The 69,669-nt window shown below is 50.3% G+C and overlaps 1 protein-coding gene and 1 pseudogene across 4 annotated transcripts; both read right to left on the bottom strand.

Moving 5' to 3' along the window:
* Positions 1-11,853: 11,853 nt before the first annotated feature.
* On the bottom strand, positions 11,854-15,081 carry LOC136466046 (uncharacterized; annotated as a pseudogene).
* Positions 15,082-34,815: 19,734 nt separating this feature from the next.
* LOC136467538 (DNA polymerase alpha-associated DNA helicase A-like) lies at positions 34,816-40,537 on the bottom strand. Of its 4 annotated transcripts, XM_066466285.1 has the most exons (6): positions 39,186-40,532; positions 38,782-39,065; positions 37,318-38,355; positions 35,824-35,992; positions 35,444-35,601; positions 34,816-35,315 (listed from the first exon to the last, which is right to left on the bottom strand). In XM_066466285.1, exons 1-6 carry the CDS (start codon positions 40,228-40,230, stop codon positions 35,067-35,069), a joined length of 2,943 nt encoding a protein of 980 aa, XP_066322382.1. In that variant the 5' UTR covers positions 40,231-40,532; the 3' UTR covers positions 34,816-35,066. The 4 variants fall into 4 exon arrangements, 3 of the variants coding, with proteins under 3 accessions (XP_066322382.1, XP_066322383.1, XP_066322384.1); XM_066466286.1 differs by lacking the exon at positions 35,824-35,992 and having other exon boundaries at positions 37,290-38,355; positions 39,186-40,534; XR_010761603.1 differs by lacking the exon at positions 35,824-35,992 and having other exon boundaries at positions 35,177-35,315; positions 39,186-40,537.
* Positions 40,538-69,669: the final 29,132 nt, after the last annotated feature.

The raw sequence follows: 69,669 nt of genomic DNA on the forward strand, positions 1-69,669 counted from the left end.
GTTTCCAGTAAGGTACCGACCTCGACCAGACATGTCCGGTCACACTTGATTGGACGCAGCCAGCGTCTGGTCACACTCTAGCTTCTGCGTCATCGTACGTCAGCCTGACCGGACGCAGCCTGCCAGCGTCCGGTGCTTTCAGACCCAGCATCCGGTCAGTTGACCGATGCCAGTGTCTTCACGATCAACTCGTTTTCACTTCTAACTTCTTCACCCTTGCTCCAATGTGCTAACCACAAGAATTTGCATCCGGCGCAATAGAAAATAGGCATTCCATTTTCCCGAAAGCGCCGAATCCCATCTCAACCCTGCAAACACCACCTCCTTTGTAAATGTGCCAACACCACCAAGTGTACACCACCATGTGTATGTGTGTTAGCTTTTCACAATCATTTCCCAAAGGATGTTAGCCACTCAACTTGACACGCCACTCGATTCTAGCGACGATGCAAAATTAGATCACTCGAGTGGCACTAGATGACCGATATGTAAACAAGTTTGCCCCTCTTGATAGTCTAGCCATCTATCCTAAACCCAGTCATAAACTTCTCTACACACCTATGACCGGTGAAATAAAATGCCCTAGGTTATACCTTCGCCTTGCGCATTCTATTCCATCTCCTCCAATGTTGATGCAACATATGCACCAACATGATCAACAATGATATAATCCACTTCATATCATCACGTGATCATATTGGTTCATCGATCTTGACTTTACTTGCTCTTCACTGTTGCCATCGTCCATCGGCGCCAAGTCTTGCTCAAGCTTTACCGCCACGCGGTCCATCACTCCAAAGCCTTTGACTTGCCCTTCACGCTTGCAACCGGTCCATCAAGCCAAGTCTTGTCTTGATCTTCTCCACCTTGATCACATGACTCAATGTCATGTCTCATGTGCATTTAAGCTCCTTCATCATCACATGTGTGAGCTTTGCAACATCTCCAAGCCATTTTTACCTTCATGGCATATGTTGCTCACACACATGTACCTGTGGACTAATCACCTGTGTATCTCACATAAACATAATTAGTCCACCTAAGTTGTCACTCAATTACCAAAACCAAACAAGGACCTTTCACACCGCCATGGTCACCGCCTCACCCTAGAACCTTGGTAGCATGCTCTTGGCCTTCATCATGGATCGAGCCATGCTGACCACCGTCTAGTTTTGCCGCTCCACCACGCCATTCTATTGTGGTGAGTACGGCGTGGTGTGGTGTCGCACCACACCCTGATCCGCGCAATACGCAGCGAACTCCACCAAAGTGAATTCACCGATGTGACCAGTCTGCAGCACGTGCAGCTTCTTGCCGCTCTCTGCCTCTACGCGCACCTTGAACTTCTTGATCGCCTCCGCCACCTCGTCCTTGCTTGTCAGGAGCTGCAGCCACGTATAGCGACTGCAATCATCTAAGAACAGGAGGAAGTACCATCGATCACCGTTTGTGACTGGCGTGATTGGCTCGTAGAGATCACCGTGGACGAGCTCGAGAGTGTCCACCGCGCGATACTTGGTCACCTTCAGGAACAACAGTCTCCTCTACTTCTCAGCCAGCCAGCTGTCACACAGCTCGCCTGTGTGTGACGTCACCATCAGGAGAGTGGCCTCATCATCCTCATTGACTTGTGCTAAATGAGCCTCAGCCTTCTTCTCCTGCTTGCGATTTAGGTACTCCTTTGCCCAATGGCCCGTCTTCTCACAGCGCCGACAGGCATTGGGGTCGACCTTCCTCTTCTTCTTCTCCGAAGAAGCCTTGCCACGACACTTGCCATTGCCACCACGGCTGGAGGAGGCTTCTCCGAACTTCTTCATCCGAGCAGCCCACTACTCCTCTGTAAGCAGTAGCTTGCCATTGTCCATTGTTGATGTGGCCTGCTCCATGCGCTCGTCCACCGCCCGCAGACGACCTGTCACATCCTCAATGGTGAGGGTGAACAAGTCCAGCATCATCTCTATGGAGAGAGCGATCTGGATGTACTTCACTGGCACGGAGTGGAGGTACTTGAAGACCGCCTCTTCTTTGTCGATGGTGACACCGTGGCTCCTCAGCTTGTTGATGAGCGACTGTGGACGGAGGGAGAAGTCCTTCACCGATTCACCATCCTTGAACTTAAGGTTGACATACTCCTGCTTCAGCACCTAGGCCGTCGCCTTCTTTACGTGGTCGGAGCTGACGCGCATCGCTGCAATGGCCTCTCACGCCTCCTTAGCAGAGTTCTTTGCCACCAACGGCTCCCTGTACTCCGTCGGCATAGCAGCGAGGATAGCCTCCAACGCTGACATGTCGTCTTCTTCATTGCCGGTGCCCTTGTTAATGACATTCTAGAGTCATCGGGCTCTGAGCTTGACCTTAATGGTCACCAGCCACTCGCCATAGTTGGTGTGAGTCAGCGTTGGCCAACTGGTGTCGCTGACCTCCCGTACCGTGCGCACAATAACCTCCTGTCGTGGCTGGACAGCCACAGCAGCGTCGCTGCTGTCGTACATCTCTAAACCGTTCGTCATCCTCAGCGGTTAGTGCGGCGACGGCGCTTGTATGGCTTCGATACCACTTGTTGGCCCCTGGATCTCCCAATGGGTGAGCCGACCACTCACCGATGTTGTCACCACACACTATGGCTAGAAGTAGAAGAAGGGAGAAAGAATAGAGCACACACACAGCACAAGCAACAACGTTGATCGGAGCTCTGCAGAGGAGATGACAAAACCAAACTCGCTCTTTTTACTGAGTTGTAGTGGAAAAATATGTATACAACTCTACCCATCTAATCCTAGTACACAGACATGTCAGGCTGTCAGGCTGCTACAGTGACTAGATGTGACAGTAGGTCTGACTTTGACGTCTGTCCCTACTATGACTACAATACGATAGGAGAGCCTTTTGACGTTTACTCTTGCAGCGGCTACCGTGCAGTTTTCGACGTCAGTCCTGCCGCGCTTTACAGAGTAGAGAGGAGAGCAACATATTACTAAACAGTATCAAGCTATCCGCTCAGCGTCCCCACGCTACGCTCAGATTTTTGTTCGTAAGAATCATAGCCGATGAATGCGTGGAAGCGACACCGCCGATATATGCTGAGATTGCAAGGACACAGATAGCAGCAATCCAAGAAGCAGTAAACCCACATGACACAACCAAACAAATACTGTATGATGGTACGCAACAGAGTATCTGTCGCAAACAATTGGCTCCCACAAAAATAAATAATGCAGTGTGCACAGTGGAGCGCAACAAACCGGAGTACCACAAGTGACGAAGTGAAGAAGGCTCTGTCTGCACAGGCAAAACGCAGGGGGATGGTGTGATTGCAACGGCAACGGGAGCGCGACGGGTGGAGAGCACGAGCAGCCCGGCCGGGGGTCGCCGTCGCCGTCGCCTCCAATTGCCACCTCCATCCCGTGAGATTTACGAGCCAGTGGAAGAACAAACGGATAACTACTAGCTCCGCCCGTGCACCGATCGCCCTTGCTTCCACTCCACCCAATCTAGGGAAGGCGACGCAATTCAGAACTGCCATTTACGCTTAATTCGTGGCCGCGGTACAAGAATCGGCACGAGTGAATTGGAATGGCGTCTCGTCTTCATGGCCAGAGGGCATCATGCAGTTGATGAGACAGCAACCCCGGCGACGGCGATATGCGGCAATATCTGTGACTGTGATCGGCAACGATTGGTGGATGGGCGATCGGGGTCACCTGCGGTCCATGAGCACCGCTCGTTCGCGAGTCTAAAAAAAATCCTCATTGCCGCACGCCTTGTTCACAATAATCTGCAGGTTTACCAAGCTCGCTTACGGACGGTGCATGTCATGCAAATAATCTGAGCCCCACCGGTTGCCATCCCACGTAGTCGCGGAGCCCCGAGTTGGTCAGTTGGGTCAAGATATTATTGGTGAACTGTGAGTGATAGAGCCAGTCAGTCAGGCTCGCCGATGCTCAGCTCAAGGATGCATTGGAAGGAAGAATCCGGAGACTATGATCTTTGAAGAACGAATGTGAGGTGTGCTTTTTGTTTTCGGTAGAACCTTGAGCCCTTTGCAACAATATATATCCTTCCTGTACTCTGACTGGTACTCTTGCACCGGATTTAGGGTCACTTGAGAAACATGAATTTCAAAGGAAACATTTTGATCTTCGAAATAATGGAGAGAGATTGTCATATGCTCTAAAAAAACATCCTTAGTCAAGGATTGGCTACGCATCAAGGTGATGTACCAAAATAACAAAGGTTTGATGCTTGGTGGAAGTGGGGTATTCCACGTACAAAAAAAATTCAATATAAATATGCAATATATTAGATTGTAGTGATTCATTCTAGATTTCATCAATCAAGATTATTTCATTTTTTTATAAATTAGAAGAAAATAAAATATCTATCTAGAAGCCTGCTAGAGTTCATTTTTTATAAATTAGAAGAAAATAGAATATCTATCTAGAAGCCTGCTAGAGTCCGGACCGGAGAATGAACCCAAGAGAGGGAGACGCCGACTCGAGTGGAACGGAGCTGGGAGGGGGGCCGAGCCAGCGAGGGAGAGGGATGCTGCCGTGCTTGCTGCTGCTGACAACAGTGACCGCCAACGGCTTCAGCGTAGTTCGTTCTGCCACTAGACACTGGTTGCCGACTGTAAGAGCGAGGGGACAAGTTCAGCAGACAACGAAGCTAGGAGGGGGCCGAGGAGCTAGGGAGAGGTTGTCCAACTTTCGAGTAGATGCACCGCAACTCGCTCGGTGAGGTGCCGTGCCACGAACGGAGTGTGATGATTCGCCGAGCGGGAGAGTGGATAAGGTTTTTAATTTCGGTATTGCAAAAATCTCGGACACCACCAAAATTATCGAATTTCACGAAATCCGGCCACAATTTCGCCAAAATTGTTTTGGAAGTATGTTTTTTTTCTAAAAAAATAAATAAATATAAACAAATATTAGTATAATTTATGACTACACATCTATTGAATAGAAGAATATGCAATATAAACAATAGAAAATATGAGTCGAGAGTTATATAGCACATGTATTAGTATATTATAAAATTTTGGATTTTTCTTTTGGCCACCACTGAAATTACCAAAATTCGTGAAATTTGGATGAAATTTCACCGAAATTTTGAACCCTGAGAGTGAAGACGAGATGCAGTTTCTAGTGACTTCATGGGCTGATAGTAGGTCTATTGTGCTTATGGACCAATTTACAACATACTGTACAATTATATGTATATCCCTTTTATACATATATTTGTTTCAAGTGGCTTTGTGGGCTAGTACTAGGTCTATTACGCTTGTGGACCAATTTACAACATACTATACAATTATACACATATATACCTTTATACATATATTTGTTTTTGTTGAAAAAAATATGGGTATTCCCTAGAATAAAGGGGCATACCCCTGCTCCGCCCATGCTTGGAGGGGACAGTCCAGTCCTCCTGGACCGTGGGTAATGTAAAGTGAAAACAAAGACCGGCTGTTTTGCTTTGATTAATACAAGTTGACAAATGCCCTGTTCACTTTGCTAAAAAACCATGGCTAAAAGTATTGTTCGTTGATTTGTTGTGAAAGAAAAACGTTGTTTATTCGTTGAAATAGTACGGCTCATAAGATAAACAAACAGAGCCAAAGATTTGAACCTCTGATCACAAAAGGAAACGTGAAAACCTCTCTATAATCATAAGCGTTTCTATCCACAGACGAGTAATCCCACGCGAGACCTGTCTGGTGTCACTCAGGAGCCAACGACGTCATCCGTTCATCTCGTTTCAAGGCTCATCAATCTACGAAACGAAAGCAAAGACATTCACCATCACCAACGCCCAACAATAGTAAGCCATTTGGCCTGGATTGTATTGTTGGCAATTTTGATTTGTCGTAGATTTATCTGGTGCAGGAGCTTATGGAGACGCACACGTCACCGCTAAGCAGCTGACCAAACATCTTATAACAGTTCATTTGTCTCTTACCGTTTTCTCACGTGAAATCTTTTATTTTCTTAACTTATTCATAAAAAAACTCGATCTGCGGGGTAAGACGATCCTCGAACCTCTGCCTCACTGATACAAAGCGGCACCATAGCCTACGTGAGAACGACCACACCGGGACCGGGTCTTAGACCTGTGCTTTGGCATAGAACAAATAAAGGGATTTTTTTAGTTTATTCATGCGCTCAATTTACTCTGATCTCACATGAAAAACACCGGATGGGGAGCCGATATGGAGTTTCTCTCGACTACGGAAACTTAAGAGGTAGAGAGGATATTTAACAACATTTTATTGAAAGAATATTTAATAACTTTTATTTTTAAGAAGCTCTTTTAACAAACTGCTAGAAGGGATTTTTTTTCATTTTTTGCTTAAAAGGAAATTGTTTTAGAGATACTACGATAAATGTATATTTGTCTTTCAGTACACGTGTCTGGTTCCAGCTTCCGCATTCAGGTTTGAAAGCTCCACAGTCCATATACATGATACATGATAATACGGAAGCCTTTTGAAAAAAATATACAAGATAAATGTGGTTGGATACAGAGGTAAGGTAGCATACGGAATCATGTTAAATTTCTGGTGTTATGGAAGTTAATGCACTTCAGTTCTGTTGATCGAACTCCAATCATGTGAAGCATAAGAGCAACCCCAACAGTTTGGGATTTTTTTGTTTCCCAAATCTGGTAGTTTGGCAACTCCCCAAATGTTTTGCCAAAGGAAAAAAAGATCAATCTCCAATAGTTTGCCAAATTTCACTTGCCAATCTGAAAAGTTGGGCCCACGAGCTGGGTTTTTGCCGCGGGATGAAGGCCTTTCCGCGCGAATTTTTACTCGCGTCGTCACACCAAAACATCGCCGCCATCTCCTTCGTGTCGCGACTCCTTGACAGCGGCAGATCCTTCCTGGCCGGTCTTGTCTCCTCCCTGCAGTCCATCGCTGGTACTTGTGTCCTGCCAGGCGGCCACCAGTAAACTTCATCAGCCGGTCTACTTTTGCTATCTGGTACGGTCTTCTCGGTCATCAGCGCAGCAATCAGGCAAAGCACCATGCCGCAACACTAAACCCTATCTGAACCCTACCGGCGCGGCAGAATCGAATTGGATGAGTGGTCCATACCGCAACCCTAGGAGCCGCCTCCGTCGAAGATGTGGATCGTTGCCGGCGTGGAATCCCCTGGACGGCTACTTGGCTTCGCGTGGATCGCCGGCGTGGTCTCTCCTGGACAACTCGACTTCACGTGTGGAACACCGTCGCTTGACGAAGCCCTTCGCGCGGGAAGGGAAGAAGCCATGCGCGCGCGCGGGAAGAAGGCCGGCGGCGCGTGTAGAATCGTGATGCGAAGTCGTATCCCGCGCGCATATATGCGCGCTGGGGAGGCGTTTTTCCGAACTTGCCAAAGATGGGGAGGAGGGATGGGAAACTGTTGTAGGTTGTTTTTTCTCAATTTGCCAAAAAATGAAGGATGGGGAGGAGGGATGGGAAACTGTTGGAGTTGCTTAATAGAACAATATTGGAAAGTTGCAGTAGACAAACCAGCTTGGCCGGTTAGGAGACCGGCCTAGCCGTTTCTTGGCTGTTGGATGGCAGAGGACCGGCTTGGCTGGCTTATAGGGCGGCCTGGCCGGCTGTGGCCTGCTGCAGAACTGGCTTGGCCGGCTGCGAAGGCTGCCTAGCCGGCTGGGCAGTGCTGTGCTGGCTGGCCCAAGGAGGAACGGGTTAGGCAGGTTAGAGGGAGTCGGTTGAGCCGGTTTGCACGGTCTAGAACTCCGAAAACATCTCTCCAAAATCCAAATTCGATTCAAATGGTCTCAGAAAAGTCCCAAACTTTGCCGGGGCCGGACGGGATGCATGCTGTTTTTTACAAGAGATTTTGGGAGCTCTTGGGTGACGATATGGTGAAAGAAGTTCTGGAGGCAGTGAGTACGGCAAAATACCAGAAGGATGAAATGATACAATGATCGTTCTAATTCCCAAGGTAAATAATCCAACTCTGGTGTCTCAATTTCGGCCAATTAGTTTGTGTAATGTGGTGTACAAAGTTATATCCAAAATATTAGCAAACAGACTTAGATTTATTTTGCCGGAAGTCGTCAGTGATCATCAAAGCGCCTTTGTGCCAGGAAGACTCATTACTGATAATATTCTTCTAGCTTATGAAAGTATTCATACCATCAAAAAGAAACGTGAAAAGAAGGGGTTATGTGCAGTTAAGTTGGATATGCACAAGGCATACGACGGAGTGTAACACCCTAAAATTTACTTATCTTCAAATAGAGCTAAAATGATTTAATTTTGTATTTTTATGCTCATGAAAACATGGAGAAATAATAAATTTTTATTAGATTAAAATTTATCTTAAGGTAGAAACGTGTTTGTTGCATTCATGCCGGTCACACCTTGTGTTTCTACGTTCAAAATATGTTTTTTTAAATACGTTTAGGAGACGAATATTTATCTCTAAGAATTTTCCAGCTTCTTTCTGGAATTTAATTCCTACATTCTTCACCTTAATCTTTATGTTCCAAGTTTCCAACAATCTTTTTATGAGCTCCACATACTTTATTTGGGTTCATCATGTTCCAAAGTGTCTCTGGAAATTTTCCCTAAATTTTCGGAGGTCCCCGAGTATTTTTCGTATCTTAAATATCAATTCCGAACTTTTCTAGAATTATTTTATTCATGAAATTAATTAATTGCGAAAATAAATAATATATCTCATTTTCCAATCAACTCTCAAAGCACATGTGCAATAATCCTAATAAATCTCAAAGTCCCATGTATTTATTTATTAATGGGCTTTAATGATTATTTAGATCCATTGACAAATGTGGAGGGTGCAACATCAATTAGTATAATATTGCTAGATGATGTAGATGTGGAGAGTTTTTTTTCCTATAAATATATACCAACCCCTTGGGCAAAGCACACCAAAACTACCGTAAGAGAGCCCCTAGTTTGGAAAATCGCTCATGTAGTAAATTAGATTTTTCTCCTCCTCTCGCCGTCGCCGCCGCGCTGCACGACGCCGTAGACCCGTCGTCGACCACAAGAAGGCCCTAGGTGAGTTTGTGATCTTCTCTTGTCCTCTGTGCTCTCGGCTCGTCAAACCGTGGCCTCTAGGGCCAAACCGAGCGTTCCGGGGAACTTCTCGTCGTCGGTAATGGAGCTTGGCCGTGTCGGTTTTTTTCTCCGGTCGTCTCTCCCCCTCCTTTCTAATTTGGGCCATCCAAGTTCAATCCAATGGTCCAAGATCGCCTGTACCCCTTTGCTGGGTTTATTTGCAAAAGAGCCCCTGCAGTTTCACGTAATATAACCCGCAGTCTATGGGGCACTTTCAGAATACGTTTTCCAATTCCGAAAGCGTAGTTTCTTTCTAATAGATTCAGAATACGTTTTCTCTTTCAGAAAGCGTAAAATCCCTCTGTTAGATTCAAAATACGTTTTCTTATTTTGAAAACGTAGTTTCTTCGGTTAGATTCAAAATACACTTTCATCTATTTATAGTTTTGTCACTAGTCTTATTTAGGCCATAAAATTTTTGTTTTAACTCCATTTTGATCCATTCAAGTTGCGTTAGATTCGTAATTGAGTAATCTACATGTTCAACCTACTGTTAAATATATTTTCAACTTTTAAAATTTGAGGTTAGATTTAATCTATCACTTTATTAAAAGAAATATTGTTTAATTCGTAACTTTTTTGTTATAGCTCTGATTAGAGTACTTTTCGCGTCTGTGTGTTCATTGCGAGACGTAGATTCGTTTTACAAACTTTTTATCTTGATTTTATATTTGGTGTATTGTTCTAATTTAGATCTATTATTTACTTCGTGTATGATTGCATGGATGCTTGTGTGGTGCTTTATGATCATGTCCAGTCGGTGAGCTTTGCGTTGGTGATATAAAAGAAGTTGTTGATCCAGAAGAAGTCCTTTGAAGGTTATAATTCGATAGAAGAAGAATTTGAGTTTAAGACAAGTATAGCATGTGATCTTCCTTGTTGTCCTATTCACCTTAATATCATTTTAATCATATGCATGTGTCTACCTTGGTAACCGTAGTAATTTTCCTAGCTATTTGATATCCTAGATTCCTTGATTCCTATGGGTTATTGTATTGAGTAGTATGATGTTAGTGCACAACTAAAGCCATGATCTTGTAACTTGACTAATGGTATATGTAATAAACATTAAAATATGTTTTTTAGCAACATGGAATAAGGGGGCTAGAGCATTGGGCTATTTTATGGTGCTCTAGATTCCTCTTCCTAAGGACTTATCTATAAGCGAACATCTGAGACTTACAGTATAGCTATGAGGGCTACATGGCTTTAGCTTTAGCTCAGTATAAGGACCTTTTCTAGCTTGTTAGTGGTTACCTTTATGGCGCAAGAGGGGCTCCGACAGGTATGATCTCGTCCTGCCAAGAGGGTGCACTTTGATTTCTTGGTATTTTGTTAGTCACTCCTTGGAGGGGGGTTCATGCTTATTGATGGAAAAACCTTAGCGGCCCTAACTTGTTAGACGAACCTTTGAAAGGCTTCATAGTGAACCCTACCGATCTTTCTTGGTAGTGGGTCAAGAGGTTGACCGTCTCGGGTGAAAGGATAAATCACAACTCACAGTGAAAATGTACAACCTCTATAGAGTGTAAAACTAGTATATGAGCCATGCTTATGGTCACGAGCGGCCTTAGACCCTTACAGAATAGATGAAGAACACGGATGATACCGATGATGAAGATGCACACTAATTATTACTGTTTATGCTGTTCATTATTCATGTTTACCTAATCATGTGTTTATATGAGCTTGTGAATAAACTTGTTTCCACCCAATTGCTAAAAGATGACTCATTAAAATCTAATTGTAGTTAAACCAGTGTCAGCCTTTTGAGCCTCATGAACCCCATGTTATATTTGTTGAGTACGACATGTACTTACGCTTGCTTTACTTTTTAAATCTTTGGAAAAATCCCGGATGGGTACCAGATTGCTAGAGTTTGGAGGAATTAGGCTTGTGATCAACCAGTCAGTTGTCCCTGTGGAATTGGAGTCTTCACCCGAAGATTGGAGTTATCTTTCCACTGTTTATTGTCTAAGGTTATATCTTTTATACTAAGTATGTTATATATTAAGCATTGTCTATTGATATTACCTTTATTTGTAGCTATATTTGAGATTTGACTTTTTGAGCTCATATATTGTGTGTATCTGGTTTTGTCCTTATAATAGTGCTAACGGAGTAGAATGGGGCTTTCTCGAGAAAATTATGATAAAAATAGGCTTTGATCGAAGATGGGTCACTCTGATCATGGCCTGTGTCAAGTCCGTGAAATATAAATTCGATGGAGATGGAAACCTTCACACCAACAAGAGGTCTGCTGTAGGGGGACCCGCTATCACCCTACCTTTTCCTTTTGGTGGCAGAAGGGCTATCGAGCTTAGCCCGTGTTTAGTTGCCAAAATATCCCAAAAATGGCTGTAGCTATGAAGTTGCCCAAAAAATGAGCAGTACAACTCTTCATGGGGCGTTTAGTTCCCAAAATCTAGAAAACTACTGTACAACATTTAATGAACTGCATACAGCTTATTAATGGCATGCATGCATGACATTGAATGCAAGTAAAGCATGATTTTACATCCATCCAGGCATTGTCAATAAGGCAGGAGTCATTGCTGGGGTCATGGTGCCTCCTCAATAGCACATCAATCAACATAAACCAGCAATTATTGGTAAACAAATGAAATGGCACAGGCTTCTGCCAGCACATAGTTACACAGTCAAAAAATTATACTATTTGTCGGACAAAAAATTACAATTACAGTCAAAAAAATTAACAGTTACACAGTCACCTCAAAAAGACGACCAAATCATGTTCGATTAGCCAAACCGATTGCGATGGATTCCCGAAATGCATTCATAAGCTTAGAATCAGAACTACCGCTTGGAGGAATAGTTTCTGGCTGATCGGCAAAGGCTTCTGTCGGCACATAGTTGTCATCCCGGTCACACCGAGCAAAGTGCCGATCCCCTATGCCACTCACCCTTATGAAGTTATGCAGGGCACAACATGCAACAATGATTTGACTTTGTATATGGGGGGCATAACTAGGGACTTCTTTCATCATCTGCCACTTCATTTTCAACACTCCAAATGACCTTTCTATGACATTCCTAAGTGACGAATGTGCATAATTGAAGATCTCAGTTTTACCTTGGGGTTCTGGTGCCTCTCGGTACTCCTGTAGGTGGTACTTTGTTTTCTTGTATGGTGCAAGATAACCTGGTCGGTTAGCGTACCCCGAGTCCATAAGGTAATATTTGCCTATACCATCCAAACAATGGTTAGTATCATGAACTTGTACTCGTATGCACAAAAGTACAACCAACTAATTGTATACCTGTTGGTGGATGTGGAAACACATTGGTGTATGTTGTTGTCGCATCAGTGAAGACCCTCATGTCATGTACTGAACCTGGCCAGCCAGCTAGGATGAATGTAAATCGCATGTCGAAGTCACACACAGCCAAGACATTCTATGTTGTCATCCCCTTGCGGCATAGGTGCTGCACAAACTTATCACTAGGCACCACATAGGGGACATGAGTCCCATCTATCGCCCCTATACAGTCCTTGAAGTAGGGATAGAACCTAGGATTTCTTAGCCTATCATGCATAGTGCTGAAATTTGGGTCATTACGCCTAATGATGTCAGCAGCAAGCTTGACAATAGACTTCAACACCCTATGAAACATGCTATGCACAGTCCCCAGTGACCTCTCAAACCTGTCCTCCGCTTGCCTAACAGATTGTGGAACCCCCACCATCCACAGAAACATCCCAAGAGCCTCAATAGATGTTGATTTGCTATTAGATTTCAGCCCATATGATTCTACCAACAAATCATGCAGACTGTGGAACATATCAGGACTCATTTTGAACATGTTATAACAGGCCTTCCTATTTCCTAGTTTACTATGTACCCATTCCAAACCAGTAATGACTGGCTGTCTATACTCTGACCTTGACAAGTGCTTATCAATGTGGTAGGCATACTGGTACATACCGTATAGGAAAGCATCGTCATCATCCTCCGCCTCCATCCAGTCACTGATGAACTCATCCAAATCATTCTCATAACAATCTTGCCTCGATGACATCATCCCCGTCACTATTGCTTGGACATCCTCCTGTCAAAATGAAAAACAGTTCCAATTAGTTTTCAACATCAACTAGGCAACATTAGCATGCATCCCTATTTGAACTGACTCATGCCAGTTACTCAAACTCATGCACTACATACATCAACAGATCATAGCGATATCTAGTCATACTACAAATAACCAGTTCAAGTGTTCGACATGACATACTTAGGTCAATGACAAATGACACCCACCACACCTCACATAGTTCTAATGACATAACTTAGTAACTACGTAGAAAGCTTAAGAAAATAAGGTCTAGAGGAGGACCTCGATGTATTGCTTAATCGTCAGCATCCTTCCTTGGGGCGAGGAGCTTATGAAGAAGTTCATAACAGGCTCACTCTGCATGATCTTGAGCACGGCCATCCACTCAGCTAGGGTCTCTTCAGTTGCACCACATTGTCTTGCTAATTGTAGCACTAGTTCCACCTTCCTCTCCAGCGCCTTGTTGTTGTCCTCAATTTTTTGGTTCCTCTCTTGCCACATGGCTATCATCCTCTCAAGCCTCTACCTTGAAATCTCATTGTGTTCCTTCATGTGACCATCCATGGTCCTGACAGCGGGGCTCTTGGACCTCTTGCTCGGGCTAGAGGCAGTTGTGCTGGTGCTGCTTGCCCTCTTAGTGCCGACACTAAGTGGCGTAAGTTGGTCATCGTGCTCATCATTGGAGTTGTCATCCGAACTTTCAACATCAACTGTATTGCTTTGTGTAGGATAGAACGAGGTTGAGCCATCAACAGCGTTGCCGATGAACATCCGGTCCAAATCGTCCAAGTATGGAGGCCACCCGTCCTTGAGCTTCTTCCACTCTGGGTGTCCCTGAAAAACCGGTCTAGGTGAATCATTGAATATTAACATTTTAATAGTACATGATTCAACATAAGATTGCTTACATACCACCATACGAGAGTCCCACCAAGCATTAGTAGCAAGGATGGAGCCATCGTCTCTCCTGCCTAAGCCAGTGCCTTTCCGGAGGTCGTTTATAAAATGCCATAAATGCTTGAGCAGGCATAACTTACTTTTGAACTGGTCCTTGTCAGGAACCAAGGTTGTTGCTGCATAATACCTTGCAATCAGATCTCTCCACCCCAACTTGTTCATGCAGCCACGGACACAGTTGCCACTGTCAATTTGGTGGCACCAGATTTGGCAAAACTTGCTTATATTGGGCTCTGACCAATTTCCCCTGTCGTTCCTAGCCTAAACAATTTCATAAGACATGATTTCACACCGACGAACAGGCAACGATGGGGCGAACAGCAAATGCTTCGAACACAATAGTATACATGAGCAATGCAAGATAGACGATGGGTGAGGAAAACTACCGGGATGTGACCCACGAGGGTAGCATGCATCGGGTTCACGATGTCGTCGTCCACGTGTGGGACAGCCCCACGACGGCGGTGACGCTGGTCCCTTCCTCTACCCTCGACGGCTGAGGCAGAGGCACAACCATGATGGATGCATGGCACGCGGTCACCTCCGACAGCTTCTAATGTGGCGTGGCCTCCCGTGCCGTCACCGCCTCCTCCAAAGCGGGCGCTGGGAGGCTGCTCGTAGGTGAGGTTCCACCGTCGAGGAACACGGACGGGAGGCGGCCCCATCTGGCTACCACCAGGGTCGGACCGAAGGTCGGCGTCGTATCCATCCATGCCAGCCCATCCCCCACCGTCGTTGAGGTCCAGGGAATCTAGGCCCCAGCGGGGAGGGTTGACGCCGCTGGACCCCATGTACGGTGGTGGCGGGTCGGTGAAGCCCTCGTACATCGACAAACCCAAAAGCGGGTTCACCTCCACCAGGAAGTTCCACGTGCCGTCGTTGCTGCCGGAGCCGCCGTTGAAGTTCGCGTTGCCGCCTCCGTTGAAGCCGTCATTAGGGAAGCCGTCCATCTAGGAAGCCATGGTCGTGCAGCGACTAGATCCGGGCATGCCACGCGTAGATCTACCGGCCAGGGTGGTGGATCTAGGTGGGCGCGTGCGCTAGCTTCGGCGGCGAGTGGTGGGGCCGCTGAGGGGAGATGCGTGCGGGGGAGAGCGGGGCTAGGGTTGATGAATGCGCGAATGGAGGGGTGCTGCCTGCTAACGCTATGTGCCACGTGGTTTTGCGGCTGCCGTTGGGCCTCATGCCAAAAAACGTACGTGGGCCGCTTTTCACCCCCCGTTTAGTTCCAAACTCAAAAAACTGGCCTAATTTCAGAATTTGGTTCCCCAACTAAACATGGGCTTATTAAAAGAGCAGGGAGTAGAGGGGAGCTGCATGGAGTTCGTGTCTATAGGGACGCACCAGTGGTCTCCCATTTGCTGTTTGTGGATGACTCCTTGATTTTAATGCAAGCGAATAAGGAAAACACAAATAATCTAAAGAGCTTGCTTGACCGCTACTGTGTAGATTTGGGATAGAAAATTAGTGATGCAAAGTCCAGAATATTCTTTAGTGAAAATATTGAAGTAACGGTCAAAGCTGAGGTATGTGAAGCTCTAAATAGTATGACCGAGTCACTGAGTGATAAATACCTTGGTCTCCCAGCCTTGGTAGGAGTAGATCGCAGTGACCGTTTTCAACATTTGATTGATAGAAGTAACGGTCAAAGCTGAGGGATGGAAGGAGAATCTCTTATGCATGGGTGGAAAGGAAATTTTGATAAAATCCATTGCTCAAGTCGGGCCTGTTTTTGCGATGATGGTATTTAAAATCCCAAAAAACATTTGCAAAGGGATGTTAGATGTCATATCTCAATTTTGGTGGGGTGATGACGATTATCATAAAAGAATTCATTGGAAGTCTTGGCGGAAGTTATGTATACCAAAGAAAAGGGACGGCATGGGTTTTAGAGACCTTGAAAGCTTCAATAGGTCTCTGCTTGCTAGACAAGTATGAAGGCTGCTGCTTAAACCAGAGTCCTTAGTTGCGAGAGTATTAAGAGCAAGATACTACCTGGTGGAATACTTTTGAATGCGAAGCTAAAAAGTGGAAGCTCATACACTTGGCAGAGTATTTTGGTAGGTTTGGAGTGCTTCAGAAATATGTGGAAGCTCATACACTTGGTAGAGTATTTTGGCAGGTTTGGAGTGCTTTAGAAATAAGTGGAAACTAAAAAGTGGAAGCTCATACACTTGGTAGAGTATATGTGGAGAGTTGGGGATGGATCCCAAATTAAAATATGGGAGGATAGTTGGATCTCATCAAGCCACAACCTGAAAGTTTTAACGCCAAGAGGGAATAATCTGCTTACTACAATTAATGAGCTCATTAATCCAACTGAACCAGACCGGTCTACAAGTTTTGAATCGTCAAAACTTGCTGGAAGTAGACTGGGCTTGTAGCTAAATTGGTCAATGTGTCAAGACTGCTACAAGCCTTGAATCATGTAGGCTTGGCAGAATTGATCCTAACCAGTGGATGGAATATTTGGTGGGAACATAGGAAGTTTGTCCATGGAGAAATTGTTCAAAATCTAACAAGAGCTGCTATGGTGATTGCTACACTAATAACAAACTATATATCAGAGATCAGTGAAGAAGAAGACTAAAAAACAAGAAGGATGGAAGAAACCCCCAGAAGGCAAATTATTGTTAAATGTGGACGCAAGTTACAAGCCAGAACAGGGCACTGGCAGCACTGGCGTGGGTGTTAGGGATTCCAGTGGTTCCTTCATAGCTGCTGGTTCATGCTTCATGGACCATGTGGTGGATGCATCGATGGCGGAGGCGATTGCACCCAAGGAGGGTTTGCTACTGGCACAACATATAGGGTGCAATCGGCTCATGATCCAATCGAATTGTTTGGAGGTTGTAGAAACGATGAGGCAGGATGGATTTTCAGCAACAACGAGTACACCTGTTTATGATTGAAAGTGCATTTGCCCTTGTTGTGGGTTTTGGTGTGTTGATGACATCCAAATTAGGGACTAACGAGATCTTATTGAGATACATTGCAGCTTTAGTCCCATGGAAGATTTAAAGTGATGTTTTAGATGAAATGGTGTCCCTCAATTCTTCAAGTTTAAAAGGTGGATCAACTTAAACACTCTTCATGCATATATTTTATGATTTTGAGTTTAGGTTTGCCGTACTATAAAGAGAGATGCAAATTTAGGTAGTTTGAGGAAGATAGAGTGCTCAAGTATAAAATTAAAAATCAAAAGAGAGACACTCTAACACTTCATGAACACTTAGAAGTAGTTTTTGTGACTCTAGTCGTCAGAAGTCCCGACGTGTCCCGGGAGTTCCAGGAGTCAGAAGTCCCGACGAGAGTTAGAAGTCCCGGCAGCCACCAGGAGTTATGGCGCTGGCTGTGTTCGCCCGTTGACCACGTTGTTGACCATATAGCTTATAGGCATCGAAAGTTTCGGCGATCTGTGTCGCAAGTTCCGATGTAGATCTGAATGGTTGGATTTGCCTAGTGGTATAAATCACTCTCCTCTCTTCTAACCATTACCCACTAATTACTCATGACCTAATTTTGGCCAAAACAGCTCTCTATCGTTCAAGTCTCCCATCTCCTCCCCCTTTGCTCCCAACTTCGATTCCTCCAAGAATTTGAGTGAAAAGAGAGTGGATTGAGTGAGAAAATTAACTAAGCAAGCTTGAGCACTCGATTTCTTCGTGAAGCCAATTGGATTTGCACTTGTTACTCTTAGGGCTTTGCCCCTAGCCGGCTAGGCATCGCCCAAGAGCTTCCATCTTGTGGAAGAGCTTTGGGAAGTTTGTATTAACCTTGATTTCTAGTGAAGAACTCAAGTGACCTTTGTGCTTTCCATGAGAAAGTCAAGGAGGTGGAAGAGACTCCAACTATTGATGAAATCTGGTCAGCTGTCTACCGAGGTATATGCCCACGGTAGTAGATGAATTGGTGGAGGTGCGCGTGAGGAAACCGACTAGTGACACAGAACACAAGAGACAACGATTAGATAGGTTTGGGTCATCGGCTTGACGTAATAACCTATGTCATGTGTCTTTGTGGATTGTATTGCATGTGCTTAGATGAAAACGAGGGGGTCCCTACCTGCCTTATATAGCTTGGGGTAGGGTTACAGATCAGTTATTTCTATTCTGATCGATTTACAAGATAGGAAGTTACATATCGTACAATATCTATCATATCCGAGCAGATTTCATAGATCACCGAGGATCTTCACGTTGCCTTATGAAGCATGTTGTCCTACGGCAAACTTCATATGGCATTGTCCTGCAAGTTGGGCCTCGACCAATGGCGCGACCCATGCATAGTCTTATGGGCTAGGCCTCCCCTAATGGCTTAGCCCACGTGGAGCCTTGCAGGTACCAGGGGTCATACCCCCACACCGACCTTAGTGGTCACCTCAACAACGAGGACGTAGGAGCTCCTTTGCAGGGTTGCCAAACCTCAAGATAAAATCATTGTTTGCGCGTGCTTGTTGTTGTTGTATTACTTGCAATTACTTGTTTCTTAGTTGTCTCCTTCTCCCTATATCTATCTCTGAGGGTCTGAACCTGATCTACGGAGTCAAGGCATTTCGACGTCAAGGGAGTGATCCTACATCTCTACCTAACCACTAGGAAGTGAGGTTATAAGCAATTTCATTCTCAAAGTTCATATTGTCATTGATTTCATAGTTCACATAGGAGTCGGAACTCCAGCCAGTTTGCGTTGGAACTTCCGGCTGTCGGAAGTTCTGGCCCAAACTGTCGGAAGTCCCGACAGTTACTGATATTTAAACTTTAGTTTGTGTTGTAAAATTTTAGATACACCTATTCACCCCCTCTAGACATTGTGAGATCCTTTCAATGATGAACGCAATCACCTTTGGTAAGATTTTGTTTCTATCTCCATCGAATATTGTAATCAGGAAGCCAACAAAGTGGCTCATGAATTAGCTAGGGTAGCAATTACATCAAAGTCATCTTATACTTGGGTCGATGAACCCCCTAGTTTTAAGCTTTTGTGAATTATGTAACTATTTTTTTAAGATCAATAAAGTGCGCCAAATGACTTCCTAAAAAAAGCTTTCCACTGAAGATCATGATCCGGAGACCACATAATCAAACTGGATCTAAAAACCGTTGTCTTGACTTGGCAGATTTTTGTGCTCATGATGAATCTGGCCATATCACTTGGCAGATATGTTCATCTAGGGTCCTTGCACGTATACAAGCCCTCAAACCATCTCTAAAACTCAAAAACTAAAGAAACAAAGAATGGAGGGGAACCGGAGAAAAGAAAAACCAAATCCAACACAAGTAATAACTCATATTGAAATCTCAAAGGAATGATTGCTTTATTTCCAAGATCAAATAGGTCTAGTTCTTACAGAGAAATGATTAGAGAAAACATAGTGTAATCACTCACTTCATTTGCGGATCTCTCACAAGTGCAGGAAAACTTAGACTTAAACTGGAAACTACCTAGATGCTAAGGCAAAAGCAATGGAAGAGATGGTTTGGGTAGCCTCTCTTTTTATTTATAGAGCTATTACATAATCACAAACTTGCCCTTAGATATTTTGGCTGAACCACTTAACCTCATATGGGCAAAATGGTCCAAGTAAAGATTCATGGATCCGACGACCTTCATGAGGTAGCTTCGCCTCGATGCGATCTCCCCTGTTGACGCCACGTGCCGCCTCAAATTCCTTCTGGGTTTTGAGGACCAAACCCGACAAACCGTCCATCGGTGATTTTTGAGTCCCAAACCATCAAACCCAGCTTTGAGAAGCGTATCTGCTATGCCTCCTCCACGATCTTGACACGTGTTACCGTCCTTCCTCGATCGCCTGATCCCCAAGTCCTTGCGCCTATGCTTGACTTGGTCAACCATTGTCTTGACTTGGTCAACATGGCCTACTCCTCCACATGTATGCTTGCTTGTCGATGTTCTAAGTGTTAACCACCCATGTAATATCCTAATGGGCCAAAGTGGGCCCAATCCAATCCAGGCATGGGCCGGTGGTACTGTAGCAGAGAAACGGACCGGTTACTATAGCATCCGAATTTCGGGCTACTGGAAACTGAGGAATTGCCGGATCGACTTAAATACCAGGGCCAGGGATGCGTAGTAACCTTCGGTTAACCGTTTTGAACGAAGCAAGGATGAAAGTTCAAGCGGGTTGCTACACGGGTGGGACCACTCCTCGAAAGAGTGGGCCTGGGCCATGTATGTCGGGACTGGATGTTACAACCCACAACCAGTCTTCTGGCCCTAGGTCCCTTGGTCAAGCCTCACGTCCATCATTCATCACTCCTAGTCCATCGACACGACCGCTTGACCTTCTCCATAGCCATCGACCATTTCAGTGCTCCATACCTACACACCACAAGATAAGAGACATGTCGCACAAACACCACACTCACGCAATGGCTAGCATCCAAACTCATCTAAAGCTCAATCATTTGCTGATAATCACTCGTCAATAATCGACACACATGAGCACATATACACCATGTGTTCGCAGATAGCGTGACAATGTTGCACCAAGTAATCATGTTGGTGCGAAAAGTGACCAACAAGTGAATATTTGTAGTTTTGTCATACGTTGTGATTGGATGTGGCCTAGCACTCAATGACATAGGGTTTATACTGGTTCAGGCAATGTGCCCTACATCCAGTTTCGGTCGATCGGTGACTTTATTCCTGAGCCTAGGTACTCGAAGTTTGTTGTGGGGTTACAAACGAGTGGGAATAAGATGGGGGTCAGAGAAGAGCCATAAGCAGGGGTTTGGTGTATTCCCGATCAGAAAAGTGGGTCAGAGTCAGAAGCGAGCATCGTCCCCTCCTTGGCCAGGCCTTCCGGTCGAAAAAGTAGGTCGAAGTCAGAAGCGAGCACCGTCCCTATCTTGGCCAGGCCTTCTGGTCGGAGACTAGACCACTCTTTTAGCCTATTGTTAGGTATCTAGGCCGACCCAAGAGTCGCACATTATTGTAATGCCGCCTGCTGGGCTGAGCTTTTGCTGGGAAGTGGGCCTATTAGAGACCCTAGGTTTATGAACCCGATAGGAGCCCCTGAGCCCCTAGGCAATTTGGGTAGAATTGCCTAAGGGATTTTTCATTTTGCTAGCTAGTGCATGTGAGTGCACCCGGTGGGTATAGCCCCTGAGCCGCCTTACGATTTAGGTAGAATCGCCTAGGGGATTTTTTGACTTGCCAGCGGGTGCGCACGAGTGCACCTTGGTGGGTATAGCCTCTGAGTGAGATCCGACCCCTTATCATGGCTAGGGTCATGTGTCACTAAAGATCAAGGAGAGGATAGTGAAACTAGTAGGAAAAAACATTTCTTGTTTTTCGCACGTACCCCCTTTCTTGGTTCTGAGCCATCATTTCTAGGAGCACGGACCCAGGCATCCGATGTGGCCAAGGGATTAGGTGATACGGAATCATGGACCTAGGTGTCGGGCATGGCCAAGGGATCGAGCAAGATAGAGTCACCAACCCAGGCATTGGGCATGGCCGTCAGGTGTGCCGAGGGGTTAGGCGAGACATTGTCGCCAACCAAGGCATCGGGCGCGCCGAGGGTCAAGCGAGATAGTGTCACCAACCCAGGCATCGGGCATGGCTGTTGGGTGCACTGAGGGGTTGGGTGAGATAGAGTTGCCAACCAAGGCATCGAGCGCGCTGAGGGGTCAGGCAAGACAGAGTCGCTGACCTAGGCGTCAGGCGTGGCCGTCGAGCACATCGAGGGGTTAGGTGAGGTGGAGTCACCAACCAAGGCACCAACTAAGGCATCGGGGTGTCAAGGGGTCGGGTGACCTAAGCCCTTGAGCCCTGCTAGGTTTGGTAGGGGTCGGTCGAGTTTCATGTGTTACCTCGTCCACAGTTTTCGTAACTAGAGGGTTGAGCAAACATCGCTTGCGTCGATGGCTCTAGTGACGTGCTCGGTGAGCTCACTAATGGGTATGCTCGAGTGAAATCTAGGTCTATCATTCATAATGGGGTCGGTATAGCCCTTATGTGGCATTCCACTCCTTAACCCACCTCTTGGCAGATGCCTAAGCCATTCTGGAGACTGACTCAGGTGGCTCGTTGGCCTCCCCTAGATAGCGATTTTGTGGGCATGGCTTGAGGTTAGTATCGAATGAGAAGGTTGAGATGACCCTCTCTGCCTCTGAGTAGATCAGGCAAGGGCCACTGGGGCTCGTCTATGTTTCTCCCCTAGCTCTATTTGACACGAGGCGGCCTCAAGCCCTTCGTGGGCCGGCCTTCGAACCCCGGTCGGTCGTCGCTCATGTCGAATGAGGCGACTACCGTTTTGTCATGCAACATGAAACGTTGTGATGCATCAATTGCATATGCAATGCTATGGATGTATGGGACAAATGAATGATTGCATGGATGAATGTGTGAATGTGTGTATGAGGAAGGATGAATGAATGACTGCATGGATGGATGTGTGAATGTGTGTATGGGGAAGGATGAATGAATGACTATGCATTAGAAGATAAAATAAAGTATGAAGGTTTGGTAAAGATGCCTTGATGACTCAAGTGGCGGGTTTGAGGAGCACTTATTGGATGTGTTCGAATGGGATCCATGTCCGTCATTCATGAGGGAGTCAGCATAGCCCACATGGGGCATCCTACTGCTCCTTACCTATCTCTCAACAATCGCCTGAGCCGTTCGATCGACTCAGGTACCCCATTGGTCTTTCCTCGACGAAGATCCCATTGGTGGGCCATTCCAAACCCTGCCTAGGAAGGTGGAGGGTCATTTGCATATGGTTGCACCTTATTTCCTACACCTGGGTTGTGGTAGTGGTGGGCCCAACCTAGGCCATGTTCCATTTTAACAGAGTGACATTTTATTGGGTAGGGCGCGTCCCATCAGTTAAGACGTGTCCCACCACATGCCTATCTGTATTAAATAGGGGAAGGGAGAGGGTTTTTGTCACATTCCTTGATCTTTCTCCATCTGTCGCCTCTCCTCCTTCTTCCTTCTTGCCCAACCCATTTGTGTGCCACGGCAGTTTCTAAGAGAGAGAGGGTAAAGCGAGGGAGAGGATGACTCACATATTTATTCATGAATTCAGAGCGCGATGTCGAACTAGAGGCCATCCAACGTAGATGAGGTGGTGCTGGCCGCCTTCACCGAGAAGGGGCTGCTCCTGCTGAAGGAGGTGGCTCATTGGAGGGCTTCTTTGTTAAGGGAAGCTATTCCGCGACCTCAGGCCGATGAGGTTGTCTCTTTCCTCGCCTTCCATGAGTGTGGGCTAGGATATCCCACGCACTGGTTCTTGCACGGGCTCCTCACCGAGTGGGGCCTGGAGCTGCAGCACCTCAATCCGATTGGGGTATTGCATGTTGCCGGTTTCATCACCATCTATGAGGCCTTCCTCATGATGGAGCCACACAAGGACCTCTCCTGGTGGATCTTCACCAGGTGAGCCTTGTCGAAGGGGAAGCCACCCAAAACCACACTAGTTGGGGGCTCTGCCTTGTAGAAGAAGCTAAGGTCATCGGGCTCCTACCCCACGTACTCCCCCTATGACTTCAATTGCGGGTGGCATGGGGAGTGGTTCTATATCAGGAACCTAGTGGAGGCACCATTCCCGCCGTTCACCAGAAGAAGGCTGGAGAGGCGGGAGAGCTGGTCGTGGGGTCCCTTCAGTCAGTAGAATAAGCTAGAGGTCATCGAGGCAGAGCTTCAAAAGCTGGTGCAGCATGGCCTCGATGGGCTACGGGTGTTCCACACCTTCTTTTGCTGTCGAGTCGCCCCGCTGGCGGAGAGGAGGTAGCCAATGTGGACCTACTTTAGCCCAACAGATTCCGACCACACGTCACCGGAGTAGTTGGCGAAGGACAAAGTCTGGAGTTGACTCGACCGGGTGCTGCAACTGAGGGACAAAGAGTCCCTCGAAGGAAAGCACAGACCTCTCCACGCTATGAAGTTGACCAATCTAGTATGCTCTCCTCTTCTTATTCTGTGACCTTTTTCTCCTGCTCCCCTTTGTTTTGACTTTGAGTTGTCCGTTTTATAGGGACTCACCGGTTACAAATCTAGGTCGCATCTTTTGAGGGGGCCAGAGGGCGTAGCTCGGTAAGCTACCCTAAAGGAGGCAGTGGTTGCTAAGAAGAAGAAGAGAGCTGAGAAGGCTCGGAGGAGGCAGGAGAAGGAGGAGATCGCCCGATGGGTGTGGGCTAGTGAAAACCGGAGTGATGTGGAGGTGGAGCTTGAGTTAGAGGAGCCCACGGAGATGGGTGGCGATGCGAGCACCTCCGAGGATGAAGGAGACAGGGGCGTCATCATGACCTTGGTGGAGCATCATGAGCCTATGGCCATGTCTATCGGTGGTGGGTAGGATACAGAGAGGCGCGGTGATGTTCCCGCATGAAGGAAGCACGCCATGAGCTCGAACGCCGCCATCGAGAGAGAGGCGAAGCGGGCGCAGTTGCCGCACCCTTTGGAGGCATCATTGGCTTCGCACCCTCCTGCTCTGAGCATGGCGGGGCATGCCGACCGGTTGGAGGAGCATGCTCGTACCCCCTTGTCTTCGGGGTCGACACGTGTGTGTGACCCGCAATAGGGATTCGCCCCGTTAGTTGCTCCGGTGGGTGCACCATGAGTCGACGGTTGCGGCCATTCATGGGCCAATCGGGAACTGGCTAGGTCAACTCCTCCCTCGATTGATATCAAGGGGCGCAGGTCATGACCTGTGAGCGGTCCTCGTCTGGTGGGCAGTGGCCAGCGGGTCGGGGCTTTAGGGCCCTACCGCTTTCGTCTAGGTATGTGTCTTTGTTCCTTTTCGATCTCACTATTGAGTTGTTCGAGTGTGACTGACCTGTACTTGTTTGACAATGACCAAGGACTGACAGGACTGGGCATTTCCCCGCCTCCCGTGTGGGAGGAGTGGAGACCCAACCTACAGTGAGTTGCGACGAGCAGTGGGGAAAGCAAACTTGCGGTGACGCGACCTTCCCATCTAGGGGTTGCGTCCTCCCGACCGGTCATGAGTACAGTGGCAGCGACAGCGTCGGTGATGGTGGTGATCCTTATGGTGACGATGGAGGTTGGGTTAGAGGTGACCATCTGGAAGAGAGGAGGGAATCCGGGCTCCCTGCCTCATCCGGTGGAGGAACACATAGCTCGCCCTCCTGGTCAGAGCTAGAGGGGCTAGGAGGAGACATGGCTAGGCTAGAGGCAGAACATCCACCAATGGGCCATGGAGTCGAGATAGTGGAGATCCCCTGCTCCGATGAGGTAGGCACTAGGGTGGAGCCGCCAGCCATCCCGCCATCATAGGAGTTGGCGATGGTCCAGTCATCGCACGATATTGCGATGGCTGGATCTTCCAGTGGGTTGGGGGCGACCCGTGAGCTGGTGTGGCCCTACCCTAATGACCCGAGGAAGGCTCGGTTCATCCTTCGCGATAAGGAGGAGGTGAGGCTTTGGCACTTACTGGAGGAGAGAGGACTGTCGATGGAGTCCGATCTCGCCCAAACCAAGATGAGGCTCAAGGAGGCCTTGGAGCGGGTTGAGCTCATCCATTAGGCCATCTTAGTCGACCTGCCATGTGTCACGGAAGTAAGCTTTCTGTGTTTCTAGCGTTTGTACTTGATTCCTTGGTCTTTCACTGGTTGTTTTAGCATGTTTGCTTCTCGCTTTACAGGAGTTAGAGGCGACATCGATCCGCAAGTCCCATTTCCTTCAGGAGGAACATAGTTGGATGGAGCGGGAAGCCTTGATGTCATGGCAGGTCGATGTGCTTGAGTGCCTGCTAGAATCTGCCTATTGCAAGTCCCAAGATCGGGTGGCCGAGGCAATGGGAGCGTGGGCGGCAGAACTAGTTGCGGTCGAACAGGCGACTACTGCCGAGTGGGGACTCGACGCAGCGAAGGTCCACCTAGTAGAGACCGAGGTGATGCTCCAGAAGTCCTTGGAGGCTCTTGAGATGGAGCAAAAGGCCTAGTTGGAGGTTGATCAAGAAGTGCTCATGCTCCGGGGGCAAGTGCTTGGGGTGGAGGAGTCGAACGCTCTATTGCTCGAGAAGATGACCCCACAAGAGGAGGGACTCTCCATCCTCGAAAACACCCACCTTGGTATGTACTTGTTCCACCTTTGGTTGATGTCTCAGTTTTTCCTTTCCTTTGCTTCTGAACTTATTGTCCTTTTTCCAAAACTGGGTGGAAAAATTGGTTCTCTGGAGCGAGAGCTAGAGACAGCCAAGGCGACGATCGATTAGAGCGTGGAGGCGCTAGCCAAGTCCCTTGAAGAGCAATGAGCATTCAAGGTGGAGCTCAACTAGATCTACAATGTCACCTAGGTGGCTGTTTTCGAGGTGTTTGGGTTGGCGCCGAGCACCAGCACGCTCGCCGTCCAACTGGCGGAGGTCCCGAATGAAGTTCCGGTTCTTATCTCTAATGGCATGTTCTACGGGACATTGGGGGTGCTGACCTCGGTGGTGATGCACCACCCAGATCTAGACTTTGCTGCCATCTATAGAGGGTACACCGATGGCTGGAGCGCGGATGCCATCCATGCGCTCGGGGAGAGCTTGGTGCCATACGCATAGATGGTTGCTGAGCAAGTATCCGCGTAGTGGGTGATGGAGGCTCACCATGTGAGCGTGGCTAAAGGCGTGCGTCAAGAAGATGTCATCTAGCCTATGGACGGAGTGGAGACTGGGTCTAGAGCGAGCATCATCCCGCCTCCGACCGAGCCGAACGTCGTCCCATCGGAAGGTGAGTAGCCCTTATCCTCATCGACCTAGCCGTCAGCCGATGCCGCTGGGTGGCCATAATAGAATTTAGAGTAGAAATAGTTAGTATATGTAAAGGATAAGTTCATGGGGGAGCTCCCGTGTGAACAGTTTTTTATATTCACGAATACTTCAGTTTCATTTTTGTGATGGAGTCATTCATAAGGGGAAGCTTGTCCCATCCGTCTTTGTTTTCACCCTAGCATAGCTTTGTTTTTTATTCTTTCTTTTTTGCACCTACCTGTTTGACCCATAGGCTGCAACCTTAAGAACCTAGGCATGGCCCATGAGGCTCAATAGCTCATAACTGTAGGTCGTGGCGGGGTATGATCGGTCAGGAGTTTAAAACATAAGTTACGTAGGGTTAATAAATGAACAGACTACCCTTTCGTTTGGGTGAAAAAGTATTACTATATGATAGTAAAACAAGGGGTGGTATCACACCCTCGTGGAGCCCTCGAGTGACCCAGACCGAGGGTGTTTAGGCTGGGGTGCTTGTAGGAGCAAACGTTGAATGAAAGAAAGCGGTAAGACCGAGTTTTAGGGGAAGAAATGACGTAACTGTTCGATCTTCCATGTGTTGGTGAGAACATTGTCGTTGTCGTCCTTTAGTTGGTAGGCGCCTGGTCGGATCACCTCAGTCACCATATAGGGTCCTTCTCATGGTAGAGAGAGTTTATGTTTCTCCTTGGTTGATTGGGTTCTTCGAAGCATGAGATCACCGACCTCGAGGATCCTCCCTCTGATTTTTCTTTCATGGTACCTGTGGAGAGTTTGTTGGTAGCAAGCGGAGCGGATGACGGTCGTCTCGCAAGCCTCCTCGAGCAGGTAGACCACATCCTGCTAAGCCTCCACGGCTTGGTCTCGGTCGAATGCCGTCACTCTTAGGGCGCCGTGGTCGAGATCGGAGGGCAACACTGCCTGCTTCAGCTCTATAGGCCAGGAAGAAGGGTGTGAACCCTGTGGATCAGTTTGGGGTTGTTCTCAGGCTACAGAGGATCGCTGGAACCTCTATGACGCATCGCCCAATGTACTTATTGAGTTGGTCAAAGATACATGGCTTGAGTCCTTGGAGGACCATGCCATTGGCCCACTCGACCTGACCATTAGTACGTGGATGTCTGACCAAGGCCCAGTCAATCCTGATATCATATCCAGCACAGAAGTCTAGGAACTTCTTCCCGATGAAGTTAGTTTCATGGTTAGTGATGATACAGTTAGGAACACTAAAACGGTGGATGATGTCAAGGAACAACTTGACCGCCTCTTCTGAGCGAATGTTGGTGATGGGCTTCACCTCTGTCCACTTGGTGAATTTATCCACCGCTACGAGTAGGTGAGTGAAGCCGCCTGGGGCCTTTTTGAGGGGTCCGACCATGTTGAGGCCCCAGACCATGAATGGCCAGGTGATAGGGATGGTTTGAAGCTTCTATGCGAGCAAATGAGTTTGCCGAGCATAGAACTGGCATCCCTCACACCTACGGATGACCTCCTCTGCATCTCGTAGCGCGGTGGGCCAGTAAAAACCTTGGCGAAAGGCTTTTCTAACCAGTGACCTCAGGGCCGCTTGATGTCCGTAGATTCCAGCATGGACCTCGAGGAGGAGCTATTTCCCTTGGTCAGTAGGGACGCACTTCATGAGTACTCCCGATCGACTTCACTTGTAAAGTTTGTTATCGAATGTGGTGAACATCTTGGCACGTCGAGCGATTCGTCGTGCTTTAGTCCTTTCTGGTGGGAGAATCTCTTTGAGGAGGTAGGTGAGAAGTGGTGCTCTCTAGTCGGCTTGATCGAGTGCTACCACGACGACGTCGATGGGCGACATTGTCATAGAGGCACTGAGGTCGGAGGCCCCGAGTGCTAGATTGGCATTGGGGTGTGTCTAGACCGAACCTTCCAGGATGTAGGTAGACAACTCGTGAAGGTCGTTGATGAAGACCCCATCTAGAGACAGACCTGTCTGGCAGCCAATTTTGCGAGAAAATTGGCGGCATCGTTGTCCTTTCGGGAGGACATGATGTAGTTCAATCCCCTAGAATTTATCCTTGAGCTTGCACACCTCCCGGTAATATGCTGCCATGAGGGGGCTTTTGCAAGAGGACCCCTTCATGACTTGGTCGACGACCAACTCTGAGTCGCCGTAGACGTACAGCTACGTAGCGCCAAGCTCGATGGTGATGTGCAGTCTATTGATGAGGGCCTCATATTCCATGGCGTTGTTTGAGGCCAAAAAATGGAGGTGGATCATGTAGCAGAGCCTGCTCCCATCCAGGGAGATCATACCACTCCAGCCCCTGAGCCGGGCGCCATTATGGACCCATCAAAGTACATCGTCCAGTACTCATGGGTGATGTTTGGGGTCGGGAGCTGGACCTTCATCCATTCAGTGATAAAGTCCATAAGAGCCTGAGACTTAATAGCGGTGCAGGGATATACCTAATGTCGTGGCCCATTAGCTCGAGCGCACACTTAGAGATTTGTCCCGCAGCATTACGGTTGTGGATGTTGTCTCCTAGTGGGAATGAAGTGATGACCATGACTTCATGGCTGGTGAAGTAGTGTAGGAGCTTCTGGGTCACCATCAGCATAGCCTATAGAAGTTTCTGCACCTAGGGGTACCGAACCTTGGCATTGGTGAGTACCTCACCGACGAAGTATACGGGTCGCTAGACCTTTAGGTGGTGTCCTAGCTCCTCCCTTTCGATGACTAGGGCGGCGCTCACCATGTGGTTGCTTGCCATGACATAGAGGAGGAGGGGTTCTCCCTATTCAGGAGCGATAAGGATTGAGGCCGATGTTAGTAACGTTTTAAGGCTTTCCAAAGCTTGTTGTGCTTCCTCAGTCCAGACGAATGCATCTATCTTTTTGAGAAGCTTGTAGAGAGGCATCCCCCGCTCGCCTAGCTGGGAGATGAACTGGCTTAGGATGGCCAAACAACCAGTGAGCCTTTGTACGCCCTTGACGTTGCGTATAAGGCCCATGTTGGAGATGCCTATGATTTTTTTGGTGTTGGCCTCGATATCGTGTTCGGACATGATGTATCCAAGCAGCTTTCCCTTTGGAACCCTAAAAACACATTTTTTATGATTCAATTTGATGCTGAACCTTCAGAGGTTTGCGAACGTTGCGGCCAAGTTCACGATCAGGTCGCAAGCTTGAGATGTTTTGACCACTTTGTCGTCAACATAGATGGCGATTGTTGGTTTTGGCCGCTTGACTTGGTTAGGCTGGTCGAGCGGGTCGATTTGGTCAGTGAAGCATTGTTGCATGCACCGTTGATAGGTGGTGCCAGCGTTCTTTAGACTAAAAGGCATAGTTACATAGCAGTATGAACCATACGGGGTGATAAATGAAGTGGCGAGCTAGTTGGACTCTTTCATCGTGATCTGGTGGTAGCCTGAGTAGGCATCCAGAAAGGAGAGGATTTTGCATCCTGAGGTGGAGTCGACTATCTGGTCTATGTGTGGCAAAGAAAAATGGTCTTTCAGACACACCTTGTTGAGGCCAAAATAATCAACGCACATTCTCCATTTTCTAGTCATCTTTTTAACAAGAACATGATTAGTAAGCTAGTCGGAGTGGTATACCTCCTTGATGAACCCAACTGCTAGGAGTTTGGTGATCTCCTCGCCTATGGCCCTACGCCTATCGTCGTCAAAGTGATGCAGTCGTTGCTTGGCGGGCTTTGAGCCTAGGATGAGGCGTAACGTGTGCTCGGCGACCTCCCACGGTATGCCTAGCATGTCAGAATGTTTCCATGCGTAGACATCATGATTGGCGCATAGAAAGTCAGTGAGCTCGCATTCCTATTTGGTTGGGAGCTTGGCCCCTATCCATGCCGTCTTGGTTGGGTCGGTGGGGTCGATCCCCACCACCTTAGTTTCCTCAGTTGGGCAGAAGACAGTTGAGGAGGTTGGTTTGTTGTAGTCTAGGACTACCGGGGTTAATGAATTCTTGAGCTGAGGGAGCTCGGCTGAGTTGATGATGGCAGTGGCGAGCTCGTAATGCTCGTGGTCGCACGTGTAGGCGTGTGAAAAGGTGCTACCCACGGTGATGACGTCGTTCGGTCCTAGCATCTTTAGCTTGAGGTAGGTGTAGTTGGGGATCGCCATGAACTTGGCGTAGCATGGCCACCGCAAGATGGTGTGGTAGGACCCTGAGAAGTCCACCACCTCAAAGGTGAGGACCTCCGAGCAGAAGTTAGCTTGGTCACCAAATGTGATGGGCAGGTCGATCTACCCGAGCAGGGATGGCTGCATCCCTAAGATCATGTCGTGGAAGGGAGAGCTCACTCGGTGGAGCTCCGATCGGGGGATGCGCATGGTGTCGAGGGTGTCGACGTAGAGGATGTTGAGGCTGCTGCCTCCATTCATCAGCACCTTGGTGAGGCACTTCTTGAGGACAATGGGGTCAATGACGAGCGGGTAGCGACCTGGTCTAGCAATGTAGGAAGGATGGTCCCTCTGATCAAAAGTGATCGGAGATTCTGACCAGCTAAGGAAAGAGGGGACGGACATTTCAGCGACCCATGCCTCTCTATAGCGCACTTTGTGCTGGCGCTTGGAGTAGATGGCATCAGATCCCCTGAAGATCATGAGGCATTCCTTGGGATCAGGAAAGTCATCCCCATCCTTGCCCGCCACGTCTCCTTTCTTGGCCGCTGCCTCCTTGCCCTTTCCTTCTTTTGGTCCATCGGCCTATCGCAGAAAGCGCTTGCGGAGTTCACAGTCCTTGTAGAGGTGCTTGATGGGGTTGGCGTGGTTGGTGCATGGGCTCTCCATGAGCTTGTTGAAGTGGTTAGGTTAGCCCTGCTGGGGCTGCTTGCCCACACGATCGGCCATGGCAACCAAAGCGGACTTGGCCGGTCGGTGCCGATCCTTGTTGTTCTTTTTGCCCCTTTGCGTGGAGGGCCCTTGTCTTAGTCCTTGCGCTTGGCCTTGCCCTTGTCTCGGCCTCCACTAAAGACTGCTCCAACTGCCTCCTCGCTAGAGGCGTGGTTCATGGCGACGTCGAGCAGGTCATGGGTGGTATGGGGCTTCAGATAACTGAGCTTGTGGATCAAGGACTCACAGGTTGTCCTAGATAGGAACGCGCTGATGACGTCCGCGTCAACAACATTAGGAAGGAAGTTGTATTATTTCAAGAACCTATGGATGTGATCCCATAGGGAGTCGTTGGGCTTCTGCTGGCAGCTCTTGAGGTCCTAGGAATTCCCAGGATGGACATACGTCCCCTAGAAATTCCCAATGAAGATCCTCTTGAGATCCACCCAGTCGCGGATGTTGTCAGGCGGGAGGAATTTGAGCCATGCTTGAACATGCTCCCCCATGCAGATGGCGAGGTATTGAATGATGAAATGGTCATCATCCACTCCTCTAGCTCGGTAGCCGAGCCAAAAGTCTTCGAGCCATATACTAGGATTCGTTTCCTCAGTGTATTTGGCGATGTTGGTAGGCGGTCGAAAGCGCTGTGGGAACGGTGCTTTCTGGAAGCGACGGCCAAAGGCCCATGGTCCTGGGCCATCCAGGCTGGGACTCCAGTCGTCTGGTCGGCGACCATGCCTGGGGTGTGTTTCCCCGCTCCCCCTGATGGTCCGGCCAGGGCCCGTGCCGCCTGCTCTCACCACCCCATGATGGACATCATCATCACGCCGAGCTTGATGCCGATTGTTGATGACGCTGCAAGTGTCTCGGTTCGGCCCAAGCCGTTCGCGCATAGGTGGTCGGTGTGGAGCGGGCGTCGGGTCAGGCCATGGTGTAGCTGTGTCCTCCTGTTCCACGCCTGGTGACTATAGTGGTGAGCGGATGGAGCAATTTGACTAGTGCACCCCCATTCCCCTGGTAGGGAAAGAGGCCACGAGCTTGTGTCGTGACACGGAGCTCTCCGCATATTAGACGATGGCGGTTTCCACCAGCGCCTAGAGGTTCTGGTGGATCGCCTGCTCCTGGCGGTCGATAGGCTTGGGAAGGCCGCGCAGAAGCATCGCCGTAGTGGCGATGTTCTGGCTAGCTCAAGCGAACTTTGGGCATCGCCGCCATAGTGTGCTACGTCGAGGGCGCCGGCATAGGTGGCGTCTAGCTCTGCCGCCTTTGTCATAACTCCTCGTCATGCTCCTACGCTCGCATGAGTTCAGAGGGGTGTGAGTCTGTAGAGACTCCACTATCACCGGCAGCTATCCCGAAGCGTCCTCCATACCGCATTCCCGAGACAGAGGGTGGCTAGGTGCCACGACGTCGCCGATGCTGGAGCCATCACTTTCAACCTCATCATCCACGAGGTCATGGAAAGAGGCGGGAGCGTAGCCCGCCATCCCCATGGATTCAGATGTGAGAGGGGGCGACGTCAGCATCTTTCGGAGCCCCCATGCGTATGCGTCCACGAGGGACGTGAGGCCATTGGGGAACCAGTCGCACGGCGAATGCGGTGAGGACAACGGGGTCCCTCTGGAGAGTCAGCGGAAGACATTAAATAACGAGTAAAAACAATGTGTACATTACTTACAGTGGGGTTTGAGCCTAGCGTGGGCTCGGAGCGAGGTGCAGGTGTCTCGTCGTTGAGGTCACCGGGTGGCCTGGAGCCGACGGAGGGCGCTCCTCCTCTGACAGGCGCTGGGACAAGTGCCTCCTCGCGAAGGCGAAGCACGCCGAGCTGGTCAGCGATGAAGTCTAGGCTTCCAAAGAGGAACCCACATCCCAACAGGTGGGAGCATGGAAAACTTCAGCGAGCCAAAGCGAATCGTATCGCTTGAGCCCGTCATGACGAAGATGGCAGAAAGATGGGCCATCCGATGACCAAAAGCGTGAACGTACGGCGTCCTCCCCACGGACGGCGCCAACTGTCGGTGCGAAAAGTGACCAACAAGTGAATATGTATAGTTTTGTCATACGTTGTGATCGGATGTGGCCTAGCACTCAATGACACAGGGCTTATACTGCTTCAGGCAACGTGCCCTACGTCCAGTTTCGGTCGGTCGGTGACTTTATTCCTGAGCCCAGGTGCTCGAAGTTTGTTGTGGGGTTACAAACGAGTGGGAATAAGATGGGGGTGTTAGAGGTCTGGTCGGACTCTGGACTGAAGGGCCAAGAGTGACGGGAGCTCCTACATGCGCTAAGTATTGGAACGTATGCTCTGCGTAGCTTTAGAGTTCTATAGCCGTGGAGCTATTCGAGTGCTCAGAATATCTAAAGCTTAGCAGAGTGAGAATTGAAATCCTCCGTCCTCGGTTGGGAGAGAGCGCATCCCCTTTTATAGGTGAAGGGGATGGCCTTACAAGTGTGAGAGAGTGTGAGAGAAAGAGAGTGTGTGCTACATAGTCTTGTTGCCCACATCGTCGGGTACAAGACGGTTTGTCGGCGCCCACAATACTGTTGACGCCTAGATGCATGTGGTAGGCTCTATTGTGTTCTTCCGGTATGGCAAATATCGGCGCCTACCATACTGTAGGATAAATGTCGGCGCCCACAACACTGTTCGTGTTCTGATATGTCTGGAAGGTTACAAAGCATCCTTCTGACATGGTCTGGCGGTACTATCCTGCAGGTGTGCAGGGTACGGTCCTCAGTATTGCGGTTTGACTTGAACGCCTTACCTTATCTGCTCCCCCTGATTCTTAGGTCCTCACCGAGCAGGCGTCCCCGGTCGGTCATTCTCAGTCGGCTCCGACCGCGCTGGTCGGAGAAGAGCCGTAAGCAGAGGTTCAGTGTATTCCTGGTCGGAAAAGCGGGTTGGAGTCGGAAGCGAGCATCGTCCCCTCTTTGGTCAGGCTTTCCGGTCGGAAAAGCGGGTCGGAGTCGTAAGCGAGTGTCGTCCCCTCCTTGGCCAGGCCTTCCGGTCGGAGACTGGATCGCTCTGTCGTTAGGTATCTGGGACGGCCCAAAAGTCGCGTGTCGTTGTAATGCCACCTGCTGGGCCGAGCTTTTGCTGGAAAGCGGACCCATTAGGGACTCCGGGTTACAAATCATAAATGAAAAACCTGGAACTCAACTGTGAACTGTCAATGTGCTGTACATGTCTGTAATCTGTACCGAGTATCCTATCCTTGTCGACAGTAATGTATTTACAGGAATAGGAGCATTGTGTCAGGCAAGAAATAGGTTAGTGATACTCAGGAAATTGAAGTTTTCCTCTTCCTGAATTTTCATCCTCCTGTGTATGTACAAAGCCTTCAGGTGTTTGCGTCAATCGATAGAGTGCTTGTAATTGTCCTGAGTGTTAACTGATAGAGGGGAGAGTAGGTTGACTGAAGCCGAGGCCAGAAACCCCATCCAAGGAACCAGGGGCAACGTGTTTTACTTGGCCATACCGCCTGATATGGCGAAGGAGCCTGGCAAGGAAGGTGCTGTGACAAATAGTGGAGGTATCACAAACCACAGTAACGTGCTTCCGTGCTCTCGTAATAGCCACATTGATGCGCCTGCTGTCGCCCAGAAACCCTACAGCTCCTAGTGGATTCGAGCGAACCTAGAATTGATACAGATATAAACCTCAGTATAAAGTAATGGAAAACGAATTGATTTGTTATTGTGAATCTCATTCATACTTCTATGATATAGGACTCAAAAAGAGAGCACACATGCTACAGTGCTTACCATTGATATGATCACTGCATCTGCCTCCCTCCCCTGAAAGCTATCTATGGTTGAAACCTCAACAGCAGAAAGCCCAGGATATTCTTCTAGCTTCTCTCTTAACAATTGCACTTGAGCAATGTAGGGTGACTGAACAGCAATTGCAGTTGGAGACACTCCTGCAACCATGATTTTTGAGGCGCCTGTCAGCTCAATAATCCAAGCATAGAAAATTAGGGATAAGTAGGTTCCGCTGATCAAGGCTAACTAGTAACTGTTAATCCTAATCAATAGCCAACAGGAATGAAATAGGAATATAGAACATGAACGAAATATGCAAAGAAAAGCATGATACAACAATGTGCAGTGTTCAAGTAAAGAAGTAAATGGTGTGTATATACCACAGAGTACTAGATTAAGAACTTGCTGTGTGACTATATCTGCTTCTCCTTCATTATAAAACGAGCCTGTGCCTGCAGGATCTAAGTGCTCCTTGCAACCAATGTTTAGGGCTCCATTTGGCATCCGGGTGTCAAGTAAGAGCAGTGGGCACCGTGTTATCCAAGTAGCCTGAAATCAACAAAAGATCCAATTGACAGGTCTGCATTTGTTCAAGGATTCAGGCTAGCTAGCAACACAAAGTGCAGTCATGACAAAAAAAATCCTAAAGAAAAACGTGTGGGTTTCAAATAAAATAAGAAAACAAGAACGAAGACACTTTGGGTTTGGTCCCAGAGGCAGTTTGGATCCAACTGTTTCTTTCATACATAAAAAAAATCATGCAAACAATTATCTCCAATACCAAGAGGTGATGTATAGATAAGTTTTCTTGGAAATTCAGCACAAATTAAGCTCAAATACATGCTCATGCCTATCTGCTAAATAATCCAAGTAGAGTAAAACCAACAGGATTCAGGATTAGTAAAGACGTTATATTTAGGGCTCTTATAATCTTCAACAATAGGTTCTATCCTCAACACGTACATAATAGCCAAACAGCTTGAACTGAACGGTAAAACAAACAAACTGTCTACAACCTGTGAATAGGTGTAACCGTGTAACAACTAATCAGAACTGTCAGGGTACAAACAACTCCGTACAGTAACACGAAAGTGTTGTTTTGGACAGCTATACGCCCAAGATATAACTTTGAACGCGAACTTTTATCTTGGTATATTTGCACAGAAAATTATAAATTACTTTTGAAGAGTAATTTAGCCGTATCATTTTTAAATGTGTCTCAATATTCAGAATATATGGCCAAAATTCAAACAGTTTGACTACACAAAACTCAAAAGGCACCCTTTTTAGGAATCATGAAGGTAGATTAGCTCATGAGACTCATGATTAAAAAGTTAATATTGCCTATCTGAAGTACACATAAATGAAACAAGCAAATTGAGGATGAGCATCAAGAAAATTCTGTAAAACCAATGCAATATAGTTGTTCATCGCTGTTTATGAAGCGTTTGTTCAATCTTCAATGTCAAAAAATGGATGCTTTTAACAGATATTGATAGAAACATAGCATATCAAATTAACAAATCTACTTTCTTAAAGCTCAACAGATCCCTGAATTTAGCATAATTGGCCTACAGCAACCCTATAGGAAAAAGTTGTAGAGGTTAAGGATGGATGTTTTTTCCTTCATGAAGGATGGATTATTAGTGATCAAATGGCAACGACATGAGATTCCTTTAAACAATGTAGTGAATTCATTGGGATCATTTTGAAACTTTTACATATTTTTAATTTAGTGCTCAAGGAAGTCGTCTTTTTTTATTAAAAAATGCATAGAAGGGAGTTTGATCATGATCCTTGAGCATTGAATCAGAGAGTACTAGGCAAGATCACCCACACTTCATACCTGGAACTAAAAGTGCAAATGTGGATACCTTGACAACTGGAGAGTCGGCAAGAAGATGTGAAGCAACCAAACCAGAGGATTTGAGCAATCCATGGTACATCTCTTTAGATGCCCACATGGCTATTGAATCGTGCATTCTGTACTGGACAGTAAGTCTTGTAGTAAGTAATCCATCATGCAATGACGAAGCTGTTTCCAATAAAGATTTACCAAGCCCACCGTCCAAGGCCTTCTTCGATAGTATAACGGGTGCAAGCTGGCAGTGGTCGCCGGCAAGAATACAGCGTTTCCCCTGCAATATAGGTATCCAGCAGGCTGGTTCAATCGCTTGCCCAGCTTCATCTATAATTACTACATCAAAGGGACCAGTTCTCCTGACGAGTGGATCAGCTGCCCCTGTATTAGTCGATAGCACAACCTGTGCATCAGAGAGCACTTCTCTGATTGTTTCCTTTTCTTTATTTTCTAGATCCTTTCCGAGTTGCTTCAGAAGTTGGCGAATGCCAGCAGCTAAAGAATCATCTTCTATGCACTGCCTCAGGTCCTTTCTTAAATCTGTTCTCTTTCTCTCAAGCTCCTTCCTGAATTGTCGAAGTCTGCAATTCACAATCTCTCCCAAGGACTTTGAGGCAACAGAGGGTGATAGTCGAACAGGGTTCCCAACTCGAACAATGTTCAATCCAGTACTCGACAAACTTTCAACCATGTTATCGACTGCCGCATTGCTTGGAGCTGTCACAAGTACACGCTCGCCCTGCTTGACAGCACGCACAATCAGCACAGTGAGCAACACTGTCTTTCCAGTGCCAGGAGGCCCTTGGATTATTAGAATGGGCCTCTTTTTGTTCAAGCCTAATTTCAGAGCCCTTAACTGGGAGGCATCAAATGCATACCTCTCTGATAGACTCAGATCAGGTCCACTTGATTCATCCCAATCAGTCAGGTTATTCTTCGCCATCTTAACCACGTCTTTACTGTCCCCAAATAGTGTTGCCACAACGCCAATGGAGGCATTGTCTTTCTGTAAACCATTCCTTTGAAGAAGCATTAACGCTTCAAGGTTCCTCTGCCAAATCAAATGCTCTAGTGGTTAAGATGGACTTTTCAATTGTGTAATAAGATACATAATGATGGAAATAAACAAGGCAACAATAAGATTTATTTACTTCATATATCCCTTTTCTAACGCTGGCATTCCCAACATCTGGTTTGCCTATTTCTTACCAATCTAATACAGGATATATTGCTATATGCACTAAAATTAGAAAAGGTTTCAGTTAATGTAAACAGAAGGATGGCTGATTGACTCTTTAATGCAGAGTTGCTTGAAGGAGCCATAGTTGCACCAGGTAAAGTTGCAGTGCATGATATACTACAAACATTTACATAAGATTCTTATCACATCACTGACAAGTTTCAAAACGATCTTTAATACTGACTGATGAAAGCACTAAAGCAAAGACATTTTAGTTATGTGACAGAATTTCAATACCTTATATCTAAGAGAATCAGCCAATCCCTGAATTCGGTCAATTCGCACACTTTTCCCAAATAGCCTAGAGAAGGTAGCATCACCATGGCGTGATTCCAGAGCTACAGTTATGCTGCAACCGTCTTCCCCAAGATTATAAACAAAGCCTTGCTTGCAAGAAGTGGCACCCTCACCACGGCTGTTACATGTTCGCACACAAACCATGTCTCCAGGAGACAATGTAGTTGGAGGCAGCTTATGCCCACCTTCAACTCTGAATAGAACCAAATGCAGGCCTCCCAACCCTGCAAAAGTGGCAATTTGGGACAGCAGAAAACATTTTTCTCATTCAATCTGTCAGAGTAATAACTGAGGATAAAATTTGAACATAAAAGAAAAGAAGTAAACCGAAATTGTTCCCTCACCAGTGGAGCTGCTGATCACATTCAAGTTGCAAATGGTGTCGCATTGCTCCTGCTGAGCCTGCGCATGGCTCACCAGATACTCGACAGGCTTGGGTGGCTTGGAATCATCATCTAGCATTGGAGTGGCATTCAGCTCCTCCTGTGTAAACTCCAGCTCCACATCCCGCTCAATCCGAAGAAGATCTGACATATGTCTAACAAATTCTTCAATTCTGGCCTGCATCAGCCTCACTTTTCTAAGGGTTATACCGATGCTGCTGTGCACGGCCTTAGGCCGTGGAGATGTCATTCGCACTGCAGCCTGGTGCTCTGAAGAATTGGCCATTTCTTCCAAAATCCTCCATGACTGCGTGACTCGCAAGTCCGAGATGAGCCCCTGGTTCTGGTAACTCAACAGAACATCACAGAGCTCACGCTGGAAATGGTCGAACAGGGTGGGGTAGTGCGTGCAGGCCTTGAGGCAGAGCGCCTCCAGACCCTGGGGCATGGGCGCTGCCGAGAGGTAAGGCTGCGCCTGGATGACGAACCCAAGCCTGCCTTCCGCCGACGCCCACTCCAGAGCCAATGCCGTGGGAACAAGGTCGCCTGACATTTCGGCCGCGGCGAGCTTGGACGCCATGGATCGCATGCCCTGCCTGAGCCACTCCACCACGCACCGGCCGAGCTCGTTCCGCCCCAGCGGATCGCCGTTCTGGTACAGCGTCGCCACGCTGATGGACGCCTCCTCCATCGACGGCACGCATTCGCCCCCTCCTCCACCACCACCTAAGCCTTTCTCTTCTTCCTCGGCCTTCCTCCTCCGCACCCGCCTCTTCGCGGTGCCGCTGGTGTTGCTGACGGCAGGTCGGGGGGTCTGCTTGGTGGGGCTCGATGGCAGGGTCCGTACGCGCCGCGGCCGAAGAGAAGGGGCATTGGATGACGTTGACCTCGACGGCGTCGACGGCGAAGCACCAGCAGCGAGAAACGTGACCATTTTCTTGCTCGGAGGCTTTGCGGCGGTGCACGAAGAGAACAAGAACTTGCCAGAGAGGATATCAAGCGACATGCTGCTGCTACTGCCTGCCCGGCCCCCAGCCCCAGCCTCCGCCGCCGCCGGACGCGCTCGCACAGTCGCGCGGCGGAGGCAGCGTTGGGGAGGAGGCGCGCGCGCGCGGGAACGAGCGAACCAACTGACAGAAGGACCGACGAGCGGCTCACCTTTGCAGGTGAATGAATCCTTCGTGGAAAGCTGATATTTTTCGGCGATGGCGTGGCACGCGGAGCGTGCCGCGGCGACTGGTGGCGCAGGGCGCGGCTACGGGCTCCGTCCCCCTCCATACGCGCGCGCGGCGAAGCAGTGAGCAAGTAAAGTGCCGTCTTCTGGTTTGATTTCGCGCGGCTGCCGTGCCTCGGCGGCCTCATCAATTCCAATTGGACGGACGTTCTCCGAGCGAACGCTCCACAACCACAGAGCTCGCAAGCTGCTGGGCCTCGTTTGTCCCCGCGCGCCGCGCCATCGCACGGTGATGGTGGTGGCTCGCACGCTGCTGGGCCTCGTTTGTCCCCGCGCGCTGCTCCATCGCAGGATGAGGGTGCTGTTTGGTTTGGCATCAGGTCGACTTGCATGCGCGGCCTGCGGACCACATGGCCCGCCCGCCTGGACGGTGGCGTTTGCCGTTTGGTATGGCATCGGATCGACTTGCGTGCACTACTTTTTTAGTCCTTTTTGCTTTTGCTCTTTTTCCTACATTTTCCTTTTCCTTTTTTCTGTTGTTTCTTGTATTAATGTTTTATACGTTTTCCTGTGTTATACAGAATTTGCAGAAAAAATTTATCATCATAATTTTGTGTATAACATTTTGCATAACAAATTTTATGTATAATACTTTGTGTATAACATTTCTTAGAAAGTTTACTTTTATGTATAATGTTTTGTGTATAACATTTTAAAGAACAAATTTATCACCATAAATTTTTTATCATAATTTTATATAGTTTTTTACACAATTTTATATATAACTTATCATGATAACTTTTCTATATTGTCTTTATAACCCAATTTTTTATTCACAACTATTTGTAGACAAACTTATGATAATAACAATTTCTCAACACAAATTTTCTAGCATAATTTTTGCATAATAATTTTATGAACAACATAACTTATACAAATAAGTTTTTGTCATCTAACAATTTTTTACATAATTTGTTTCAGACCATTTTCTTTATTCCAGGGTTTCGATTGCGTCGTATTGTAAGCATTCCTATGATATCGTTTGAATTTCATTAGTCAAATGAAAATATTTGGTGCTGCCGAGACACTCAGAAATCAAGTTTGTGCTACTGCATCTATTATTATTTGGTCTCGCTGTTCCTATCCGTTGGCCACATTTATTCTTATACTCCTGTGATTGATTAAACGGAAATTAGTAATGTGTCGTTGAACACTACTGGTATTTATTCAACCGGATCAGTGCTCTGTTTGAAGGTGCTTGACTTGGTGAGAGATTATTTGGCTAATAGAATATCTTATCAGAAAATACTCCTTTGCAGTCACCTGATAAGGCGTCGTCAGTCACCCACATCCCCATGCTCTTCGTCTCTCTCTCTCTCTCTCCTCTCTCTCTCTCTCTCTCTCTCTATATATATATATATATATATATATATATATATATATATATATATATATATATATATATCGCGAGCTCCTCCTCGGCGCTCGTGCCCACCCCACCCCCTTCTTCCCTAACTCCGGCGGCTTGGAAGAAAAGGAGTTTGGGGGAGGAAAGCCGGACAGGCAGTGGGTACGGCGGGTAGGGCTATTTAGCGGCCCTGGCGACGGTGGAGGTGGCCAGCTAGGTCGGGGCACGGGAGCTCACTACGGGAAAAGGAGGGGGAGGGAAAGAAGGCGCCCGTTGCGGGCGCGCCAGGGTTTCGCCAGAGCTGCGGCAGCGGAGCTCCGGTGAAACCCTAGCGCGTCACGGCGGGGCGGTGGGCAGCGGCAAGGGCGAGGACGAGGAGAAGGGCAGGTTGATGAAGCTGTTGGCCGAGGCGAGGAGGAAGACCGGCGGAGGTGAGGTGGGCGCAGGGTAGGAGGCGAGGAGGGCGCGAGGTTGAAGGTGACCGATGGTCAGTCACCTATGAAGGAGACACACCGATAATATTAATTGGACATCCAATTAAATTGGTCTCTAATATATTTTATTGGTGAGAAGAGTTTGATTGATAGTGCGGTTGCCGAGTATTATCAGCGAATCTGAGATTTGGTGCTTGACTCGGTGAGAGATTATTTGGCCAACAGATTATTTGGAGTATATTTTATTGGTGAGAAGAGCTTGATTGATACTACAGTTGCCAACTACTATCAGCACAAGCAAGTTATATTCTGGTATAGAGGTTTCAATGACGGATTAGTTCTGTCGGTGTTTCGGACCGGGGGGTCCTCAACCAACTAGTGAATTTGTACTACGTGTTTCCGATCTCGGATGGTGATGCAAAGAGACACAAGGCTTATACTGGTTCAGGCAATCGGCGCCCTACGTCCAGTTTGAGAGGTCGATCTTGTATTCCTTGCACCGGAGTGCTTGTAGTAGGGGGTTACAAGCTGGGTGAGAGAGGGAGCTAGTCCCAGGTTTTAGCGTGGAGTGGTGCGGGCTACTTGAGACGTTGCTCTCAGGCAGCGGGAAAGCGTGCGTGTTACCGAGTGTTGCTTGTGCGCATGTGTTCGTCCTCTAGAAACGGCCCGGGTCCTTTCCTTTTATAGTTGAAGGGGGGACAAGGGTAGTACGTGTGCTAACTACACGGCGTCATGCGAACGGAGGCGGCGTGTCCGAGCCCTGTAGCCTGTTCCTGTGGTGGCGTGGCCGTCGGAGTGGTCCGTCCTTGAAGTACTGGGGCGACGCGCTGGTCACCTCCAATCCTGTGCGTCGTGGGAGCTCCAGGGCTACCTCGAAGCGGGCGTGGTGGTCGGCGTGCGGGTCACTGTAGGTTGACTGCACGCGAAGCCAAGGCTTGGTTGGTGCCTAGGCCAAACCGTCATGGGGGGTCTCGGCAGACGTGAATCTTGAGATAGCCAAGGCCCTGACGTAGAGTGTCGAGGCTCGGAGGGAGCGGTTGATCTTGTACGCTGATTCTGAGGCGATGATGACCCAGACTAGACTTCCCATGCCATGTTGTCTTTGAGGCGGGGGTTACGGGGCACAGTGTAGTGCAGGCGCTGATCGTGAGCACAGCGCCAGAACACAGTGGCCGATAATCCCCGCCGTGCCTTGTCCTAGCCGGTATGGCGTTGATGCGACTCCTTGTCCCGTCGGCCACTCCGTGGTGTCAAGCCGTCGTCCGGCTGAGATTGCGGGAGTGGTTGACGCATTAATGGGATGTGACGCGCTGTTGGGAAGACTGGTCGAGGCGGGAGCGATGGGTTATTGCCAAGCCAGCCTTGAGCGATATGGGGAATCGTTGTCTCGTTCGAGGCTGTACGCATGGGGCCTCGGGCGAGACGGAGATTGGGCTCCTTGTCGAGGCCTCCCGTGAGAGGCCTCGTGCGAGGCGGAGATTCGTCAGGGCATCGAGACCTCCCATGCGAGGCCTGAGGCGAGGCAGAGAGCCAGTGGGCTCAGACGGGGCTGATGGTTAACCCACGGCTTACCTTTTGGCTTTGTTGTTGATGGGGTTTAAGTGACTCTTTTGGTGTACGCTCGGGGTACCCTATTTTATGATACCCGACAGTAGCCCCGAGCCTTAGGGGGAGTGCGAGCACTCTCCCTGAGGGTTTGTCGAGACTTGGCTTGCAGCCGCTCCTGCAGGGATTGTGTTTTGTTTTTTGAGGTTTCGGTGGGTGCGCGCGAGCGCACCCGCCGGATGTAGCCCCCGAGGCCCTGGAGGAGTGGATTTACTCCTCTAGGGGCTTTTTCGTATTGAGTGAGAAGTTTTTATCGTATTTGCTGAGCCCACAAGTGCGAGTTCGGGTCGCGGGGTTTTGGCGAGGTCGCGGGAAGAGCCCCTGAGCCTCTACATGGAGTGAGAGGGCCGTCGAGAGTTCCCCTGGCTTTTTGTACGCCCCTTGCGCGTGAGAGCTTGTTTGCCGAGCCTCCCTCGGGCGCGAGCCTAGGTCACAGGGTCTCGGCATATCTGTAGGAAGAGCTCCCTAGCCTCTGCATGGAGCGAGAGGGCCGTCAGGGGTTCCCCTATCTTTTTGAATCGACCCTCGCACGTCCTTTTTGTTTGGAAGGAGGGGTTGTTTTGCCGAGCCCCCTCATGCGCGAGCCTAGGTCGCTGGGTCTTGGCAAGTTTGCAGGAGGAGCCCCCTAGCCTCTGCACAGAGCAAGAGGGCCATCAAGGGTTCCCCTAGCTTTTCGTACGACCCTCGCCCTTCCTTTTCGTTCAGAAGAAGGGGTGGAATATGCCAAGCTACCCTCGATGGGTGCGAGCGGTGGCATTTCTAGTGAGCTGTTATCGGGTGAGTCCGAGTGGAGGCCCATGCCCCATTCGCTAGGGGTCGGCTAGTGGTCCAGAGACGCGCTCCAAGAATACCAGATGGTTTCTCTAGTGGGTGCCAAGGCCGTTCGCTGGGCCCAGGTGGCTCGGTGCCTCCCTACGGTGGGATCCCATTCGGAGACCTCCCTACCGGTCTTGGACACGACTTAGAATGTCCCAAGCGATCGTTTGCTCGGGCCTTGGCCATACGTGGGCTCGCCCATAGTCGTCCCTGACTCTGTTGCCCTGGGGCGGCTGTCGAAACCCTAGGGGGCCCAGCCTTCGAACCCCTGGACCGTAATGGGCTTGATGCCCTTTATTGTGTTTGTAACAAAACTTCTAGCGTGGGCTTAGGTTGCTTGTCTTTGTCTTGGGTGCAGGAGGGGCCCCCGAGCCGCCGCCCGGAGCGAGAGGGCGGTCAGGGGTCCCCCTGAATTTTTTGTTCGACCCTCACATATCCTTTTCGTTCGGATGGAGGGGTTGTTTGCTGAGCCCATTCGGGTGCGAGCCTAGGTCGCTGGGTCTCGACAAGGTTGCAGGAAGAGCCCCTAGCCTCTGCACGGAGCGAGAGGGCCATCGGGAGTTCCCCTGGTTTTTTATACGCCCCTCGCGCGTGAGGGTTTGTTTGTAGAGCCCCCCTCGGGTGCGAGCCTGGGTCGTAGGGTCTTGGCATATCTGTAGGAAGAGCTCCCTAGCCTCTGCACGGAGTGAGAGAGCCGTCAGGAGTTCCCCTGACTTTTTGAATCGACCCTCGCGCATCCTTTTCGTTCAGAAGGAGGGGTTGTTTTGCCGAGCCCCTTCATGCACGAGCCTGGGTCGCTAGGTCTCGGCAAGATTTGCAGGAGGAGCCCCCTAGCCTCTGCACAGAGCAAGAGGGCCATCAGGGGTTCCCCTGGCTTTTCATACAACCCTCACGCTTCCTTTTCGTTCAGAAGGAGGGGTGGAATATGCCAAGCTACCCTCGATGGGCGCGAGCGGTGGCATTTCTGATGAGCTGTTATCGGGTGAGTCCGAGTGGAGGCCCGTGCCCCGTTCACTAGGGGTCAGCTAGTGGTCCAAAGACGCACTCTAAGAGTACCAGAGGGTTTCTCTAGTGGGTGCCGAGGCTGTTCGCTAGGCCTCGATGGCTCGGTGCCTCCCTACGGTGGGATCCCATTCGGAGACCTCCCTGCCGGTCTCGAACATGACTTAGGGCATCCCAAGCGTTTTGCTTGCTTAGGCCTCGGCCCCATGTGGGCTCGCCTATGGTCATCCCTGACTCTGTTGCCCTGGGGCGGCTGTCAAAACCCTTAGGGGCCTAGCCTCCAAACCTCTAGACCATAATAGGCTCGGCGCCCAGTTCCTTCATCTGAAAGGAATAGGGTGGGGGAATGTCTCCCCCATCGGCTCGGCAACAGCTGGCGCGCCTTTTGAGGTGATTTTCTAGGGAGACAGAATGACGCCTGCTACTGCAGCAGTCGAGCATGATGTGGTGTTAGTGGATGGGACGTAACTGTTCCCGCGATTAATGAGGAAAAGGTGGGCACGTGGACGGTAAAATCGGATCGGGGTTAACCGCACTGGATCTGGGGGAAACTTCCCCGATTTCATCACCCGTCCATTTTGCATTTACCCTGCATAAATACGCAACGAGCCTCACCCCTCCCCACCTTACCTTGCCTACGTTAGCTCTGTCCCCATTGAGCCATCGCTAGAGCAGTGGGCACCAGGAAGAAGAAGGGAGAAGGGCGAGCCAGAGAGAGAGAGACAGAGAGACAGACTCACCACCGCATTTGAACCCTCCACCACACTCATGGCCGACGACATCGTTGTCATCGAGGTGGACCCTTGGGATCCATCTGACGTCACCGTGGAGATGCTTCAGTCGCTCGTCAACGATGAACTCCTTCGTCTGGTGACTGACCCCAACAGGCCGGAGTGGATCGCTCCATCGAGCGAGCCAGAGCCGAGGCCTCGCGATGGTTACGTCGTGAGCTTCGTGTCCTTTCATGAGCGTGGCCTCGACGTTCCGACGGACTGGTTCATGCGGGCGCTCCCGCACTACTATGGCGTGGAGCTCCACAACTTCAACCCCAATTCCATCATGTAGGCGGCCATCTTCATCGCGGTCTACGAGGGGTATTTGGGGATTGCTCCCCATTGGGAGTTGTGGCTCCATCTCTTCTGAGCGGGGCATACCACCAAGCCGATGAGCACATCGGGCACGAGGAAGGCTATGAGGGCCGGCGTCTACACTCTCCAAGTGCGCCAGGACTGCCAGCACCTCTACATCCCAGCCCAGCTCGCATCATCCAATCGTCGGTGGTACATGAGCTGGTTTTATCTCTGCAATGATGACGGTGGACTTCCCCCCTACACTAGGCGGATTGTGGGGAGCTACCTGAAGAGGTGGAAGTACGGTGTCCCGAGGGAGGATTAGCCCAAGCTACAGCTGCTCCTAGAGGGGCTGTAGAGGCTGTGGGACCATAGCCTTACCGCGGCTATGGTCGTGGCCACCTTCCACCACCGGAGGGTGCTGCCACTGATGGCTCGACGGTGGTGCCTGTTCGAGATGAGGCCGGATGAGCCAATCGTGGGCATCCAGATGTCTGCCTCCACCCTCTTCGACGAGGAAATTCTTTGCCGGGTGAGGGAGACGGTGGATGCGAAGCTGAGGAGCAGCGGTTTGACCACCCTCGCGATGCGTCTGTCATGGGGGTTCCTCTCGCTAGTAAGTTGCGCGCCGTCGTAGCCCTCGAGTCCTCTTTGTTTCTCATTATTTCTCATCCCCTCATGCGTGTTCGCCGTTCCTGCAGGAGATGAGGGACGTGCGAGCCTCTCCACCACCCATTCCTGAGGACACGAGGCGGTGGGCGATCAACTGGGCGCACGCTGAGGCATAGAAAAAGCAGAAGGATGCCAAGGCGGCGAATGCATGAAGCAGATCCTTGCGCACGAGAAACTAGATGAGCGTCGCCGGCAGCAAAGGAAGGATGGCCTCTCGTTGGAGGAGTCCCCATCACCGTCGCTATCGACGGATGCCTCAGACGGAGATGATGAGGGTGAGATGGGGCGGGGTCCCCTAGGCCATCTCCCTGACATAGGGGAGACGGTGCCTGGGGCATCGACAAGCAGCCCGGTGCTCCTAGGGGGAGAAGGAGGAGCTATCCTGGGGTCGGCAATCGCCCGCCCCAGGGCCGAGGCCGACATGCCCGAGGCGCAGGCGCTGGGCAAGCGTGCTGTCAACCTAGTGGGCTCAACAGTAGCAGCGGAGCAGGTGGTGACGGGGGCGATGCAACTGCCCCTGCCGAGGACCAAGGGAGCATCGGGGTCCGTCGAGGACTGGCCGGCGCCGGTGGATACAAAGGCCTTGCCTCTGCCACCACCACCGCCTTTGCAGACGAGGGTTGCCATGCCAAAACAGTTGTAGCCTCGCTCGAGGTAAGCATATTTTTGGCAGAGCCGTAGTGTTTTTCCATGTGTTCTTCGGTCTCGTGCTGACCCTGCAAGTGTTCTGTTCTTAGTCGGAAGCGACCTACGGAGGTGCCTACCTTGGCGCCCCTTAAGGCGCTCAAGGTGAACCCTAGTTCCACCACCCACTGGGTGGTGGAGGCACAAGCCACCCTACAATGTGGCGTGGCATCGGCAAGGGCTGACCTGAAGGAGCCGGCCACCTAAGGAGGGGCTACCGAGGCAGCCCCAACACGGACGGGGGAGGGAGCGCCTACGCCCCACAAGGGTGAGGCTCGTGAGTTGGATGGGGTCGAAGTGCCCTCAGTTGCCGAGGCCGTCGAGGTCGAGGCCCCCTTGGTCTCCGAGGCTGAGGCAGTGGAGGCCGGGGCGCCCAGGACCATTGAGGCCGCTGCGGTAGGTGCCGGAGCCCTTGCGACCACCGAGGCCATGATGGTGGAGGCCGGAGCCCCTGGGACCACTGAGGCCACGATGGTGGTGGCCGGAGCCCTCGGGACCACCGAGGCCACGATGGCGGAGGCCAGAGCCCCCGAGACCACCGAGGCCGACGTGATCGTGGTGAGGCCGTCGGCCTAGGAAGTGGAGATGAAGGCGGTGGAGGCTTCGGTGGCACCCTTGGTTCAAGGCCCGCCGTCGTTGTGGGAGAGCACCCGGGAGGTGGAGGTCCTTCTGATCTCCTCCGGCGATACTTCCCGAGTGCAGGAGATGGCCAACACCGAGGTGGCCGGTGCCGTGGAACAGCCGATTCCGACCTTGGGTGAGGGAAGCTCGGCCCTCATGCGGGTATGACCCGAGCCCCGTGGGTGGGATCACCCACGTGTCCTGTGGCAGAGCTAGGAGGACCCTGAGGCGGAGCCTCAGTTTTCCCTCAAGGACACGACCGAGGGCGGGCGCTAGGACACGTTCGAGCAGTACTGCCAGCTGGCAGAGCGGTCATTACAGACGGCGCTGTCCGCGGTGGTCGATGATCTACCCAAAGTCGCCCAGGTTCGTGCTTTCTTTTCTCACGTGGTGGTCTTTTTCCAAGTTTTCTTTGTAGGGATTGACCCCTATTCTATTTCCCCTAGGAGCTCGAGACCCGGTCCCTTAGGAAGTCAGTCTTTCTCCGGTGGGAGAGGGACGTCTAGGACTAGCTTCAGCGGCAGAAGGGCCTTCTTGCCGGCGCCAACGAGCTCCTATCAGCATGGAGCATAGAGGTGGAGGACCTCCACCTTCGTTGTGCTAATGCAAAGGTCGAGGCGGCCATGGCCTGGGAGCAGGTCGCCCCTCTAGCAGCGCGGGTCAAGGAGTTGGAGGAGGAGCTCACCTGCGTGGCTAGTGATCGGGATACCTTTAGGTCTCGAGCCGAAGAAGCCACGGCCTCGGGCAAGGTTCTCGCTGTGCAGCTAGGAGCGAAGTAGAGTGCGCACCAGCTGATGAAAGGTGCTTTGGACGAGGCCCTTACGGTGGTTGAGGCCTCTCGGACTAAGGCTGTGGTCTGGAGGGGAAAGGCTGAGGGTGAATCCTATTCCCTTCGTTTTATTCGCTTTTCTTATATTCGCCCCTCATTCTCTGGTGTGATGCAGAGCTAGGGAGAGAGGCTTCTAGGGTGGCCGAGGCCACTCGGGTCGAGGCCCAGCGCTTGAGGGAGAAAGCCGAGGCTTCCTAGGCCAAGGCCCTGCGCTGGAAGGAGAAAGCCAAGGCCCGACGCTAGGAGCAGAAGGCCAAGGGTGAGTCTCATAGTCTTCCATCCCTATTTGGCTTATTTTCCTTTGCGCTCAACCCCATTCCCTTTCCCATGGCACAGAGTCAGAGGCGGATGTTACCCGGGCAGCCGAGGCTTCCATCGCGGTGCAGGCGGTGCTCGAGACCGAGATCGGGGAGCACGAGGCACTAAAGAGTGCCGCCCGTACCGCCTGCGAGGCCTTGGCGGTCGAGGGGGTTCAATTAGGTAGCTCCCTTGGGAGCCGTCTGATTGCATTGAGTGGTCAAGTGCGCGAGTGGCTCCGAGGAGCGCTGCATACGGGCGTCAAGCATGCGTTGGCCGTCATCGCCTCGCACTACATAGGCATTGACCTCCAAGCCATCAGCAATGGCTACGTCCTGCCCGATGATGACGAGGAGGCTGACGAGGCAGTTGCGAAGCTGATGGAGGTGGCAGAGGGCCCTGGTACGGCGTTGGCCAAGCTGTTCGAAGAGGAGGTGGTCGCTCCTCCACCGTCTGCCGATGTTGGAGGCCTTGAGCTGTGACCTGGGCCTAAGAGGCCATGTAAATAGAATAGGAATTAACTTTGTATCATAACGCTTGTGGTCGTCGAGGCCTTTCTTTTAAAGTACTCGTGTTTCTTAATTGTTTGTCTTGTATTTCTGAGCCTCTGCCCTCTTGATGTCTCTGATCAGATTTCTTCGCAAAAAACTTCCTTGGAGCCTAAGCCGTCCCCTGGGCGAAAGGTGGTGAGGGAGCACCATAGCCTAGAGGCTTAGGCCGTCTTGCGACTCTACCGGCCTTCTGGCCCTGAGACAGGCTTTCGGTCCTTGGGTTTTTCGCAACCGATTCGTCAGAGCGTGCTAGAGGGTTTGGCGTAGGAATTTTTTCGAAAAAACGACTAAAAATGGTGCGTGGGACTTAGGGGGGAATCCCCCATCTAGCCCTCGAGGGAGGCTTGATTCTACAGAGGTAGAGCCAAGTCTCCCTTACAGTGTTATCGTATTGCTGAGATCCACGATGGGCTCGGGGGGGTTTCTCAAAAAATTAGAACAACTAAAGAACGCTTCTCAATTGTATTCCGAGAAACAATATATACAATGCTTGGAAATTTAAGGGTAAAAGCGACGTAGTTGTTCTATGTTCCAAGCTTTGGTGAAGATTTCGCCCTTCTCGTTGGCTAGCTTGTAGGTCCCGGGCTTCAGCACTTGGGCGACGATGTACGGCCCTTCCCATGGTGGGGTCAGCTTGTGGCGGCCCTTGTTGGTCTATGTCAGCCTCAACACCAGGTCGCCTACCTTCAAGTCTCGGCTTCGAATGTGCCGGGCTTGAAAGCGCCATAGGGCTTATTGGTATTTGGCCGAGTGTAGCAGCGCAACGTCTCAGGCTTCCTCCAGTTGGTCGAGAGCATCCTCGCGGGTGGTGCGGTTGCTTTGCTCGTTGTAGGCCTGTAGCCTTGGGGAACCATATTCCAAGTTAGTGGGGAGGATGGCCTCGTCTCCATAGACCAGGAAGAAAGGCGTGAACCCCGTGGCTCGGCTTGGAGTGTTCCTCAGGCTCCAGGTGACTGATGGGAGTTCGGCGAGCCATTTCTTGCCAAACTTCTTCAATCGGTTATAAGTTCTTGGCTTGAGGCCTTGTAGGATCATGTTGTTGGCACGTTCTACTTGGTCATTGGTCCTTGGGTGTCCTATGGCCAACTAGGCCACTCGGATGTGGTGGTCGTCGCAGAACGTTAAGAATTTTTTGCCGGTTAACTATGTCCCGTTGTCGGTGATGATTGTGTTAGGGACCCCGAACCTGTGGATAATGTCAGTGAAGAATAGCACTGCTTGCTCAGATTTGATTTGATTGATCGAACGAGCCTCGATCCATTTGGAGAACTTATCGATTGCTACCAGTAGATGGGTGTAGCCCCCGGGGGCCTTCTGCAGAGGCCTGACCATGTCAAGCCCCCATATGGCAAACGGCCATATAATGGGAATGGTTTGGAGGGCCTAGGCCGGGAGATGTGTCTGTCGCGCATAGTACTGGCATCCCTCATAGGAGCGTACTAACTTGGTGGCGTTGGAAACTGTCGTCGGCCAGTAGAACCCTTAGCGGAAGGTGTTTCCAACGAGCGTCCGAGGCACCTCATGGTGCCCGCAGGCCCCTGCATGCAAGTCCCAAAGTAGGGCTTGTCCTGCCTCGGTAGTGATGCATCGTTGGAGGACACCGGAGGGACTTTGCCTATATAATTCACCATTGCAGAGGACGTAAGTTTTAGCTTGTCGTGCAAGTCATCGGGCTTTGGTCCTATCGCTAGGAAGCTCTCCCTGAGCAAGCCAATCAAGGAACGGGATTCGCCAGTCCGTGTCCTAGTCGGTCTAGGGAGGCCCAGTGTTGACTTTCATGACCTCAGGCTCGGTCAAAAGAGTCTCGGCAGCGGAGAGGGCACCGAGCCTCATGGTGGTTTTGGCTGGTGGGCCCTCTTCCGCTACCAAGGCATAATCAATGGAAGGCTTGTGGAGGTCCCTAGCAAAGATGTTCAGGGGGATCGGAGCCCGTGCCGAGGCCATCTTTGCCAATTCATCCGCGGCCTCGTTGTATTTCCGCGCGATGTGGTTGAGCTCGAGACCGTCGAACTTGTCTTCTAGGCGACGTACCAACTTGTAGTACGCCTCCATTTTGGGGTCGAGGCAGTTCAACTCCTTCATGACTTGATCGATGATGAGTTGCAAGTCGCCCCGGATGTCGAGACGCCGTACTCCAAGTTCGATGGTGATCTGCAAGCCATTGATGAGGGCCTCATACTCGGCTGCATTGTTGGAGGCAGCGAAATGGAGCCGAACCATGTAGCGCATGTGTACTCCAAGGGGCGAGATGAAGAGCAGACCTACGCCTACCCCAGTCTTCATCAGGGACCCGTCGAAGTACATAGTCCAGCACTCCGTCTGAATTTGAGCTAGTGGCAGCTGGGTGTCGGTCCACTCTGCTACAAAATTGGCCAAGACCTGAGACTTTATTGCTTTCCAAGGCGCAAAGGTCAGGGCTTCCCCCATGAGCTCGACGGCCCACTTGGCTATCCTACCTGAAGCCTCCCAGTTATGGATTATCTCTCCCAAGGGAAAGGATGACACCACGGTCACTAGGTGAGACTCGAAGTAGTGACGCAGCTTGCGCCGGGCCAAGACTACGGCGTAGATCAACTTCTGGATGTGGGGGTATCGTGTTTTGGTCTTAGAGAGCACTTCACTGATGAAGTAGATAGGTCATTGGATGGGTAGGGCATGCCCCTCTTCCTGTCTCTCTACTACTACAGCAGCGCTGACCACTTGGGTCGTTGCAGCGATGTAAAGTAAGAGGGCCTCGTCCCTAGTCGGCGATACTAGGATGGGAGGATTGGTGAGCAGTGCTTTGATCTTGGCGAGGGCTTCTTCAGCCTCAGGGGTCCAAGAAAAGCGTTCGGATTTTCTTAAGAGGTGGTACAGAGGCAAGCCTTTTTCACCGAGGCGCGAGATGAAGCGGCTTAGGGCCGTAAGGCATCCCATGACCCTCTACACTCCCTTGAGGTCTTGGACTGGTCCCATGCTGGTCACGGCCGAGACCTTCTCCGGGTTGGCCTCGATGCCGCGTTCTAAGACTATGAATCCCAAGAGCATGCCTCGGGGGACTCCGAACACACACTTCTCGGGATTGAGCTTGATGCCCTTCCCTCTAAGGCATTTGAAGGCTATCTTCAAGTCGTTGACGAGGTCCTCAGCCTTTCTGGACTTGACCACAATGTCATCCACATAGGCCTCGACTGTTCGCCCAATGTGGTTGCCAAAGACCTAGGTCATGCACCGCTGGTACGTGACCCCTACGTTTTTGAGGCCGAAAGGCATAGTCACGTAGCAGTACATGTCGAATGGGGTGATGAAAGAAGTCACGAGCTGGTCGGACTCTTTCATCTTGATTTGATGGTAGCCAGAATACGCATCAAGGAAAGATAGGGTCTCGCACCACGCAGTGGAGTCAACGATCTGATCGATTCGAGGTAATGGGAAGGGGACTTTTGGACAGGCTTTATTCAAACTGGTGTAGTCTACACACATCCTCCATTTCCCATTTTTCTTCTTGACTAACATAGGGTTAGCCAACCACTCTAGGTGGGATACTTCCTTGATGAACCCGGCCGCTAAGAGTTTCTACAGCTCCTCGCCGATGGTCCTACGCTTTTCCTTGTCGAATCAGTGTAGGCGTTGCTTCACCGGTCTAGAGCTGGCCCGGATGTCCAAGGCATGCTCGGTGACCTCCCTTGATATGCCCGGCATGTCTGAGGGACTCCATGCGAACATGTTGGCATTCGTGCGGAGAAAGTCGATGAGCACAGCCTCCTATTTGATGTCAAGGGTGGCGCTGATCCTCAGCGCCCGGTCGTCGGGGCAGGCAGGGTCAACCAGGACAAGCTTGATGGCCTCCGTGGGCTCGAACGCCCCTGTATAATGCTTGGAGTCAGGCGCCTCGCCACCGAGTCGATCGAGGTTGGCGATGAGGGTCTCGGCCTCCACGAGAGCCTCAGCATACTCGATGCACTCGACATCATAGTCGTATGCATGTTCATACATGGACTCAATCGTGATGATGCTGTTGGGACCTGGCATCTTAAGTTTGAGGTAGGTGTAGTTGGGGACTGCCATGAACTTGGCATAGCACGGCCGCCCTAGGATGGTGTGGTAGGTTCCCCTGAATCCGACCACCTCGAAGGTAAGGACCTCCTTGCGGTAGTTGGAGGGGGTGCCGAAGCAAATGGGAAGGTCGATGCATACGAGGGGTCGCGTGTGTTTCCCTAGCACAATGCCATGGAAAGGTGCGGCGTTGCCCCAGAGCCTTGACCGGTCAATCTCTAGGAGCTCTAGGGTGCTAGCGTAGAGAATGTTGAGGCCGCTGTCTCTGTCCATCAACACCTTGGTGAGCTGGGTGTTGCCCACGATCGGGTCGACGACGAGTGGGTACTGCCCGGGATTCAGGACATGGTTGGGGTGGTCCTCTCGATCAAAGGTGATCACCTCCCGAGACCAGTTGAGGTATCGGGGAGTGGCCACCTTGATCAAGAAGACCTCTCAGCGTTCCCTCTTTCGTTGGCACGCCATAAGACACACCGAGGGTCCAATAAAGATCATGAAGGCATTGTGCACCTCAGGGAACCCATCATCCTTGTCATCATCTCGGTCGCCGGTGCCTTTCTGCTTGGCGTCGTCATCAGGGAGCCCGAGCCTAGCATAGTAATGCCATAGCATGGAGCAATCCTCAAGGGCGTGCTTTACCGGGCCCTGGTGGTAAGGGTAGGGTTTCTTAAGCATGTTGTCAAAGGGTCTAGGGCCCCTGTGGCCTCGGGGATTCTTGCATTCTATGGCCGCGACCAGATCGGCCTCGAGGACGGCCTGCTTCCCCTTGGCATCGTTCTCAGGGAAGATGGCCCCAACAGCCTCTTCACCCAAGGTGAAGTTGGTGGCAATGTCGAGGAGCGCGGCATGTTCCAGCCTAACTCTCAGACCAAGTCTCAGCAGGTGGTGCCGGAGAGGAAAGCCTGGATGATTTCTGAGTCGCCAACGCTGGGCAACTCGGTGCACTATTTAGAGAAGCGCCGAATGAAGTCTCAGAGAGACTTGTCTGGTTTCTAGCGATAGCTCTTAAGGTCATAGGAGTTTCCAGGGCGCACATATGTGCCCTGGAAATTCCCGACAAAGATCCTAACCAAGTCGCGCTAGTCGTGGATCTGTGAGGGAGGAAGGTGCTCGAGCCAGGCTCACGCCGAGTCTGACAAGAGCAAGGGGAGGTTGCGGATGATGAGCAGGTCATCGTCCGCGCCACCTAGCTGACAAGCCAGACGGTAATCGGCAAGCCAGAGTTCAGGATTGGTCTCGCCGCTATACTTCATGAGGTTGGCTGGTTGTCGAAACCGAGCTGGGAAATGAGTAGCACGGATGGCTTTGCTGAAGACCCAAGGACCAGGCGGTTCAGAAGAAGGACTATGGTCCTCCTCACTGTCATAATGGCCACCTCGGTGTGGATGGTAGCCCCAGGCAGGCCCCTCATTATTGTGGTGTCGTCGCCTGCTGACCACCTCATGGTCTCCTTGCACCTCGCGTTGGTTGCCAAGGCGGTCGAGCCACAAGGGGATCCCGTGGGCTGTTGGCGCCTGAGCAGGCTCGGGACGAACCGAGGCCTCCTTATCTTGCCAATGAGGTGCCGAGGGGAGGTCCGAGGCAGCTCCACGCCGCTAGGAGGCGGAACTCTTGGCCTGCTGCACCACGGCGGTCTCGAGGAGATCCTGAAGCTCGCTGTGAACCCGTCGCCCTTCCGTGGTAGAGGGCTCGGGCATCGTGTGCACTAGCATCGCCGCAGCCATGACATTCTGGCTAGCGCGATTGAAGATTGGGGAACGATCGTCCCCTTTGTCATCATTGATGCGGTGGTGCACGTCGTCGGCCCGCCACTGGGCTCCTCAACCGTCAACGCGACCCTACTGCTCCTGCTCGAGAGTGTTTCGGAGCTGTTGTAGAAGGAGTCAATCTTGCTCGACCTTGGCCTGAAGCTCATGGAGCTACTCTAGGTCTGGGCGTTGAAGTTGTCCGAGGGTAAGGTGCTCATTCCATGCTGCTGGTGGGACAATGCGTGAGGACATGGCATTGCCCGTTCCCTGATGAAGTAGAGTATGGTTGCCTGCCCCCTTGTCCTCATCACCCATGCTTGGCATCCCAAGTCCGACGTGGAAGCACTCACGAGTGGGATCATAAGTACCTTCATCGTCAGAGTCAGAGTAGCCAAAGCAATAGTCACTCATGGCTAGGAAACGGCACATGGCTTTAGGGTCACGAAGCCCGGAGAGATCCACTCTAGCCCACACCTCATCCTCCTCTAAGGAGTCAGCGTGGGAGTGAGTCGAAGTCGTGGTACCAAAGTCGAGGGTGAAGCATTGGTGGTGTCCTAAGGGCTCCGCGTGAATGGAAGCGTAGGCATAAGCATAGGAGGCGGCGGCATTTCTCAACTTGAAGGGGTACGGAGATGGTGCCATCGCTAGATTCTGCTTTACCGAAGCCGGCTCCTCAGGGGGTGATGGAGAAGAGCTCGGTGACGGGGTGTTGCCGCACGCCACCGGCGTCTCTCCCTTGTCCAGGCTCAGGTCAGATAGGTCCCCAACCAGGGACCTTGTGCCAACAGCTGGGCACGGGATACCAGCGGAGCGCGGCGTGTCATCCTATGTTCACATGGAGTCGGCGTGGCTCCACTCGCGTCGCGCCTAGCGAGTGCGATGAGAGCAGCCGCCCAGGCGCCGCCTATGCCTGGGCTATGGGTGCGTGACATCATCGTCGGCAGGCAGGGCTCGGGGTGTGAGGAGTACCATGTCATACTCGTGCCCTAGAGACATGAACTCTAGGCTCCCAAACCAGACCATCGTGCCAAGACGCAGTGGTCGTACGGGGTCTGCCATTCGGAACTTGTTGGGATGACAAAGCTAACACGCAGAGACCCCTACTTGGCGCGCCAACTGTCGATGTTTCGAACTGGGGGGTCCTCAACCAACTAGTGAATTTGTACTGCGTGTTCCCGATACCGGATGATGATGCAAAGAGACACAAGGCTTATACTAGTTCAGGCAATCGGCGCCCTACGTCCAGTCTAAAAGGTCAATCTTGTATGAGACTTTTCCCTGTGTGCCCTTATAAAAGATCGTAATCCCCTGTGTGCCCCTGAAAAAATTCAGCGGTCTTCAGCGCCACTACTCCAACTTTTTCGTGTCATCCATGCCACTTCCGTCAGTTTGGGCTCTAACGCCGTTAACCAGCAGGTGTGAAAAGACGAAAATGCCCTTAAGTTCAAATATGTTATTAATTTTTTTGAGCATCTTAACGACTTCAAATGAAAAAACTCAAAACTAGAAAGTTGTAGATCTCGTCGAGATCTATAATTTTCATATAAATTTTTTTTTCATTTAATTTCGCAAAAAAAATAATATGATTTTTCTAAGATATATTAATCATATCAAATCATATTTTTTTTGCGAAATTAAATGAAAAAAAAATTATATGAAAATTATAGATCTCGACGAGATCTACAACTTTCTAGTTTTGAGTTTTTTCATTTGAAGTCGTTAAGATGCTCAAAAAAAATTAATAACATATTTGAACTTAAGGGCATTTTCGTCTTTTCACACCTGCAGTTTAACGGCGTTAGAGCCCAAACTGACGGAAGTGGCATGGATGACACGAAAAAGTTGGAGTAGTGGCGCTGAAGACCGCTGAATTTTTTCAGGGGCACACAGGGGATTACGATCTTTTATAAGGGCACACAGGGAAAAGTCTCATCTTGTATTCCTTGCACTGGAGTGCTTGTAGTAGGGGGTTACAAGCTAGAAGAGAGAGGGAGGTAGTCCCAGGTCTTGGCGTGAAGCGGTGCGGGCTGCTTGAGACATTGCTCTCAGGCAGCGGGAAAGCGTGCGTGTTACCACGTGTTGCTTGTGCATGTGTGTTCGTCCTCTAGAAATGGCCCAGGTCCTTTCCTTTTATAGTTGAAGGGGGGACAAGGGTAGTATGTGTGCTAACTACACAACGTCGTGTGAACGGAGGTGGCATGTCTGAGCCCTATAGCCTGTTCCTGCGGTGGCGTGGCCGTCGGAGTGGTCCGTCCTTGAAGTACTAGGGCGACGCGCTGGTCACCTCCGATCATGTGCGTCGTGGGAGCTCCAGGGCTACCTCAAAGCGGGCATGGTGGTTGACTACGCGTGAAGCTGAGGCTTGGTTGGTGCCTAGGCCAAACTGTCATGGGGGGTCTCGATAGACATGAATCTCGAGATAGCCGAGGCCCTGACGTAGAGTGCCAAGGCTCGGAGGGAGCGGTTGATCTTGTATGCTGATTCTAAGGCGATGATGACCCGGACTAGACTTCCCATGCCATGTTGTCTTCAGGGCGGGGGTTACGGGGCACAGTGTAGTGCAGGCACTGATCGTGGGCACAGCGCCAGAACACAGTGGCTGGTAATCCCCACCGTGCCTTGTCCTAGCCGGTATGGCGTTGATGTGACTCCTTGTCCCGTCGGCCACACCGTGGTGTCGAGCCATCGTCTGGCTGAGATTGTGGGAGTGGTTGATGCATTAATGGGATGTGACACGCTGTTGGGAAGACTAGTCAAGGCGGGAGCGACAGGTTATTGCCAAGCCAGCCTCGAGCGATACAGAGAATCGTTGTCTTGTTCAAGGCTGTACGCACGGGGCCTCGGGCGAGACGGAGATTGGGCTCCTTGTCGAGGCCTCCCGCGAGAGGCCTTGCGCGAGGCGGAGATTCGTTAGGGCATCGAGACCTCCCGTGCGAGGCCTAAGGCGAGGCGGAGAGCCGGTGGGCTCGGACGGGGCTGGTGGTTAACCCACGGCTTACCTTCTGGCTTTGTTGTTGATGGGGTTTAAGTGACTCTTTTGGTGTACGCTCGGGGTACCCCGTTTTATGGTACCCAACAAGTTCACTCCTAATTATTCGATTAAAGATTAAATATCTAGAAGACTTGACTTCTGCTGGTACATGAATTGTTACGGTTAAAGATCGGGAAAATATTCGGGCATAGCAGATCTCCGGCTAAAATAATTTGATGAGCCATGTGCTCATCTCATTCTCTTTTCTTTAAAACAAAGCCGACCTCAGTTTGACTTGTTTTCAAGTGACTTCTTTAGGATAGGGAAAACCTAAGTATTCTTAGCAGCAGCCAGTGCCGGTCCTAGGATTTTAAGGGCCCTCTAGCGATCTCGTCGCAACGGCCTCTCTCAAACATATATAAAATCTTATAATATATAGGTACTAATTTTACTTGCAAAACGAAAGCAAATTCAATAACATATTTTTAATTTAACATGTCTGATAATTATCGAGGAATAATGTAGATTAAGTAATATATTTGTAGATGTATGATAATTATCGAGGAACAATGTAGATTAAAAAAGCAGTATATTCGTTTTCTTTTCTCACACATGACAAATATTTCTTAGGTAACATTCTAAAATTCTAACACCTAAATTAAAAAAATATGACTATATGGGTATAAAGTACTAGAAGTCTAGAATACTATGCAGATAATTAATTTGGATTAAAAATAAAAAGGAAAAAATACCTTGGGCCTAAACAACTGATCGGTGATCGCAATTCGTAAGAAGCCAAGAATCAAGACGTCATCGTCGTGGAGCCCTGCTTGGTCGCCGTTCTCATGCGCCGTGTCCGTGTCTTCGGTAGTCTAGCTCTTCGCGGTGGCGTAGCTCGCTAGCTTCGTGTGTGTAAGGCGCACGTCGTGAACTCACGATCAGACTGTGCTGTGTGCAGCGTGACTCCTCGCCTACTCTCTATCAGAGGGCCGTGGGAAAAGGAAACTAGTAAAAAAATGCCGATGTTGTCTTTTTGGGCCACCTGGCTAGTTCTATGTCTCTCTTCTCATTAGTTTGCTAATGCCCTATGAACTATAGGACCTGGAGGTTTGTATACCTGGGCTTGGGCCCCTCCTCCGCTTAGGACCTCGGCCGTTGCACCTCGCGCCCTACCCCTAGGGCCGACACTGAAAGTAGCTATAGGTTGTCCATATTTTATATCATGCTCTGAATTACGTTGGATCATGGACTGACTGACCTTTTTTTGGATCTTATGGTAAAAGTTTAGTTATGCACTTTTTACCCACTTTTAGTCTATGGGGCTTCAAATAGGTGGGCTAAAAGTAGGTAAATGAGGAGAACTAAAATTTAGTCCATTTGCTCTAAAGGGGGTCCTAAACTAGGCTAAAAGTGCCTTGCGGTGCACTGACCCCCATACCCCCTACCCACCCACCCACCCACTGTGCATGTGCATGTGCATGGCTTAATTAAAAAGGGGCAAATCAGTTACTGTAGGATGAAAGACTAAAGTTTTACCCATAGATCCAAACAACCTAGCAGGACTAAAGTTTACGGGCCTAGTCCATGGACAGTGATCCAAACAAGGCCTTAGATCCTTGGGAGCAAATTTGGAAACAACATAAGGCTACTGGAATATTTTTAACAGCATAGCTGTAATAGTAGGAACAACAATTTTCGGAGCATGAATAGTCATATCACAATAGCCACGTAGTATTTAAGTTAAGTTAATTTGTCAGTATTATCCTTTATTGCACTAAAATTTATTATTGCCTTTGGAATTTATTTGAATTAGAGGTTGAGTGTCGGTGCGAAAAGTGATCAACAAGTAAATATTTGTAGTTTTGTCATGCGTTGTGATCGTATGTGGTCTAACACTCAATGACACAGGATTTATACTGGTTTAGGCAATGTGCCCTACGTCCAGTTTTAGTCGGTCGGTGACTTTATTCCTGAGCCCAGGTGCTCGAATTTTGTTGTGGGGTTACAAACGAGTAGAAATAAGAAGGGGGTGTTAAAGGTCCGATCAGACTCTGAACTGAAGGACCGAGAGTGACGGGGGATCTAACGTGTGCTAAGTATTATAGCATATGCTCTGTGTAGCTTTAGAGTTCTAGAGCTATTGAGCTATTCGAGTTATCAGGTCCTCGAGTGCTTGAATCATCTAGCTTCTCTTTTTTAGGAGAGCCAGAGGGCTTTTTAGGAGAGAGCTCATCCCATTTTATAGTTGAATGGGATGGCCTTACAAGTCAGAGAAAGAGAGAGAATGTATATGTGTGCTACCTAGTCTTGTTGCCCATGCTGTCGGGTATGAGACGGTCATCGGCGCCCACAATACTATTTATGTCCAGATGCATGTGGCAGGCTCTACCGTGTTCGCCTAGTATGGCAAACATCGGCGCCTACAATACAGTTTGTGTTCTGACATACCTAATAGGTTGCATAGTGCCCATCTGGCATGGCCTGGTGGCACTGTACTATAGGTGCGCAGGGTATGGTAGGGTATGGTCCTCGGTATTGCGGTTTGACTTGAGCGCCTTACCTTATCTGCTCTACCTGATCTCTGGGCCCTCACCGAGTGGTCATCCCTAGTCGGTTGTTCCCAGTCGGCCTCGGTCGTGTTGGACGGGGAAGAGCCACGAGCAGAGGTCTGGTGTATCCCCGGTCGAAAAAGGAGGTTGGAGTCAGACTGTATCCCTACCTTGGTTAGGCCTTCCGGTCAGGGACCGGATCATTCTCCTGGCCTATCATTATGTATCTAAGCTGGCCCGGGAGGCGCGCATTGTTGCTACGCCATCTGTTGGGCCAAGTTTTTATAGGGAAGCAAGTCCACTGGGGACCCTAGGTTTATAAACCCGACAGGAGCCCTCGAGCCCTTTTGGGACTTCTATGAAGTCATGAAGGGGTTGTTTACACTCATTTCATGAGCGCACCTAGTGGGTGTAAGATCGTGGGTCGTCGTCAGAAGAGACTAAGCACAAACCTAAAGTGTCATGCGTGGCCAAGGGGTCAGGTGAGATGGGGTGCCAACCCAAGCATCAGGCATGGCCGAGGATGGAGCGCCAACCCAAGCGTCAGGCGCCAACCCAAGTGTCAGGCGTGGCCGAGGGGTTGGGCGAGACGGAGCGCCAACCCAAGTGTCGGGCGCGGCCGAGGGGTCGAGCGAGACGGAGCACCTACCTAAGTGTCAGGCGCCAACCCAAGTGTTAGGTGCGGCCGAGGGGTCGGTCTAGTTTTATGTGTTACCTCGTCTATAGTTTCCACAACTGGAGGGGTAACATCGCTTGCCTTGATGGCTCGAGTGATGCGCTCGGTGAGCTTAATAACGGGTATGTCTGAGTGGAATTCGGGTCCATTGTTCATAATGGGGTCGGCATAGCCCTCATGTGGCATTCCACTGCTCCTTAACCCGCCTCTTGATGGATGCCTGAGCCATTCTAGAGACCGACTTAGGTGGCCCACTGCCTCCCCTCGATGGAGATTCTATGGGCATGGCTCAAGGTCAGAATCGAACGAGAAGGTCGAGATGACCCTATCCATTTCTGAGTGGATCAAGCGAGGGTCGTTGGGGCTCATCTACGTTTTCTCCCTTGGCTCTATTTGACACGAGGCGGCCTCAAACCCTTTGTGGGTCGGCCTTCGAACCACGGTCGGTTGTCGCTCATATCGAATGAGGCGACTACCGCTTCATGACGCAACACGAAGCATTGTGATGCAACAACTGCATATGCAATGCTTGGATGTATGGGATGAATGTATGAATGCATGCATGAGAATGGATGAATGAATGATTATGCACTAGAAAACAAAAAAAGGGGTTTGGTAAGGTTACCTCGATGGCTCGAGTGATGGGTCTAGGGAGCTCCTATCGGATATGTCCGAATGGGATTCGTGTTCGTCGTTCGTGATGGGGTCGGCATAACCTGCATGAGTCATCCCGATGCTCCTTACTTGTCTCTCGGCAGCCGCCCGAGCCATCCAATCGACTCAGGTGACCCGTTGGCCTCTCCTCGATGGAGATTCCATTGGTGGGCCCTTCCAACACCTGCCGGGGAAGACAGAGGATTTTTTGCATGCGGTTGTGTCCCATGCCTGAGTTACGGTAGTGGAGGGCCTTGCCCAGGCCATGTCTTGCTAACCGGGTGATGTTTTTTTGGGCAGGGCACGTCCTATTAGCCAGGGCCATGTCCCGCCGCATGTCTTTTCGCATTAAATAGGGGGAAGGGAGAGGATTTTCCTCCCATTCTTTCGCCTTCCTTCAACCATTGTCGTTCCTCCTTCCGCCTTTTCGCCAAGTTTGTTCGTGTGCCACAACAGTTTCTAGGAGAGAGGAGGGTAGAGCGAGGGAGAGGAGAACTCACAGATTCATTCATAAATCCGAGGTGCGATGTCGAACTAGAGGCCTTCCAACGTGGATGAGGAGGTGCTGGCTGCCTTCACCGAGAAGGGGCTACTCTTGTCGAAGGAGGTGGTGCATTGGAGGGCTCCTGCATTGAGGGAAGTTGTTTCGTAACCCTAGGTCGATGAGGTCATCTCCTTCTTCACCTTCCATGAGCGCGGGCTTAGGTATCCCACGCACTGGTTCCTGCGTGGGCTCCTCAACGAGTGGGGCCTAGAGCTACAGCACCTCAACCAGACTAGGGTACTACACATCACCGGCTTCTTCACTATCTATAAGGCCTTCCTTGGGATGGAGCTGCACATGGGCCTCTTCCGGTGGATCTTCAGTGGGCGAGCCCTGTCCGAGGGAAAGCTGCCTAGAATCATGTTGTTTGGGGGATTTGCCTTGTAGAAGAAGCCAAAGCTGTCGGTCCCCTACCCTATGTACTCCCCCTGTGACTCCAACTAGGGGTGGCAGATGAGGGGTTCTACATCAAGAACCCGGCAGAAGCGCCATTCTTGATGTTCATCGTAACAAGGCCAAAGAGGCAGGAAAACTAGTTGTTGGGTCTAGTCGATCGGCAGAACAAGTTGGAGGTTATTGAGACGGAGCTTTAGAGGCTTGTGCAGCATGGCCCTGATGGGTTGTGGGTCTTCCATACCTTCTTCCATCGTTGGGTCACCCCATTGGTGGAAAGAACGTGACCAATGTGGGAATACTCCCAACGGATCCCGACCGTGCATCGCCGAAGGAGTTGCCAAAGGATGAAGTCTGGAGTCATGTTGATCGGGTGCTATAGTTGAGGGATAAAGACTCCCTCGAAGGGACGGCCGGTCCCCTTCATGCCATGAAGCTGTCTAATTTGGTATGCCCCCTTTTTGTGACCTTTTCCTTCTTGTTTTGATTGACTCCGAGTTGCCCATTTTGAAGGGACTCACAGACTATAAATCCTAGCCGCATCGAGAGGGCTGGAAGGCACGGCTCAGCAAGTTGCCTAGAGGGAGGCGACGCTTGCCAAGAAGAAGAAGAAAGTCGATAAGGAGAAGGAGATCAACCGGTGGGTCCAGAGGGCGAGAGCCAGAGTGACATGGAGGCAGAGCTTGAGTCGAAGGAGCCCATGAAGATGGGTGATAACATAAGTGCCTTGGAGGACAAAGGAGTCAGGGATGCTATTGTGACCTCGATGGAGCACCATGAGCCTGCGGCTACGTCCATCAGCAGGGGGCATGATGTGGAGATGCACGGCGATGTTCCAGAGTCGAGGAAGCGCGCTGCGAGCGAAGACACCGCCCTTGAACGAGTAGCAAAGCAGGCACGATCGTCGCGCCCATCGGAGGCATCATCGGCTTTGTGCCCCCCTGTTTCGAGTGAGGCAAAGCATGCTGGTCGATCAGGGGGACATGATCGTTCCCCTACATCTTTAGGGTCGGCGCATGTGTGTGACCCCTAACCAGGGGATGCACTGCCAGTTCCTCCAGTGGTTTTGCCATGAGCTGGCGATCATGGCCGTTCGTAGGCCAATCAGGGATCACCCAGGTCGGCCCCTCCCTCAGCTAATGCAAGGGGGCATAGGTCGCAACCCATGAGTGATCCTCGTCAGGTTGGCTTGTCATCAGTCAGTCGGGGCTTCAAGGCTCTGCCGCTTTTGTCTAGGTATGCATTCATGCTCCTTTTTGTTCTCATAGTTGAGTTTTTGAGTGTGACTAACCTATGCTTGTTTGATAGCGGCCAGGGGTTGGCGGGGCTAGGAATTTCCCCACCTCCCATGCGAGAAGAGTGGAGACCTAGCCTGGAGCGGGTCATGATGAGTGGCGGGGAAAGTAGGTTGGCAATGGCGCGACCTTCCCTACTAGGGGTTGCATCTTCTCGGCCGATCGCGAGAACAACGGCAATAGCGTCGGCTATGATGGCGGTGATCCCCATGGTGATGGCAGAGGTTGGGTCGAAGGTGACTCTCCCGGTCCCTCCCCCAATAGTTGTGGAGGAGGAGAGGAGGGAAACCGGGCTCCCTGCCTTGCTCAGTGAGGAGTGCACGGTTTGCCCACCTAGTCAGAGCTAGAGGGGTTAGTTGCAACTACGGACATACCAGAGGTAGTGCATCTACCGACGAGCCATGGAGTCCTGACGGTGGAAATCCCCTTCTCCGGTGAGGAAGATACCAGCGTGGAGCCACCGGCCATCCCGTCATCTCAGGAGCTGGTGATGATTCGGTCGTCACATGATACTGTGATGGCTGGATCTTCCAGCAGGTCGGGGTGACCCGTGAGCTGGTGTGGCCTTACCCATGCGAGCTGGGAAAGGCCTAGTCTATCCTTCATGATGAGGAGGAGGTGAAGCTCTAGCACCTACTTGGGGAGAGAGGACTATCGATGGTGTCTGATCTTGCCCTTACCAAGGTGAGGCTCAAGGAGGCCTTGGAGAGGGTTGAGCTCGTCCATCAAGCCATGATAGTCGACCTACCACATGTTGCAGAGGAAAGTTCTCTATGTTTTTGGTGTTGTCCTTGACTCCTTGGCCTTTTAATGGTTGTCTCAACAGGCCTGCTTCTTGTCTCATAAGATCTGGAGATGATGTTGATCCATAAGTCTTGATTTGTTCAGGAGGAGCATGGTCAGATGGAGCAGGAAACAACAGTGTCACGACGGGATGACTAGCTTAGGCACCAACTAGAGTCCACCCACCGTGAGTCCCAAAATTGGGCGGCCGAGGCAACAGGAGTACAGGCGGTGGAGCTACGTGCGGTCAAGTGGGGGACTACTACCGAGCGAGAACTTGACACAACAAAGGTCCACTTAGTGGAGACCAAGGTGGCACTTCAAAAGTCCTTGGAGGCTTTAGAGACAGAGTGGAAGGCTCGGTCGGACACCGAACAAGAAGTGGTTGCACTCTTGGGGCAGATGCTCGGGGTAGAGGAGTCAAACGCTCGACTGCTCAAGAGGGTGACCCGGCAAGAGGAAGGGCTCTCCATTCTCAAAAGTGCCCGCCTTGGTATGTATCTGTTCCGCCCTCGGTTGATGCCTTGATTTTTCCTTTCCTTTGCTTTAGAATTTGTTGTCTTTTTCTAGAACTAGGTGGAAAGATTAGCTCTCTGGAGCAAGAGCTAGAGACGGTCAAAGCGGCGGTCGGTCAGGGTGCGGAGGTGCTAGCCTAGTCCCTTGAGGAGTGACACACACTCGAGGGGGAGCTCAACCAAATTCACAACATCGCACTGGTTGTCGTCTCTGAGGTGTTCAGGTCAGGACCAAGCACTAGTACGCCCATCGTCTAGCTGGCGGAGGTCCCAAATGAAGTTCGGGTGCTCATCTCCGATGACATGTTCTACGGAACGACGGGGGTGCTGACCTCAATGGCAACCCATCACTCCAATCTAGACTTTGCAGCCATCTACAGAGGATACATCGACAGGTGGAGCATAGATGAAATCCATGCGCTAGGGGAGAGTTTGGTGCCACATGCATAGATGGTTGCCGAGCAGGTCACCACACAGTGGGAGATGGAGGCTCACCATTCGTTTGTGGCTGAAGACGTGTGGTGGGAAGATGTCATCCAACCTATGGAGGGAGTGGAGACTGGGTTGGAGGCGAGCGTCGTCCTGCCCCCAATAGAGTTGAATGTTATCCCGACCGGAAGCGAGCTGCCTTCGTCCTTGTTGACCGTAGCGTCAATCGATGCTGCCGGGAGGCCACAATAGAGTTTAGAGTAGAAATAGTCAGTTCATGTAAGAGATGGGTTCATGGGGGAGCCCTCATGTGAATAGCTTTACATTCGTGAATATTCTAAGTTTGTTTTATGATGAAATCACTCATGAGGGGAAGCTTGTCCCATCCGCCTTTGATTTTATCCTAGTGTAGCTTTGTTTTTTATCTTTTCTTTTTCGCACCTGCCCGTTCACCCGTAGGCTGCAACCTTAAGAACTTGAGCATGGCCCATGAGGCTCAGCTGCTCATAACCATAGGTCGTGGCAAGGTGTGATCGGTCGAGAGGTTAAAATACAAGTTACGTAGGGTAATCAAATGAACAGAATGCCCTTTCATTTGGGTGACGCCCTTTCATTTGGGCGAAAAGTATTACTATATGATAGTAAAAGAAGAGGGTGGTATCATACCCCCATGGAGCCCCTGAGCGACCTAGGCCAAGAGTGCTCGGGCTAGGGTGCTATAGGAGCAAACCTTGAATGAAAGAGAATGGTAAGACCGAGTTTTAAGGGAAGAAACGACATCATTGTTCGATGTTCCATGTGTTGGTGAGAACGTTGCCATTGTTGTCCTTCCACCGGTAGGCGCCTGACTGGATCACCTCGGTCACCATGCAGGGTCCTTCCCATGGTGAAGAGAGTTTATCTTTCTCTTTGGTTGACTGGGTCCTTCGGAGTACAAGGTCACCGACCTCGAGGATCCCCCCTGATTTTTCTTTCATGGTACCTACGAAGAATTTGCTGGTAACGAGCGGAGCAGATGACGGTCGTCTCATGAGCCTCCTTGAGTAGGTCGACCACATCCTGCTAAGCCTCCATGGCTTGGTCTTGGTCAAAGGCCTTTACTCTTGGGGCATCATGATCGAGGTCGGAGGGCAACACTGCTTTGGCTCCGTATGCGAGGAAGAAAGGGGTGAACCCTATGGACCTCGTTCTTAGGCTCTAGAGGATCACTGGAACCTCTACAACCGATCGCCCGGCATACTTCTTGAGTTGGTCGAAGATGCGGGGCTTGAGTCCTTGGAGGACCATGGCTTTGGCCCGCTTGACCTGACCATTGGTACGCGGGTGCCCGACCAAGGCCCAATCGATCCTGATGGAGTATCCATCATAGAAGTCCAGAAACTTCTTCTCGGTGAAGTTTGTTCCATGGTCGGTGATGATATAGTTTAGAACACCAAACTAATAGATGATGTCGAGGAAGGACTTGACTGCCTCTTTCGAGCGGATATTGGTGATGGGCTTTATCTCGATCCACTTGGAGAATTTGTCCACTGCTATGAGCAGGTGAGTGAAGCTGCCTGGGGCCTTTTTGAGGGGTCTGAACATGTCAAGGCCCTAGACTGTGAATGGCCAGGTGATGGAGATGGTCTAAAGCTCCTGTGCCGGCAGATGAGTTTGCAGAGCATAGAATTGGCATCCTTCACACATGCGGACAACCTCCTTTGCATCTCACAGTGTAGTGGGCCAGCAAAAACCTTGATGAAAGGCTTTCCTAACCAGTGACCTCAGGGCCACATGATGTCCATAGATTTTGGCATGGATCTCGAGGAGGAGTTGTTTCCCTTGGTCAGTCAGGATGCACTTCATGAGTACTCTTGATAGACTTTGCTTGTAAAGTTCATCACCGATGGCGGCAAATGTCTTGACGTGTCGAGTGATTCATCACGCTTCAGTCCTTTTCAATGGGAGAACCTCCTCAAGAAGGTAGGAGAGTAGTGGTGCTCTCTAGTCAGCTTGATCGAGTGCCACCACAACGACATCGGTGGGCAATGTTGTCATGGAGGCACTAAGGTCGGAGCCCCTGAGCACTTGATCGGGGTCAGGGCACATCAGGAGGTTAGAGCCTCCGAGTGCCAGATTGGCATCGGAGTGTGTCTGGATCAGATCCTCCAGAACGTGGGCAGATGGCTGGTGGAGATTATTGATGAAGACCTCATCTAGAGACAGAACCCGCCTGGCGGCCAATTTTGTGAGGAAATCAATGGTATCATTGTCCTTTTAGGGGACATGATGCAGTTCGATCCCTCTAAACTTGTCCTCGAGCTTGCGCACCTCCTAGCAGTATGCTACCATGAGAGGGCTCTTGCATGAGGACTCCTTCATGACTAGGTCGACGACCAACTCTGAGTTACCATGCACATATAGGCACATAGTGTCGAGCTTGAAGGCAATGCACAGTCCATTGATGAGGGCCTCATACTCTGCGGCGTTGTTTGAGGCTGAAAAATGGAGACGGATCGCATAGTGGAGCCTAATATCATGACCCATGAGCTTGAGAGCCCACTTGGAGATTCATCCTGTGGTATCACAGTGGTGGATGATGTCTCCCAGCGGGTATGAGGTGATGACCATGATCTCGTGGTCGGTGAAGTAGTGTAGGAGCTTCTGGGTCACCTTCAGCATGGCATACAGAAGTTTCTGCACCTAGGGGT

Source organism: Miscanthus floridulus, chromosome 7, assembly GCF_019320115.1.
Source record: "Miscanthus floridulus cultivar M001 chromosome 7, ASM1932011v1, whole genome shotgun sequence".
Lineage (NCBI taxonomy): Eukaryota > Viridiplantae > Streptophyta > Magnoliopsida > Poales > Poaceae > Miscanthus > Miscanthus floridulus.

Coding starts and splice junctions, on each gene's coding strand:
- LOC136467538 (XM_066466285.1), bottom strand. CDS start 40,230: ATGTCGCTTGATATCCTCTCTGGCAAGTTCTTGTTCTCTTCGTGCACC. Junction 38,356..38,781: donor CTGATTCTCTTAGATATAAG/GTATTGAAATTC, acceptor TTGATTTGGCAG/AGGAACCTTGAAGCGTTAAT. Junction 35,602..35,823: donor TCTTAATCTAGTACTCTGTG/GTATATACACAC, acceptor TCATGGTTGCAG/GAGTGTCTCCAACTGCAATT.